Source organism: Tachypleus tridentatus, chromosome 7, assembly GCF_004210375.1.
Source record: "Tachypleus tridentatus isolate NWPU-2018 chromosome 7, ASM421037v1, whole genome shotgun sequence".
Classification (NCBI taxonomy): Eukaryota; Metazoa; Arthropoda; class Merostomata; order Xiphosura; family Limulidae; genus Tachypleus; species Tachypleus tridentatus.
This window is the reverse complement of record NC_134831.1, coordinates 142,910,723-142,963,742: the sequence shown is the minus strand read 5'-3', so window position 1 is coordinate 142,963,742 and position 53,020 is coordinate 142,910,723. Positions and strand designations below refer to the sequence as shown.

Genomic DNA, 53,020 nt, shown 5'->3' with positions numbered 1-53,020 from the left:
AGATTATACAGAGGCGAGCAATAATTAAGTTGTCAATACAGAAATAACGTGTATAATTATACTATCGTTAGTTATACTTATAAATTACGGGATTCGATTCCACGTGGTGGGCAGAGTGCAGGTCGTCCATTGTGTAGCTTTGCACTATAAAATAACAACAGCAGATTAAGGAAAGAAGTAACACTAAACTATACCCACAAGTATGTGTTCTGTAATAATTTTGTTTACCTTCTGAGTTCCTAACAGTTTATGTTCAGATGAAAGCAACAATGATTTACAAGATTTTGGACACCAAAACACAAATAATTGATCTATAACATACAACAATTTTTTTTATATATAAACACAGAAGCATACACGATATTAAACAAAAAATAATCGCACTTTTATTTATTAGAACATTTAGAATGGTTAAGGATATTAGTGTATAACTTGGTAAAATGTTAGAACGACATACACAAGGCACAGAAAACAGATTAACAGACTAATCTGAGAAGATTAATTTTTACCTAGATAGGTTTAATGAAATTCATCTATATATTTGAACAGTTGCAAGGCCGCGCGAGGTCTAGTGATCATCGTTCCGAATTATGGCCTCTGAGGTTCCACAGTACGCATCCCGTTCCCGTAAAATGGCGCTCCGCAAATTGTGGGGATGAGTAATAAGAGTGATGGCGAAACCCACTCTTAAATTAGAATAGCCCAAGTGTTGGCGATGGTAGTTGACTAGCTGCCGCTTTCCTTCTTAGGTTATCAGCTCAAAAGTAGAGAAAGCCCAAAATAGCCTTATGTAACTTTGCTAGAATATCTGCTATTTCCTTCTGCAAGCTCAGGCCCTGAACGACCTCTACACTAGAAGATTGAAAAATCAAAATGAAATTACAATAATTTTTCACTCATAATTTCATTTAGCTCACACGAAACTGACATCACTCTAGAATGTTATAAAATTAGGCGTAAAGACAATTCGTTGGATTATTTGTTTGTTTTGAATTTCGCGCAAAGCTACACGAGGGCTATCGTCGCTAGCCGTCCCTAATTTAGCAGTATAGCAGAGGGAAGGCAGCTAGTCATCATCACCCACTGCCAACTCTTGGGCTACTCTTTTACCAATGAATAGTGGGATTGACAGTCATATTATAACGCTCCCACGACTAAAAGGGCGAGCGTGTTTGGTGCGACGGGGATTCGAACCCGCGACCCTTAGATTACGAGTTGAATGGCCATGCCGAGCCAACAATTCGTTGGAGTTGAGAGAAGGGAAAAAGACTTTTAATTAGTCTCTAAGAGATTAGATTTTGTTCCATACTAAAAGTATATTACTTTCTTTCTCCTCTTATTTTGGTTAATTCGTTTTCTCTCACATATACCGTTTTTTTGCTTTTATTTTCATTGAACTTCTATCTTTTATATTCTTTTCTCAAACCCACGCCAAACATGATTCCCCCTTTATTTTACCTTGATTAGCTGTTTTTCGTACATAGGATAATAATTGCTCCAATAATTCTCTAATGATTTAGAGTGTTGCAATTCCCTAATCACATGGAGAATGACTGAAAACCAGTCGCTTTCTTATCTCAGCTCAAATCCTTACACCTGACTTTATAACATGAAATCCAAAACAGAAAAAGTGACAACGTTGTATGTATATTCAAAATTCTTCTTTTTTGACTCGTATCTTATATTAAATTTACAAAATATAGATAGAATTGTTCAAAAGCTTTATACAAAAGTTAAACACATCAGCCGTATAGAAGTATTATTTAAAAAGTAAGAAACTTTGTCTTACATATTTAAATTAACACACATATATTATTATTTAAAGTATATTTTTAGATTGATCATTTAACACAAAACTGACACTGCTACCCCACGCTAGTAAAGCGGTAAGTTTACAGATTTATAAGGCTAAAATCAGGCGTTCGACTCCCCTCGGTGGGCTCAGCAGATAGCCTAATGTGTCTTTGCTATAAGAAAACACACACAAAAAAAAAAACACTGACAATGCTAGAAAATAGAAAACACTTGTTATCACATTACGAAGTATTTAAATAGAAAATATAAATTAATTATTTTTACACAATATTTAAAATGTGTGACTATTCATTTTCTTGAAATATTCAATACACGTAATGTAGTTAGCATTATTCTACAATAGGGTGGAAAAACACCATCAGAATTCAACACTCGTGTAATTAAAATATTACTAAATACTGAATATTTAGTATTATTATAGACGTGGTAAAAGACATTTCTTATGTTCAACGCATCCCCTTCCCGCCAAACATGCTCGCCCTTTCAGCCGCGGGGCGTTATAATGTTACGGTCAATCCCACTATTCGTTGGTAAAAGAGTAGCCCAAGAGTTGGCGGTGGGTGGTGATGACTAGCTGCCTTCCCTCTAGTCTTACACTACTAAATTAGGGACGGCTAGCACAGATAGCCCTCGAGTAGCTTTGTGCGAAATTCAAAAAACAAACAAACCTACATTCAAACGGACGTTTTTTATTTAGAAAACAAACTTATATCTAACTGAAAAACATAATAGTTTCAATAATATTGTTGTACTACATGTTACCAAAAGAAACGCAATTTCTTATGAGATCAACATATGTCAATGTATCAATTTAAAACAACATTTGTGCTAAGAATAGACAAAAATATGTTCTAAAGCACATTTTTATTTATGCTTCTGCATATTATATTTTTTACTTAACTTTCTCTTCATTTTAAAAATTGTATCAGCAATAAGACTGTTTGTTTAAAATTTTTGCACAAAACTATACATAGGACTATCTGCGCATAGCAGTCCGTTTCAGGCCCGGCATGGCCAGGTGGTTAATGCACTCGACTCGTCATCTGAGGGTCGCGGGTTTGAAAATCCCCGTCACATCCAACATGATCGCCCTTTCAGCTGTGGAGACGTTATAATGTAATGGTCAATTCCACTATTCGTTGGTAAAAGAGTAGCTCAAGAGTTGGCGGTGGGTAGTGATGACTTGTTGCCTTCCCTCTTGTCTTACACTGCAAAATTAGGGACGGCTAGCGCTCATAGCTCTCGTGTAGCTTTGAGTGAAATTCAAAAACAAACAAACAGTACATATTTTTACATTGATAGACTACAGATAACGCAGTTAGCCGATAGAAACAGACTCTTGTATGAATGAATAGCACTATTTGACCTGTACTCTTTTAACGCATTCATGACCCAAACGTGCACATCACGGTTTTTGCAGCAATCGGCTGCAAACCATGAATGTTAGGAATTACTCTTTAGCAATTTATTATCTCTATCTTAACGGGGAACTAAAATAATTATAGAAGAAACTTACGATGTAAAACTTATTTTTTTTTTTAAGTGAAATACATCTAAAGAAATTTCTTAAGCAGTTTACTATATATTTTCTTGGCAACAGAATTCGGATATCACTAAAACCTGCTATGAATATACATCACAATGTCAATTTCCTTCTGTATGCTGCTCTTGAGATAAAGATCTGAGTTGTCGCACCTTATAAGCAATACTTGTTTTTCATCAAAAACGTTTATTCAAAGTTAAAACTAAATTTCTTATTTGACTGAATTGAGAGGGAAGATTGGACATAACTTAATAGTGCACATAAATAAGTTATATAGGAGGGAAATAGAGACAAACATAAATAAGTTATATGGGAGGGAAGTAGAGACAAACAAAATTCAACGAAATGTAATGAAAAGATGTTGAACAGCACATACTTCGTTCTTTTAGAGCAAAGCTACATAGAGCTAACTGCAGCGTAAATCGCAAAGAATTCAACCCCAGATTTTAATATCGTAAATTCATTGACTTACCACTGTCCAAAATTTGTTCTAGATTAAAAGAGCAAACCATTATACATGAAATCCCTCTTTGTGCAGATTAAGATAATTAATAAGTATTTAGTTTCACAGAATGTTTCTTAATATTTGTTTTATTGTAAAGTACAATTAAAATACGTGATAATACAGACAGAGGCAGAAAATAATATTTAAGCATCATTGCTCTGGAGTACCTTTAGCCTGTACTTATATATGATAATAACTTCTCATGGCCCGTAGCTGAAAGTTTACACTTGGACAGTGGCTAGCCCGTTTTGGTAACTCATGTAGCAACAAACTCTTTTACTTTTACCCTTTTCTCTCATTTGTTTGCATAAAAACCAAATAGTGGTAGAATGAATATGGATATGTTACAAGTAACTATGTATGTTAATTGTTGTTAGGAAAATGATAACAGTGAGCAACACTGTTGTATATTAGTCAAATGTGTAACCCCACAAAGACTGGTGAGCTAGATTTTTTACATATTCAAGGAATTAATTTATTACAATTTAAATGTATTAATACATTCCAATGCCACTTTTTTATATATAATCAATTTCGCAACTTTTCTGGCTATGTCCATTCAAATAACCAGTTATGTTTCTACATTCACCCTCCTTGTTATCCAGGTAACTAGCTATCGTGAGAGAAAATTCTCACGAGAACTTTCCTTTTTGTAACCCAGGAGACTTAGATATCTGTGCCACAATACCCAGGACTTTTGATACTGTTTAATGTTTTGATCAGCTGATGCAGAAGGAATGAATTAAAAAAAGTTGATAAAGGGTAGATCAGGGTGTCTTGGGGATGACAACCTTACATCAAAGCCCATTTCAATGGAAATTATTCTGCAGCATATTGTAAAACTTCACATTCGTCGTATACAGCAATTGTAAAGACATGGAAACGTTTACTGGATTTTTTTTTTTTATTTCTGTAGTTAAGTACGAAACTACACAAAAGGATATCTGTACTGTGCCGCCATATGTGTAGACACCGTTATAAGTCTGTGGACATACTGTTGAGCCACTAGGGGCAACATGAAGAGGCTCCCATATTGTATTAAAATAGTATACTGAACTCTCTGTATATACATATATTTTTATACGTATGTGTAAGAAGTATTTTTGTGATGTAAAAGAATGTTAATATGTACAATTATTGTGTCACTGAAAATGTAATCGTTCTTAAAAACATTTTTTGTCTGACGTGTCAGTACGCATGAGTAGTCAAATATTTACAAGGACTAGAGTAACTCCAGTTTTCCGGCCCGGCATGACCAGATGGTTATGGAACTCGACTCGTAATATGAGGGTCGCGGGTTCGAATCCCCGTCGCACCAAACATGCTCGCCCTTTCAGCTGTGAATTCGTTATAATGTTATGGTTAATCCCACTATTCGTTGGAAAAAGAGTAGCCCAAGAGCTGGCGGTTGGGTGGTGTTGACTAGGCTGCCTTCCCTCTAGTCTTACACTGCTAAATTAGGGACGGCTAGCGCACATAGCCCTCATGTAGCTTTGCTCGAAATTCAAAACCAAACTGTTTGCCTCCTCTGTTCTGACCACTTCTCTGACCCCACGTACAAAACTCTAAAATTAACTTGCATTCCCAAAGTAAGTAACTTCATGCAAAACTTAGATCTCCATGACAATGTTATTATAGTCACTCGAGAGCAGAATTAAGAAGAATACCAAGACCCCTGAACTCCCACCAGTTGAGTAAAGTTCTATTCTCCTTTAACATTAAATCCCTACCACGACATAAAAAGAAATATAAAAGAAAAGCGCGAGGGGAGGTGTGACAGCTTGATGAGAGAAGGCCGACTTGGCTGACCAAGGCTATGACAAAAGTAGTTAGTTCCTAGCTGATAATTAACAAAACTACTGGTTTAAACTAAGCATTAAGATTAAGTATAAAAAGCGCATAAATTAAGGTTTAACTACAAAATAGTAACAAAAATAAAAATAAATACTAATAAAATATGATTAAACTGACATGGCATTAAGGTTAACTCGGGAACTGTACTTTTTCAAAGCTCAGAATAAAGGATTCATGCCCCCTAGTGACACAGCATTTTATCTGCAGACTTGTATGGCTAAAAATCGAGTTACGATACGTGTGGTGGCCAGAGTAGGACAGCTCATTGTGTAGCTCGGCGCTTAACTCAAACAAACAAATAAAGAAAAAACAACAGATGATCTGAAAATAAAAATGAATTTTATTGTGGAGGGAACGAGAGAGCATCGAGAAAGTCCCACTTTCACGGCCAGGGCGCAAACTGTTTGGCTTATCATATGATTCATGGCAATTCTTGTCATCTGTAACTATTAACTCATACATTACAATATGTTGATGACATTCATAGTTTCTTTATTCACACTATGATATGATGTAGTAAGTAGTGGATTGTTGTTCGTCTGTTGAAAATGTAAGTGACTACATACCACAGAGGTTTAAGTTAAAAATTCCAGAGACTAAAAAAAGTCAGATTACACACACGCGCCAATCAACTTTATGAACACAACCAAGTTTCTCGGCATCGAGCTAACTTATAAATCTCATTTCAGTGACATATTGACCAAAATATGAGATAGGACACAATGTTCGCCGTTACTAATAAATATGAATCTATAATAACATGCAACGTATCAGATAATAAATTCCATAGACTGTAAATAATGTAAAACCACGCACTCCGTAGAGTGTTTCATTTTCCAACCTACACCCTCTCCATGCAAAATAAGTGCATTCTCTAGTAAACTTTAACGTAAGAAAAGGCACATGAAATCAGTCTAAAAAAAATTAAAGGAACAAGTACGTTTTCGTACATAATTTATCTCAGTGTTCCAAATGTGATAAAAAATTTATGTTTTTAGGAATTTGCCTCATTTCATTTCCATCTGTATCTATTTTTAATGTGTAATGAACTGTAAAACATGGAGAAATAATTTTTTTTTAAATGACCAATATCACCAAAACTGATATCCCATATGAAACAATACTTTAAACAGTTTACATGCGTTTATTCAAGAAATGTTTGAAACATTCAATATCTAGTGTGACCTCCACAGACTTTGACACACTCCTGATACCGATTTGGCACACTTCGAATCTGTCTATCGATGTTATCTTGGGGTATTTGTTTGTTTCTTGAATTTCGCACAAAGCTACTTGAGGGCTATCTGTGCTAGCCGTCCCTAAGTTAGCAGTGTAAGAACAGAGGAAAGGCAGCTAGTCATCACCACCCACCGCCAACTCTTGGGCTACTCTTTTATCAACGAATAGTGGGATTGACCGTCACATTATAACGCCCTCACGGCTGAAAGAGCGGGCATGTTTGGCGCGAAGGGGATGCGAACCTGCGACCCTCAAATTACGAGTCGCACGCCTTAACACGCTTGGCCATGCCGGGCCGTCTCTTGGGGTATGGCAGCCCACTCGTCTACCGGGGCTTGTCGGAGTTCCTGTACATTCTGAGGAAAGTGCTGGCGTTCACTAACACGCCTCGACAACATATCTCAACAATGCTCAATCGGATTTAAATTTGGAGATCTGGCGGGCCACTCAGAAGTTTCTATTCCTTCCTCGACAAAGAAATCCATAAACAGTCTGGCGACGTAAGCTCGCGCGTTACCCTGCATGGGAATGAATCTACCGCCGACAGCACCTGCAAAAGGCCTCACAATGGGTTCCAGAATTTCGTCTCTATATCGTCGAGTATGAGTAAGTCCGTGGGGCCACCCAAGCATATGCCTGCCCAGACCATTACAGAACCTCCTCTATAAGTGTCGCCTTACACAATATTGCAAGTAGATAATCGCTCTCCTCGGCGTCTCCACATTCTCGCACGACCATCATCACGAGACACAGTGAATCTGCTCTCGTCTGTCCACAGCACGATAGCTCATTGACAAAGTTCCCAGTCCAGGTGCTGACGAGCAAACTCCAACCTTGCTGCACGGTTATGCGCTGTCACAATAACGCCTCTTGCAGGCCGTCTGGCCCTAAGGCGTCCTTTGTGCAGACGATTGCAAACTGTTTGAGTCGATACACGGGTTCCAGTGGAATGCTGAAGGTTATTTCGCAAGGACCGAGTCGTAGCTAACCTATCACGCAGAGCGGTAGTCACAATGTAGCGGTCCTCTCTGGCTATTGTGCAGCGATGACGGCCTTGACCTGGTCTCCTGACATAGAGTTCATCTCCTGGTAGCGTCGCCAAAATCGATTGATGACGCTTGGTGACACACCGATGCACTGTGCCACCCTCCTTTGGGTCTGGCCATCCTCCAAAATCTGAATTGCCCTAGCCACCTCGTTCTCTGTCAGATCATTATAGACTCGATTCTTTTACTATTCATACATGTTTTAGCTAGTTATCTCATCAATTACGTGACGCCTGAAACATGTATACATACACATACCCCTACCACCAGTAACCTGAAATAAGTCTCCAGGTTTGCGACGCCAAAAATCAGTTTTTGATACTGTAGTAAGGAGAGCACAGACAACACGTTTAGTAGCTTTGTGCGTAACACTAACCAACCAGTGCGCAAATGTATGTATATATTCGTATGCTATATTTTATTTTATTTTTCAGATTTATTTTACTTTGCTTCAACCTTTACTTAATTCTTTTATATTCGTTTTTCTACTTCTTGTTGCAATTTAATATTACATGTGAGGCAGGAATACAGATTGTCTAATTTCCGAACAACCAAGGTGTTAACTCTCAAATTCTTGCTAAAAGCATTATTATTAAAGTCTGGTTTTAATATATAGCACTCTACTCTGCCCCTCGCCAGTACAACGATAAGTCTATGGATTTACAACGCTAAAATCAATGGTTCGATTCCCCTCGGTGGGCTCAACAGATAGCCCGATGTGGCTTTGCTATAATAATAAAAAACAAACAAAAAACACATACACTCTACTTCAAAATATGCCTGTTATATTCCAGCTAGCCTGATAAACCTTGCAATATATATATTGATATAGCGGGATTGGCCTACTTCCATTTATACGATAATCCTAATAACTGACACTTTACTGCTATTTTAGATATATTTTTTATTTAGTTAGTTTATTTTACTTTATTTATTGTTATGTGTTTCCCTCATCTTCCGCCATTTTTTTAATTCCGTCATAGTGACATCACCATCAGTTGTAATTCTGTGTAAATAATAATCGGAGTAGGATTTAATAGTTTAATCTGCGTTTTGCTAAGGACGGTGTGCAGGTTAATAAACAATTTCTCTCGTAAGGTGAAGTATACAGTTAAAAAGTTTACAATTAGCTTATGTATTATGTTGCAATGGAGCGAGCGGATATACTTTACAATCTAAATTCAGAATTTTTATAATTCGTCAAGTGCTGTGTAGAGTTAAACCAGTGGTTCTCAACCTTTTTTATGCCCCGCACCCCTAAAAAAATTTTAATATGTTCTCGTACCCCTAGTTGAGAACCGAGTAATATTATATTGAATTTATTAGTCATTGGAATACATACTTGTACATGAAACTTTTGCAAATCTCCTCAAGTGTATAATACTAGTAATAGAAAAAGTAATTTGCATTGGTTTCTGATGTTTCACAAACAGACAAAAGTAATAAAAATAGTTTCATCTGCCCAGTTTCGTCATTGTAATAATTTGGACTTAGCATAGTACCATGCTACCTTAGTGCTTGTACAGCGTATAGCACGCTCGTGAACTTGTAATGATGGGATTCCATAATTGGAGGCAGGAGACCCTGTGCTGTGGCATTGATTAAACACCTCTATTATGTAAATCTAAGTTAGTTTTTCATTATGTAAATAAGTGTGGAATGCTTATATGTACCCTCAATATTTCCATTTCTCAGTTTTCACAACCAGTAAAATAGCTTATGTAAATACAAGAAAGGCTTCATATAATTTAACTTGCACAAACTTAAGAAATATATGATTCACAACTTGCATAATATTTTTCATTGCATTTGGATCAAAATGGGATCATTTGTGCTACTGCTTCCTTTCAAAAATTTTCTATACTTGGATCACCAGAGGAAAGACCACAGATCAAGAACTGCTTGACTAGATGGTATCACTAATGGTGTGCAATTTAATAAAAGTTTTCACAGTCAGCTGATGTGAACCATTCTGTAATGTAGTCCAGCTAATACTACAGTTTTCTGATTTGATTATTGATGCTTTCTCCTTCTTTAATTCTTTTTTCCAAGGTGGATACTGTTTCAGATAAACTCATCTTTACACAACATTCTGTGTTCACTGACAAAGGTTGTGTTTCCAATGTTTTCTATTCTTGGATATTTACTTGCTACATTTTTTTAATAAACATTTCTTCTCAGAATCAAATATTTTAAGTATATGCAACTTGTTTTTCATTTTTGTTTGTGAGTTTCTTAATTTATTCTTTGAGAATATAGATTCTTTTGTAAACAGTTTCAAACCATTTTTTTATATATTCATGTTAATTTTGACTGTAATAGGTTCATAAACTTGACAATTTAAAACTAACTTTAGAGTATGTTTATCTGATATTGATTTTGTTAGATAGCCATTTGCTTTAAAAATATTCTTAGATGTTGCAATTTATCATTGATAAATTGTTGTAGGTTATTTATAGAATTATCTTACAAAGTTTGAAAATCAACAGGGAATTGATAATAATAAAAATAGCCTAGAGTATAAAAAATATTAGTTGTGTTAATAATCTCACCTGGAATGTATGACCTAATGAACACTCCTTACTATGAAATTTCTGTGACTTCTTGATACATTTCTCCAGTACCACTTATGCCATAAAATAGCTTTTAATAAAAGTCTTGTACATAACATCACAGAAATTCCTGTTTTATTTGGTGCAACCACATTTGACAAAAAACAATCCCATCTAGCAATCCAAATGAGTATAAATTTGGATAAAGCTGAGAATGTTCACAATGCCTATAATTATTGCCTTTGACAAAATCTATCAATCCAAAACACTATAGCTATTTAGTTTTTCAATATATGTTTTTTTTGTGCACAACAATGATTTGAGTTACAGCATCAGAAAACATGGTATTTGAATAGAAAACAAATTAGGATCTTTTTTCTTTTTTATAACAAAGATCTAAGAACTTGATATCCATTATTTTAAGAACTTAAGAGTGAAAACAAAGAAAATCTAATAGTATGTCAGCCACACTACATTTGCCATATCCAGTGCTGATGGAACCTTTTGTTCAATGCCACCAAAGCTCAGGAAGCTGGATGGGATGTGATAGACGTAATGGCGAATCTTTTTTGAAAGTGTGCCCAAATTGGGGATAATCTTCTAAAAAACATCTCTCTTGTGCCCATGGTTATTTCTGGCAGCAGATTATCATTTATTATTTTTGTTATTCTGAATTATTTTAAATTAAACAGCTTTAGGAATTACATGTTAATAACTATAGTAATTCACAAGAAATAAAATGAATTAGTAACAAGGAGTCCTCATGCTTATTTATATTTATTCATTATTTTACTATTAATAGAAAGCTTTTTTGTGAAATGATAAGCTTTGGTTCATATTATGTAACATAAAAAAAAAACAAGGAAAGGAAAATAAGTATATTTTACTCTTAGTGAGACATTTGCTGCTGCACCAATGATGACAGATATTATATCAAGCTTGTATTTGGTTGTTTTGAGGGCTATACATGCACTATTTTCATCAGTAGGTCTATTATGATACTTACACTTTACAAAGTTCATCAGTGAAATTAATGACCCTCTAATGTTGATGAAAATACTTTTAATACTGTCATTGAGAAGACATTTTTCAGAGTAAAAAGTTTCATAAATAGAATTCCAGACTTTCTGAACCTCATTTTCTGCAGTTTTCTGTATTATTCCAGTCATTAACTGATCTCTCTCAATATTTTCTAGTTCAGCTCTCATATTGACAGATTTTTGCCTCCAAGTTGGGCTGCTTTGTAAATCAATCAATTGAATCTCAAAATTATCAATCATTCAACTGCAACATTTCCAAATTCATTTTGTCTAACATTACACTGTCTGCATATTTTATGAATTTTGTAGTTTATTCAAATAACTTAAACCTGTTAAATCTTAAAGAAAATTGTTCAAAAGTTGAATTAATGATGCTTGAAAATTGGATTTGCAAGCTCTAAATGTATATTTTCTCATTAATTTCAAGATCTATTGTGTATTTTTAGGTTTGGGAAATATTTAAAAGCGCTATTCTGAACATCACATACAAAATTTCAGTTTAATTTCAAAAGCTTTTATGTTATCAAATGTAACATCAGGTGCTTTGCCAGATTCCTGCAGTTTGGTATTTAAGCCATTTAAATGTGAGGAGAAATCTGTAAAAAATATTAATCTACAAATCCACACAACATCAGATAATTCTTTACAAGAAAATTTTTCATTTGTCAAAAACAGATGAATTTCATCCAAACATTCAACAAATCATTTAAGGACTGAACCTCTACTTAGACAACAAACATCATCTTACACAAGTAACACTGTGTTCACTGAATTTGTCTCTCAGTAAATTCTGAAATTATCTTTTTTTCAAAGCATGCATAGAAATAAAATTAACTTTTTCAGGCTCCTTAAAGCCAGGTTTTGCACATGAAGCCTCTTCTCGTATATAATACAATGAAAGCCTACCATTGGATGTCCAACATACTTTGAAAACAGATTTACAAAACCTGCTTCTTTACCAATCATGCAGGATGCACCATCAGTTGTTACGGAAACTATTTTTGAAAAGTCAACCTGTCGACTGGATAATTTGTTTACTATTACCTTACATATTTCAGCCCCTGTGGTATGTTCAGGTAATGTTACCAAGTTAACCAGTTCTTCGCAGATTTCGTCACCTCTACAAAATCAAGTAATGGCTTACATAGCTGATAGTGTAACATAAGTGCTCTCATCAAGACAAATGGAAAGGAATTTACATGAATCAGTATCTTTTGTTAACTCTTCTGCTATGTTTGTTTCCATCTTTAATATTCTAACGTTTACTTGTTTCTACTCACTGGCAATTACTCAATGCACTGAATATTTTTTTATCTCTCTAGAAAACGTTCAAAAAGGAAAGGAACACATTCTAGCTACTATTCTTTAATATACTCCCCATCACTAAGTGGTTTTTCTATGTTGAGCAATAATTTTTGAAATTTCACACTAGCAAGAACTAAGTTTGAACTACCTGAAACAAATTTCATCAAAACATTTGGCTGCATGTTGTTGCTGACTTCTTGAGAAGTCTGTTCTTTTTGTTCTTGCTCACTTTCATCACAAAGTCATTTATGAACAGTCTCATAATTCTGTTTTACAGAGGAAGTCTTGAACACCAATGTTTCAGAACATAAGATACATAATGCTTTATCACCATTTTTTGTTCATGCCAATTCTTTCAGTCCATGGTTCTTGAAAATCTCTGCTGCTGCTACTTCCATTTGAACGTTTTTGTTTCTTTGCTGGTTGAGTTGTCATTGTGACAAGCTGAAAAGGGTAAATACAATTTAAAAAGATCTTGTAAATTAATTTAAATACAATAATTTAACTTAACAGCAGGTGGAAATTTGTCATTTATATAAAAATAAATCTATAGTTAACCAACTGATCAAAAATATACTTATGTCAAGCCAAATAACATAACTTTAACCATATAATCCATATTTTTACTGTAAAAAAAATAAATGCATATTTACTGTTCTTATCACTAAATATCCAGTATTCACTTACAAACAACAGAAGAAAAATATAAGCAGAGTGAAGCTAATACCAACAGTTCCATATTTACTCAAATACTGATGCATACACTGGGTCTTCGAAGAATTCAAAACGTGTCATCTGATATCACATGTTTCTATAATTGCAAAGCTGGCATCAAGAGAGCATGAGGCATCTCTTGTGAATATTTCACACTGTTCCTAGGTTGGAAAAAAATCCTACACTGCTGACTTTGGCAGTAACGATAATCATTACATATTTATTTATTTATTATGGGTCAGGGTTTAAAGAATCAACAGGTGGCACTGCATGCTGTATGTCAGCAAAATGTTTCACGTGCCACATGTTTGCCATCACTGGTCTAGGCCCTATTTATGCTATCATTTGCAGGAGCAAATGTTCTGACTGTTTAAACTTGATCAAGAAAATGAAGTGTAGATGTAATTAATTTTATATAATAAAAATTAAAATGAGTAACATTAAGGATTGACAGCACAATATTATTTATTTCTAACACCAACTGTTTATTTTTGTTATTCATCGAAATAACACTGCTATCATTCAGAAGAACTGGTGAATTAGCAGGCTAGTCTTATTTCCAAAGTGGGTCAAGCAACCGCATTATCAACAGGAGAAATCTATATTAGTAATTCTGAGAACCTATCAGTGGAACCAAAGAAAAATATGTAATAATTTGTCAAACATGTATCTGTTATATCCATTGCCAACAATACCTTTTGCTTAATACTAGAACCCATAAGACTAGCTGAAATTTTATGGTAGATTATAGACAACATGACTTTCATGCCACTCAAATACCTCTGCAGCAGAATGAAACAACATAGTTTCAAAAATATGATAGAGGAATATATGTTTCTTGATGATTTTCACTTTTGTTTCGTAGTAGGTATTGCCATGTTAGTAGCAACTCATACAGTCAGAACTGAACAGAAACTTAAACATATTAAGTAATAGCTTGTGTTGTATTTATATAGTGAGTCACTTGCAACAAGCTCCTTCAGAATAAGATTTGTAGGCTGAAACATACGAGTTAATGGTGTGATTATATAACCTTATGTGTACTGGGAATTACTATTCATATCATTGTAAATAATAAATTACTGCTAAATAGATTGATATCATGAAAATAACTTTGTGTCTTCAGTTATTAATTTTGATTGTACCAACTATCACAATATTGCTGTTATGATTTCTCTTGTATTATTATTTTTTAATTTGAGGTTTATCAAGTCAGTACTGTACATGTGGATAAATTGCATTTTTTTACAGTGTTACATTCAAAATTTAATTAACTTTGGTATCAATATAGTCAGTAAACTTGATATCAAACCATAGTTCATAATTCAAATGTTTACATTACCTAGGGTTAAATTATTTAATTTCAGAAGGAAACATTATAATTCTCAATATTCTTTGTGTCACATTGATGAAAATAAACTTAAGTGAAACACTACAAGCTTTTCTGCTACTTGTCTGTTGCTCTTTCAGCATCTGGGCATATCTCTGGTTGGTGATTCATTTTGAGATTTGGGTTTCCACTGCCATTGATTTCCTCTGCAAGAAAGACATTATTTTCTGTTCAGTCCTACATTCTATCACAGTTTTAAGGTGGGATTTGTATTTCAGCACATAGATAAGTTAAAATATATATTTCAGCTATTTTTTGTAAAGTTAATAATCAATTTCAAATAAATTCCTCTATAAATAGTAATCAACCTCTTTGTCTGTTTCTGTTTTTTATTACATGTGAACAGTTATCTAGAATTCTGAACACTGACTAGTCTCATTCAGAAGACACATATAATGTAACTGGATGGAGGAATGGTTTCATTCAGGACGTGATCACATCAACAAGAATATGGATGTGCTGTAGTAGAATGATAAGTCGTAATGATGAGAGTTTGACTTTATGAGAAAGTAGAAGCAAACAAATTCAACATACACAGGCAATTATATATTTTAAATTCATTTTAATTATAAAATATTTATTAATTGCAAAATAATATGTGTGAAATTTCACCAAATCTTGAAAAGTTAGTTTTTTAGACTAGTAGCAAATATTAAAAATGAAGAAAATAATATAGTGCATGTAGTTATGCATACTTATTACTTGAGTGTGTAGTTATAATCCATAATCATCAATCATTGAAACTAGTCTAGACCTTTAATTGCCAAAAAACTGTTATGTGCCTTGTAAGTGTAAAAAAGTAGAAATGAAAGACCCTCAAATGCATCAGTACTAACTGAGTTTAGCCACAAGTAGAAAGGATGAAACACTTATAAGTTCATAATTATTTCAAAACACCCAATTTCACAGAGTAAGATGATACATAGAATGTGAAATTTTAAAGTTTAATTATTTATTAGTATTGTACCCCATGACCCTCCAATTCTTGACAGGCCATAATATTTAAAATATCAGTTTTCTTTGTAACATTTGTACTGTAACTGATTCTTGGCACTTCAGGATTGTTCTTCATGAAATACAAAAAATTTGGAAATGAAAGCAATATCACTGGTGAATACATACCAAAAACCATTTCAAGTATATATCTGAACATAAATTTGCCAACTGTGGTCATATTATAAACCAGGTTTAAACATAAAGATCCATATTGCAGTTGGCACCAGAATATGGATTAGTATATTGTGTGACTATTTTTTTCCATACATAGCATCATTCCAGTTCCTATCATTTCAATCCTTCCCAATAATCCAGTGCCCTTTATAAGATAGAGAGACCAAGACTGAACACAATACTCTAAATGTGACTTAACCACAATAACAATATAAACTCTTTATACCTGTATTCACTACCTCTGTAGATATAATCTAAAATCCAGTTTCCCTGGCATTAGCAACAGCATGTTGCTTGGATGGCTTAAGAGACAGATGAACCAGAACATCATGATCCTTTATTTCCATAATACTGTCATCTTTGTTTTTTAACTATGGGGAAAAGAGCTGATACAGTTATTGAACCTATTAGCAATTTTAAATTGAAAGTAGGTTGAAAATTGTATTGGTAATTCAATTTGTAATATGCCACATGCATTATAATTAAAAGTCATTTGGCATATATTTGCCCAACTCACCAAATAAAAAGGATTTGTAAAGCTGGTGCAACCTTTTTAGAGTCAACAACACCCAAGCCTAAATGTAAGATACAACTGTACTATTAGTGCCACTTACTAACTGATTAATCAACAATCTCACAAAGTAATTGTCCACTGCTGGTAGAGCGGTAAGTCTTTGGATTTACAATGGTAAAATCAGGGGTTTGATTCCCTTGGATGGACTCAGCAGATAGTCCATTGTGGCTTTGCTGGAAGAAAACACACACACACAAACTAGTTAGTACGTGCCATCTACCCCCCGTCACACACACAGCAAAGACAAAACAAACACAACTGCAAATGTGATAGCTTCCAACTTTCCAACCACTGCATTAACTTTATTAGCTTAGTTTTGATTTGCTTGTTTTATTTTAGGATTGACTTTGGCTTCATATAATAGTCTTTACTCAGTGAATGAATTGCTAATGTCAACTAAATATTACCACCTGTCACAATTATTATGGTTATGTTTGTTTTTAAAAATATACAGTAATCCCACACTCATCTATAAACCAAATAGATTGGTAATAAAATATTGAGAACATATTTACTATCACCGATAACAGTAATGATATTTTAATTTAAAACATATCACAACTGCAATTTGAAGTAATTAAGTGACAAATTAGCCAACTTATTTATGCACCTTGTTTGAACACGCTAAAATAAAAACGTTAGAGATTTCAATATATTTTTCATTATCCCACATTCTCACAACACTTACTTGATTTGATGATGATTTTATGTTATTAACGAATATGTTAGAAACATTGTAACTCAGTAAAATCATTATAAATCAATTAAAAAATTAAAACACCGAACATCAAAAAACACTTTTACTAAGCAATGAGCAATCTCCAGTCACGTGACTTCTTTTGTCCATTCTAATATACATTCCTGTATGTAGGTAACTACGTGTATCTGATGATGAGAAAAACCTTCTCTAAACATTACACATTTCGTGTTGTGTTAAACTTGTAATAAAGTTTTCTCTGTTACACATTCAACGTGTCTTTAAACTGTATCTTATCTCAAGTTATCTGAGATCTTCTCAGTATACTTTCAAACTGATATAATTTAACAAAAAATACCTTCACAATTCTCAAACTGTAAGAAATAAAAGACCTATATATTTATTATGTAACGGATTTACTGTTATACATTTACTTTAACATCTGCGTTTGTTTCAGTTTGATGCATGTGACATATTGTTGGACTTGTGTTGCATAAATCCTGCCTGTTCTTTAAATTTGTGGGAGATTCTCGAGAGTAAGAATCGATAATATATGTATATGTTTTACGAACACACTGGTGTATCATCGAACATTGTTGTAAGTTCGAGAGTATAAAAGCAAACTATTGCAAGACGTGAAGACAATTTTAGAATTTGTTTGGTTGCTACAATCTATACTGTAAGCCTCGTAAGCTGTAATTGTGATTAATGCTTATTAATTGGAAAATTAATAATATAATATTTAAATTATAGATTTAAAATGCAGCTATCAACAATATATATGCTGTTCATAACTGAAATAAAATCGGTTTTTTCATGACTGAGCGCACATTTATGTATTTTATTAAAATTATCTGTTTACCTTTCCATCTCACTAATGTCACACCGTGATATATAAAGACAAACGTTGGAGATGAACTCAAAAATAGCAGAAATGTAAAACAAGTGGATATTCAGCAACTGATATATAAATTAAAAATCAACTTTATGTCATTTATATCTAGACATTGGTTCTTATCAATTTACTTATGACATATAAATATCTTGTATTCACGCTGATCCACGCTGAAGTCGTATTATTTGTATTTCTTGCTTCCTTAAAATTTGAATACTGCAATGACATTAATCGCCTGACTAATTTCATAATACGCTTACAGCGAGTAAAGCCTTTGAACCAAAGCAATAGTAAGTAACCCCCATAAAGGAAAGAGAGAAATCTCCTTAGCATGGACTGAGGATTTCGCGATCTCTTTGATGTAACTCCTAATTTTATCAAGTTTATAATTATCGGTCTCAGAAGTTTCAATTGAATTTCTGATGACATATAAAGCTAATATTATTTTATCTTTTTTATGGTTATCGGTAATTACTATATTTTCTCCCCTCCCCAGTCCTAAATGACACAACGGTACGTCTGTAGACGATACTGGTAGAAACCGAGTTTTGATATCGTCGGTGGATAGAATCCATATAACTTTTTCTTTGTGTAGTGTTTGGCTTAATAGCAGACAAAACAACAACCCCTCTCATTCTCTTATATCTTATTCACTGTTTATTTTGGTTTATGTAGAATATATCGGACGGAGGTTGCAGACTCACTCTCGCTTTTATTGTACTTTTGTGTTTGTGTCTTACAAAAGTGAAGTCCTTTATTTTATAAATACCAGTGATTTTTTCATTTAAATCTGTCTATGTTCGTGTATTTATCACAATTAAACCATTAGTTAACGTTGAGGATTTTATGCTTACAATTTGTCTATCCTTGTATTTATGAATGGCATAGTTAGGGTATGGTGCAACGAAAATGGAAAATTAATCATATGGTGCCGTTTTTCGTTTCTGTTTGTTTCCATGCGGTACTTATTTGTAGGTATGTTTTGTGTATGTGTTTTTATTATAGTAAAGCCACAATGGGCTCTCTATTGTGCCCACTGAGGGGAATTGAACCCCCTGATTTTAGCAGTGTAAGTCCGAAGACTTACTGCTGTCCTAGCGGGAGACCGCATTTGAAGAATACTACGTTTTGTTTTCTTTAAGTGTCTGAATAACGCATCTTCTATTATATAACGTCGTAACCAATACTTAATGGACCTCATGTGCTCATAAATTTGTCCTATTTACATCCATGTTTGTGTAGAGTATGACTTGAGTCTTATTGATGGATTATTGCTGATAATTTTGTATAAAATAATAATCCTTTGAGATACTTGATTTATAACATTTGTCCAAATAATGTAACTAAATGTTTTGCTCGATTTTTTGTGGAATTTGGCGCAAAGCTGCTCGAGTATTTTTGCGATAATTATCCCTAACTTAGAAGTGATGTATATCATATGTATATGCATATTTTTTGCATTTCGCGCACAGCTAAACAAGGGCTATCTGCGCTAGCCGTCCCTAATTTAGCAGTGTAAGACTAGAGGAAGGCAACTAGTAATCACCACCCATTGCCAACTCTTGGGTTACTCTTTTACCAACGAATGATGGGATAGTCACATTATTATGTCCTCATGACTGAAAGGGCGAGCGTGTTTGGTACAACGGGGATTCGAACCCACGACCCTCAGATTACGAGTCGAACGCCTAAACCCACCTGGCCATGCCGGGTCATAGAAGTGATAGAGGAAAAACAGCTAGTTAAGGCCGCCGACCACAAACTCTTAGGCTGTTCTTTTACCAATGTGATTAACCACCACATTATGATACACTCAAGGCTTAAGAGCAAGCAGGTTTGGTTACGGGATTCGAATCTGCAACCCGTAGATTGTGAGTCGAGCACTCTAACCATCAGCTTATGAAAGATCCATAAGTCAGTGAAATCTGGTTCTCTACAAATGGACCAATTTTCCCTACATCATTAGCTCCTGTGTACACTAAAAATACCTGTATCAATACTAGCATCTTTTACAATGTCACTTTGTTATTGAATAGTAGAGCCATAGCAACAGTTATAAACAACTTTTAACTAATGTTTCGGAATTACATATTCAGTCTCTAGTAAATCTAATAAACTATGAATTGAATAATATTTATTGTAATCATTATATATTCAGTTTTAAAGGAAAAGGAGAGAGAGAGCTATTAAGTAAAGCAAGGGGAACAAGTTTGAATGTCTATTGATGCTTGGATTTTCATTAATATTATGCAATTTTCTTTTATTAACACTTCGTAATTATTACACCAATAAAGTAGAATTTTAAAGTTTTACTAAGGAAATTGGGTGTGATGACGTTTCATTGTAAGAACAGATCAAAAGAGTCAGGTGGAGTTTGAACTATAATCTAGTTCTGTGAGATACTTTCATGTGTTCCAAGGCTTGTGCTTGTAAATGGCGAGAAGTTATATAGGAGAGTTTAAACCAGCCACATGTATAAGACCTTTGAATATAAGATCCAAGTAAAACATATTTTTCTCTGAAAAATTTATTGATGCAAAGTGACGATCTGAAGACAATATGGAGTTTAATCTGGATATAGTAAGACCTAAGTAGCTTATTGAGTTGGGTTATAACAATAATATTTTGTTTTCTAAGATAAGTAATAACAAGTATTAAAGAGAATTTGGAACATGATTTGATATTATTCAGTGGATTTTCATTTCTCATGTTTTTTTGTAAAAATGGAGGATATGTATGTTTTAAGGTGTTCTGTAGGAAAATTAGTTCATTATGAATATACTTGTAATCAGAGCAGATTGAGTAGGCCTTTTAAAGAGTTAAGACTATGTTTAGTTTGAAATATTTTGGTAGAAAACATTCAATGCGCGTGTACAACCCAGTTAAATTTTTTTTTTCTGTAAATGGATGTGCTAAATTCGTTATTTCGTTTCTGAACTTAACCATTCAGCGTGAAAAAAAAATTGCAAAGTATATATTTCTGAAAAATGCTCCTTCGGTGTTTAAAAATTAAAGTGTTAACTTTTCTCTTTAAAAAAGAAGAGATTTTCAGCTACATCTATTCGCATATTAAAGAGAAACAGCATGTTGATTCATTGTGTTGGTGTTGACACTGATTATTATAATTATTTCAGTGACAGTTGACAGTTATGCTAGATTTTGAATTTCACAAACAAGTTGCATTGAAAATCAATTTGAAGGATTTAAATTTTTTCAGTCGAAAGTCCTATGCATACACAGTAGAGATTTTGCCATTGTTGATGACGAAAAGAAATTAACTCAATGAAATCTTCATGTGGTATTTTTCTTTCTGTAATTTGAACAAAAATCATTAGGAAATGTTGGTAAACTTGTGTTTTAGTGACCTGTTACATCTGATATCTTTCAAACTATAATGAAACTTGCTGCTAAAGAATATTGCTTATTTTAACTTAAGTGGTTATAGAACAGAATCATTTATTTTCTGATATAATATTAATTACACTTTATGACGATAATTATGTTAATTTTTTTGTTTTATTTCAATAATCTGTTTAAAACTTGTAAGTCTGCGCATTTTTTGTCCTTGTAAATAACAAGATTAACGGTAAAATAGGTAATATTATATAAACATACAAAAAGCAGTATTTTAATTTAAAGATCTATATTGAAACATTTGTTAATGTTTAAAACATTGGTGTAATGCTATCAAATCAAAACACTACTCCTGTGAACACTGAGAAAAAACTTGATATTTATTACACAGGTAAAAATCCTCATTGGCTTGAAGTAGTAGGTAATATGCGTTTCCATATAACATTAGTATCCTCAGGGCTTAACCCTAGATACTAAAATTAATCTTGTCGTATATTTACTGCGAGCTCCTTAATGGTTAAAATTACATTTTAAAGAACACACTTTGTCACTGTAGAGAATTTATTAAGGTAAACGATAAATTGTAGGCCTACTTGTGAACTAATAAGGCCATATATGTGTGGACTGGTGCTGTGGTTCACTGTTATTGTTTTCACTTTCTCTACCAAATGGCCACGTGGTTAAGGCACTCGACTAGTAATACAACGGTCGCGGGTTCGAATCCTTGTCACACCAAACGTGCTCGCCCTTTCAGCTATGGGGGCATTATAATGGTACGGCAAATCCCACCGTTCGTTGGTAAAAGAGTAGCCCAAGAGTTGGCGGTGGGTGGTGATGACTAGCTGTCTTCACTCTCGTCTTAAACTGCAAAATTATGGACGGCTAGCGCAGATAGCACTCGTTTAGCTTTGCGCTAACTTCAAAACAAACCAAACCTCTACCAAATTCGTTTAAATGTTTCTTAAGGGATTCGTTCATATTTTTCTTTGTATTAACTGATGGGTTAGACCTGATCTTCTTTTAGTGGTGTTCTTCAATTAGAATTTGGATTCTGGTGGTGTAATTTTCTCTATCTTTCCATGATTACAGAGGCATTACTTTTGTCTGCTTGTAGAACTATTATGGTGGCGTGTAAATTCATCAGTCAGTTTTGTTTCTCTTGGGACCGTGTTATAGGCTTATAATGGGTTTTCTATTTCATGACATTCTAGATTGCTGACTTTCTTTTGATCATTTTTTTTCATGGTAGAATGTAAGTTGTATCATTTGGGAGTTTTAGCCATATATAGAGTTGGTATTTTCCTATGTCAAAAGAAATGTTTAGTATTACTGTTTGCACACTTTTTTTTTCTGGTTATATTAATAGTTGTTCGCTTAAGTTTTATACTGCACATTTAGGTATATTTGTAGTGTTGGTTGGCTTATTGTACTAAGATAATTGTATTCATGTGAATTTCCTTAATACGTGGGTGTTATAAAGTTTTAATATCTGGCTTGCCTGTAATGTCTTTCGTATTATTTGTCTTCTAATACATATTTTTAATGTTGTTAAGTGTCTTGTGTTTAATTATATGGTGATATTTGTATACTATCTTGAACCATGATTTTATTAAGTGCTTGAGTTAGCCTTTGAAATATGGTGGATGAATGGGTTATTTGATATTTAAACCCTTTGGTACTTACATTATTCAGTCTACAGTTATAGAAGAAAGTAATATGATCATATATTTTATCTAACGTACAGTTAAATATTTCTTAGCTTTTAATATGCACCTGTATACGCCTGTATGTTTACGATATTGTGGACATGAGTTGACTATGTCGTAAAACTGAATTATAGAGCTAGCAAGCTGGATACAATACCATGAAATATTCCATGTATTTTAAACTGAGGAGGTAGTATAAGAGTGAGAGTCAATACCACAGCATGGATAGTAGGTGGTAGGGTGTTCTTACCTGGCTGTCTGTCCTCTAGTCAGTAGTTCAAAAAAGAGAGCCAGCAGATATACTCAAGTTTTTACATAAATTCAAATTATGTTTTTATTGAACGTAATAACACACATATCTTTACTCACAAACACTTGTTTTATGTTACAACATTTTTTGAGTGTTTATAAGATTTTTATTTTGAATGTTTTAAAAAGTTTATAAACAGTTCGAGTTGTTGTTGTTTATCACAAGGAATTACAAATTGTAGGACTCACAGTCGGAGTACGCTAGCCGCTAGGGCCAAAGACCCTAATGAGATGCAAATGGGTTTGCAGAACTTGGCGACTTAGAAATAAATAATTATACATCTGTCATCCACTTCCTGGAATAGTCTTGATTTGTCTGTAATGAGGTTGTGTCCTACTTAATCATTCGATCCCTCCAGTTCAACTCTTTGACCGTATTATGTACACTGATCTGTGAAAAGCCTAGTAGTAGTATAATATTTTTAATTAGGTTATTTTTAATAACGTGTATTCTGTGGTAAGCATAAAATTGATAAAATGAGTTTCATCTTCTCCTTAACATCTTGGAATCTAAATTGTCTTATGACATACGTCGTGGCTCCGCATTCTGAGAGAGGCGGGATACAATCTCCGTCATAAAACACGCTCGCCCTTTCAGCCGTGGGTGCGTTATAATGTTCGATCAGTCCCACTATTCGTTAGTAAAAAGAGTAGCCCAAAAGTTGACGGTGTGTGGTAATGACTAGTTGCCTTCCATCTAATTTTACATTGCTAAATTACATTTACGTGAAATTAAAATCAAACAATCGTATTTACTAAACTTTTAAACAATGAGCATTAACCATAGGCTGAAAACAGAATTTAGTGATATGCTGAAAAAAAAGAAGAAACTCAGGACATATCTAATCACGTGATATTTTGAAATCAAGTAACGGACATACAACGACACTTATTATAGTTAACGCGTTTCATAATCTCGAAAATCTCTCGTATTTATAAATAAAAAAGTACAATTCATCTAATGTTGTGTTTATTGAGATGATCTTAGCAACACTGGCATCGATATTAAGTGTTTTTAGTTCGCACTTGTTTCAGAATAAGATATAAACTCGCGTGAACGAGTAAGTAGTAAGAGACTTTATCTGTACAATTTAAAGCAACGTGTATACGCGTTTGAGAAGCTTTTTTAAACTTTACTACATATATAAAAATCAAATTAGATATGAGGAAGTACAGACGTCGTAACCAAAAGCTTAAGGAGGTTGATGTAAGTTATTATGAATCGCGAAGGGAAATAAACTGCTCAAAAAAATTAAATAAACATGCACGTTTTCTTATATAATTTATCTTAGTGTTCCAAATGTGATAATACTTTTTTTATATTTTTAGGTAATTTACCTCATTTCAGTTCTATCTGTATCCATTTTTTAATGTGTGATGAACGGTAAAACATGGATAATTGTTTTTAAATGACCAATATTACCAAAACTAATATTCTATATAAAACAATACTTTAAACAGTTTACATGCGTTCATTCAAGAAATGTCTGAAGCATTCAATATCCAGTGTGACCTCCACGGGCTATGATACACTCCTGACACCGATTTGGCACACTTTGAATCAGTGTATCGATGTTGTCTTGGGGTATGGCAGCCCATTCGTCTACCAGGGCTTGTCGGGGTTCCTGTACATTCTGAGGAGGGTGCTAGAGTTCAGTAACACGCCTCGACAACAAATCCCAACAATGCTCAATCGGATTTAAATCTGGAGATCTGGCGGGCCACTCAAAAAGTCTCTATTCCTTCCTCCTCAAGAAACTCCATACACAGCCAGGCGACGTGGGCTCGCGCGTTAACTTGCATGAGAATGAACTCATTGCCGACAGCACCGGCAAAAGGCCTCACAATGGGTTCCAGAATTTCGTCTCTATATCGTCGTGCGTTCAGAGCACCGCTGTCGAGTATGAGTGGGTCCGTGCGGCCACCCAAGTATATGTCTGCCCAGACCATTACAGAACCTCCTCCATAAACGTTGCTTTGTACAATGTTACAGACGGATATTCGCTCTCCTCGGCGTCTTCACATTCTCGCACGACCATCATCACGAGACACAGTGAACCTGCTCTCGTCTATCCACAACACGATAGCCCATTGACAAAGTTCCCAGTCCAGGTGCTGACGAGCAAACTCCAACCTTGCTGCACGGTTATGCGCTGTCACAATAACGCCTCTTGCAGGCCGTCTGGCCTTAAGGCGTCCTTTATGCAGACGATTGCAAACTGTTTGAGTCGATACACGGGTTCCAGTGGAATGCTGAAGGTTATTTCGCAAGGACCGAGCCGTAGCTAACCTATCACGCAGAGCGGTAGTCACAATGTAGCGGTCCTCTCTGGCTATTGTGCAGCGATGACGGCCTTGACCTGGTCTCCTGACATAAGAGTTCATCTCCTGGTAGCGTCGCCAAAATCGATTGATGACGCTTGGTGACACACCGATGCACTGTGCCACCCTCCTTTGGGTCTGGCCATCCTCCAAAATCTGAATTGCCCTAGCCACCTCGTTCTCTGTCAGATCATTATAGACTCGATTCTTTTACTATTGATACATGTTTTAGCTAGTTATCTCATCAATTACGTGACGCCTGAAACATGTATACATACACATACCCCTACCACCAGTAACCTGAAATAAGTCTCCAGGTTTACGACGCCAAAAATCAGTTTTTGATACTGTAGTAAGGAGAGCACAGACAACACGTTTAGTAGCTTTGTGCGTAACACTAACCAACCAGTGCGCAAATGTATGTATATATTCGTATGCTATATTTTATTTTATTTTTCAGATTTATTTTTCTTTGCTTCAACCTTTACTTAATTCTTTTATATTCGTTTTTCTACTTCTTGTTGCAATTTAATATTACATGTGAGGCAGGAATACAGATTGTCTAATTTCCGAACAACCAAGGTGTTAACTCTCAAATTCTTGCTAAAAGCATTATTATTAAAGTCTGGTTTTAATATATAGCACTCTACTCTGCCCCTCGCCAGTACAACGATAAGTCTATGGATTTACAACGCTAAAATCAATGGTTCGATTCCCCTCGGTGGGCTCAACAGATAGCCCGATGTGGCTTTGCTATAATAATAAAAAACAAACAAAAAACACATACACTCTACTTCTAAAATATGCCTGTTATATTCCAGCCAGCCTGATAAACCTTGCAATATATATATATTGATATAGCGGGATTGGCCTACTTCCATTTATACGATAATCCTAATAACTGACACTTTACTGCTATTTTAGATATATTTTTTATTTAGTTAGTTTATTTTACTTTATTTATTGTTGTGTTTCCCTTATCTTCCGCCATTTTTTTAATTCCGTCATAGTGACATCACCATCAGTTGTAATTCTGTGTAAATAATAATCGGAGTAGGATTTAATAGTTTAATCTGCGTTTTGCGAAGGACGGTGTGCAGTTATAAACAATTTCTCTCGTAAGGTGAAGTATACAGTTAAAAAGTTTACAATTAGCTTATGTATTATGTTGCAATGGAGCGAGCGGATATACTTTACAATCTGAATTCAGAATTTTTATAATTCGTCAAGTGCTGTGTAGAGTTAAACCAGTGATTCTCAACCTTTTTTTATGCCCCGCACCCCTAAACAAATTTTAATATGTTCTCGTACCCCTAGTTGAGAACCGAGTAATATTATATTGAGTTTATTAGTCATTGGAATACATACTTGTACATGAAACTTTTGCAAATCTCCTCAAGTGTATAATACTAGTAATAGAAAAAGTAATTTGCATTGGTTTCTGATGTTTCACAAACAGACAAAAATAATAAAAATAGTTTCATCTGCCCAGTTTCGTCATTGTAATAATTTGGACTTAGCATAGTACCATGCTAAGTACATGTACAGCGTATAGCACCCTCGTGAACTTGTAATGATGGGATTCCATAATTGGAGGCAGGAGACCCTGTGCTGTGGCATTGATTAAACACCTCTATTATGTAAATCTAAGTTAGTTTTTCATTATGTAAATAAGTGTGGAATGCTTATATGTACCCTCAATATTTCCATTTCTCAGTTTTCACAACCAGTAAAATAGCTTATGTAAATACAAGAAAGGCTTCATATAATTTAACTTGCACAAACTTAAGAAATATATGATTCACAACTTTCATCAAAACTTTTATCATTTTAAAATTTCACTAATGCTGTAAAAAGAAGTACAATAGATACTTTAAATGGTATTAACAAAGTGTATATAACAATGAGGTAATCAAATTTATTGTGCATTAAAAAACTTCATTATTTGCAAATTTCTTTAATGCTCTATGAAAATGTGTGGCCCACTTCGATTTAAGTGATTTTGACAAATTAATAATGTGTAATATCTTTATGTAATATGTATAATAATATATAGTTAATAAGCTTTGCATATATGTTGGCCTAAACAAGTGAAACTTCTACTATTTGTTCAATGTGGTATACTGGTAATTCATACTTAAACATACAGCATTGGTTAGAATATTTAATATATCTAATTTTATTGCTTAGTGGTTATTATTTATAATTTTATTTATTATCTTATCATAAAGATTTCATTCAAGACTGTACTAATTTTATTTCTATGATAATGATCATTCTTCATTGTTATTTGGATTTAGGACTAACATATTTATCTTGGGTTGGCTGAATTTTGTTGTATATTACACAGTGTGTGCCCCAAAATGCCCTTAACAGCAGTTGTATCTGTCTCATGAATCAATGCTTTCTAATCATTATAAGTAAGATAATGTAAAAGGTATGTTTAAATGACGATTTAAGCAGTATGCCACATCTTGAACAGTTGGTAAATGGAAATGATGAAACAGGATGATTATATTAATACTGAGCTTGTTAAGAAACATTTGGGAAGTTTAAAGAATGATAAGGCTTCTGGGCCAGATAATATTTCCCCATGGGTTTTGGAGGAGGTTTAGGATTAGATATATGAGCCACTTGTTACTGTTTTTTGAAAATCTTTGAATTATGGGCAGCTACCAAAGTATTGAAATTAACTTATTTTACTTCTGTTTTTCAAGGGAAGTTAAAAATTGCCCCAGTAGTTATAGGCTTGTTAGTCTTACATCAGTTGTGGGGAAAGTTTTGGAAAGTCTGATAAAAGATGCTTTGCAAAGTCATTTAATAAGGTTTAGACTCTTTTTGGATAGTTAACATGGTTCACTAAGGGAAAATTTTGCTTTATGAATCTTTTCACATTCTTTGAAAAGGTTGTAGATCAAGATATGGGTCTAAAATTCATGTATCTGGATTTTCAGATAGCTTTTCACAAGGTGCCACATAAAAGGCTTATAAAAATACTCTATATGTGTGGGAGTTAGCAAATTGGAAAGAAAAGTGGTTGTATGGAAGAAAGCAAATGGTTATAAATGGAGTTCAGTCAAGCTGCATTAATGTTGCTCGTGGGGAACCTCAAAGCTCAGTCTTAGGATCTTTATTCTTGTTGGTTTCCATCAGTGACATAGATAAAGGATTGGTCAATAAAGTACTTAAATTTGCACATAATATTAAGGTTTTACATGTTGCCATCTGTGAAGAAGATATTGCTGCTTATAATAGGATTTAAATCATTTAGTGAGTTTGGTAAATAAATGGCAGACGGGTTTTAATTATGATAAATGAAATGGAAGATAATGTTTGTAGGTTATCATAATTTGGATGGAAATAACTATAACAGTGTCATCAAAGAAAGCAATTTTAGTGTAATAATTGATCAGTCTCTTAAGCTATCTAAGCAATATGCTGTTGTTAATGGGCAAATAGGTTTTTAAGTTGTATTTATAGAAATGTTGAATAAAAGTTTAAAGAGGTTATAATTTTATTTTATATGTCCCTGGATAGGCTGCATTTGGAGTATTATGTTCAGCCTTAGGCTACTTACCTGAGGAAGGGCATAGAATTATTAGAAAGAGTTCAGAGAAGGGTTATCAAAATGGTGCTTGAGATAGAGATTGTCACATGAGGATTTATTAAACTCTCAATTTGTCCTTTTTTACAAAAAGAGTTGGGGGGGATCTGATTGAGGTGTTTAAGATTGTAAAGGGAATTGAAAGTGTTGATACATCATTGTCCTTTTTTCATACTTAATAGTAAGAATAGTTTGACAAGGAGATGCATTAATTTTGTCAGGGTAGGCAGTCATCTTCAGCTGAGACAATTTTGTTTCTAACAGGGCAATTATCTTTGGAATAGTTTGCCTTCAGATGTTGTGGATGCAGTAAGTTTAATGAGTTTAACAGAGTTTAAGAGAAAACTTTACAACTATATAAATGATAAAGGCTGGCTGTAAGTTTTTTTCTTTTCTAATTTATTTATTAATAGTTTAATTTACAGGATGGGACAGCTGAGATGGACCAATGGTCCCATGTTGTCTCAAAACATTATGTTAATTAGCCTTGTTCATTACTCAATATATTTCTAGTTTTGATCTATGTAAGTAGCTTGCTATGGTGTTATATCTTGTCTGTTTGTTTCTATATTTGTACTTCTTAATAAGGAGGATAACATGGCATAATGTGTTATAAAATTAACTTTTTGTAATCAAGCTACAGAATAAATGAGAGTGCAAATGATAAAATACATTTTTTTACCTTTCTCAATTGTTTTTTACTGTTAATTCTTCCTGTTACTCATTTTTTTTAAGTTGCTTTCTTTCCTACATTCGTACAAAGTTTGGATTCCAATAATAATCATGCAATTATGTGAAGAGTGGAAAAATGGGAATGACCTAAGGTTAAACATTGAAACATTATTATTCAAAACAACTTGTAAAAATGGATAATGTAGAAATGCTGATATCTATACAAGTATGTTTATCAAACTTAAAATAAACTGTTGAAATAAATTAGTTCATGGTGTTGTGAATGAAAATGGACTAGTGAATGGTAGAACAGTGGTGTTCTCAAATGTATTTGTTTGGGGACCACCATAATATTTTTCACTGCATTTGGATCAAAATGGGATCATTTGTGCTACTGCTTCCTTTCAAAAATTATCTATACTTGGATCACCAGAGGAAAGACCACAGATCAAGAACTGCATGACTAGATGGTATCACTAATGGTGTGCAATTTAATAAAAGTTTTCACAGTTAGCTGATGTGAACCATTCTGTAATGTAGTCCAGCTAATACTACAGTTTTCTGATTTGATTATTGATGCTTTCTCCTTTTTTAATTCTTTTTTCCAAGGTGGATACTGTTTCAGATAAACTCATCTTTACACAACATTCTGTGTTCACTGACAAAGGTTGTGTTTCCAATGTTTTCTATTCTTGGATATTTACTTGCTACATTTTTTTAATAAACATTTCTTCTCATAATCAAATATTTTAAGTATATGCAACTTGTTTTTCATTTTTGTTTGTGAGTTTCTTAATTTATTCTTTGAGAATATAGATTCTTTTGTAAACAGTTTCAAACCATTTTTTTATATATTTATGTTAATTTTGACTGTAATAGGTTCATAAACTTGACAATTTAAAACTTTAGAGTATGTTTATCTAATTTTGATTTTGTTAGATAGCCATTTGCTTTAAAAATATTCTTAGATGTTGCAATTTATCATTAATAAATTGTTGTAGGTTATTTATAGAATTATCTTACAAAGTTTGAAAATCAACAGGGAATTGATAATAATAAAAATAGCCTAGAGTATAAAAAATATTAGTTGTGTTAATAATCTCACCTGGAATGTATGACCTAATGAACACTCCTTACTATGAAATTTCTGTGACTTCTTGATACATTTCTCCAGTACCACTTATGCCATAAAATAGCTTTTAATAAAAGTCTTGTACATAACATCACAGAAATTCCTGTTTTATTTGGTGCAACCACATTTGACAAAAAACAATCCCATCTAGCAATCCAAATGAGTATAAATTTGGATAAAGCTGAGAATGTTCACAATGCCTATAAATATTGCCTTTGACAAAATCTATCAATCCAAAACACTATAGCTATTTAGTTTTTCAATATATGTTTTTTTTGTGCACAACAATGATTTGAGTTACAGCATCAGAAAACATGGTATTTGAATAGAAAACAAATTAGGCTCTTTTTTATAACAAAGATCTAAGAACTTGATATCCATTATTTTAAGAACTTAAGAGTAAAAACAAAGAAAATCTAATAGTATGTCAGCCACACTACATTTGCCATATCCAGTGCTGATGGAACCTTTTGTTCAATGCCACCAAAGCTCAGGAAGCTGGATGGGATGTGATAGACGTAATGGCGAATCTTTTTGAAAGTGTGCCCAAATTGGGGATAATCTTCTAAAAAACATCTCTCTTGTGCCCATGGTTATTTCTGGCAGCAGATTATCATTTATTATTTTTGTTATTCTGAATTATTTTAAATTAAACAGCTTTAGGAATTACATGTTAATAACTATAGTAATTCACAAGAAATAAAATGAATTAGTAACAAGGAGTCCTCATGCTTATTTATATTTATTCATTGTTTTACTATTAATAGAAAGCTTTTTGTGAAATGATAAGCTTTGGTTCATATTATGTAACATAAAAAAAAAACAAGGAAAGGAAAATAAGTATATTTTACTCTTAGTGAGACATTTGCTGCTGCACCAATGATGACAGATATTATATCAAGATTGTATTTGGTTGTTTTGAGGGCTATACATGCACTATTTTCATCAGTAGGTCTATTATGATACTTACACTTTACAAAGTTCATCAGTGAAATTAATGACCCTCTAATGTTGATGAAAATACTTTTAATACTGCCATTGAGAAGACATTTTTCAGAGTAAAAAGTATCCGAAATAGAATTCCAGACTTTCTGAACCTCATTTTCTGCAGTTTTTGGTATTATTCCAGTCATTAACTGATCTCTCTCAATATTTTCTAGTTCAGCTCTCATATTGACAGATTTTTGCCTCCAAGTTGGGCTGCTTTGTAAATCAATCAATTGAATCTCAAAATTATCAATCATTCAACTGCAACATTTCCAAATTCATTTTGTCTAATATTACGCTGTCTGCATATTTTATGAATTTTGTAGTTTATTCAAATAACTTAAACCTGTTAAATCTTAAAGAAAATTGTTCAAAAGTTGAATTAATGATGCTTGAAAATTGGATTTGCAAGCTCTAAATGTATATTTTCTCATTAATTTCAAGATCTATTGTGTATTTTTTAGGTTTGGGAAATATTTAAAAGCGCTATTCTGAACATCACATAAAAATTTCAGTTTAATTTCAAAAGCTTTTATGTTATCAAATGTAACATCAGGTGCTTTGCCAGATTCCTGCAGTTTGGTATTTAAGCCATTTAAATGCGAGGAGAAATCTGTAAAAAATATTAATCTACAAATCTGCACAACATCAGATAATTCTTTACAAGAAAATTTTTCATTTGTCAAAAACAGATGAATTTCATCCAAACATTCAACAAATCATTTAAGGACTGAACCTCTACTTAGACAACAAACATCATCTTACACAAGTAACACTGTGTTCACTGAATTTGTCTCTCAGTAAATTCTGAAATTATCTTTTTTTCAAAGCATGCATAGAAATAAAATTAACTTTTTCAGGCTCCTTAAAGCCAGCTTTTGCACATGAAGCCTCTCCTCGTATATAATACAATGAAAGCCTACCATTGGATGTCCAACATACTTTGCAAACAGATTTACAAAACCTGCTTCTTTACCAATCATGCAGGATGCACCATCAGTTGTTACGGAAACTATTTTTGAAAAGTCAACCTGTCGACTGGATAATTTGTTTACTATTACCTTACATATTTCAGCCCCTGTGGTATGTTCAGGTAATGTTACCAAGTTAACCAGTTCTTCGCAGATTTCGTCACCTCTACAAAATCAAGTAATGGCTTACATAGCTGATAGTGTAACATAAGTGCTCTCATCAAGACAAATGGAAAGGAATTTACATGAATCAGTATCTTTTGTTAACTCTTCTGCTATGTTTGTTTCCATCTTTAATATTCTAACGTTTACTTGTTTCTACTCACTGGCAATTCTTCAATGCACTGAATATTTTTTTATCTTTCTAGAAAACGTTCAAAAAGGAAAGGAACACATTCTAGCTACTATTCTTTAATATACTCCCCATCACTAAGTGGTTTTTCTATGTTGAGCAATAATTTTTGAAATTTCACACTAGCAAGAACTAAGTTTGAACTACCTGAAACAAATTTCATCAAAACATTTGGCTGCACGTTGTTGCTGACTTCTTGAGAAGTCTGTTCTTTTTGTTCTTGCTCACTTTCATCACAAAGTCATTTATGAACAGTCTCATAATTCTGTTTTACAGAGGAAGTCTTGAACACCAATGTTTCAGAACATAAGATACATAATGCTTTATCACCATTTTTGTTCATGCCAATTCTTTCAGTCCATGGTTCTTGAAAATCTCTGCTGCTGCTACTTCCATTTGAACGTTTTTGTTTCTTTGCTGGTTGAGTTGTCATTGTGACAAGCTGAAAAGGGTAAATACAATTTAAAAAGATCTTGTAAATTAATTTAAATACAATAATTTAACTTAACAGCAGGTGGAAATTTGTCATTTATATAAAAATAAATCTATAATTAACCAACTGATCAAAAATATACTTATGTCAAGCCAAATAACATAACTTTAACCATATAATCCATATTTTTACTGTAAAAAAAATAAATGCATATTTACTGTTCTTATCACTAAATATCCAGTATTTACTTACAAACAACAGAAGAAAAATATAAGCAGAGTGAAGCCAATACCAACAGTTCCATATTTACTCAAATACTGATGCGTACACTGGGTCTTCGAAGAATTCAAAACGTGTCATCTGATGTCACATGTTTCTATAATTGCAAAGCTGGCATCAAGAGAGCATGAGGCATCTCTTGTGAATATTTCACACTGTTCCTAGGCTGGAAAAAAATCCTTCACTGCTGACTTTGGCAGTAACGATAATCATTACATATTTATTTATTTATTATGGGTTAGGGTTTAAAGAATCAACAGGTGGCACTGCATGCTGTATGTCAGCAAAATGTTTCACGTGCCACATGTTTGCCATCACTGGTCTAGGCCCTATTTATGCTATCATTTGCAGGAACAACAATTCTGACTGTTTAAACTTGATCAAGAAAATGAAGTGTAGATATAATTAATTTTATATAATAAAAATTTAAATTAGTAACATTAAGGATTGACAGCACAATATTATTTATTTCTAACACCAACTGTTTATTGTTGTTATTCGTCGAAATAACACTGCTATCATTCAGAAGAACTGGTGAATTAGCAGGCTAGTCTTATTTCCAAAGTGGGTCAAGCAACCACATTATCAACAGGAGAAATCTATATTAGTAATTCTGAGAACCTATCAGTGGAACCAAAGAAAAATATGTAATAATTTGTCAAACATGTATCTGTTACATCCATTGCCAACAATACCTTTTGCTTAATACTAGAACCCATAAGACTAGCTGAAATTTTATGGTAGATTATAGACAACATGACTTTCATGCCACTCAAATACCTCTGCAGCAGAATGAAACAACATAGTTTTAAAAATATGATAGAGGAATGTATGTTTCTTGATGATTTTCACTTTTGTTTCGTAGTAGGTATTGCCATGTTAGTAGCAACTCATACAGTCAGAACTGAACAGAAACTTAAACATATTAAGTAATAGCTTGTGTTGTATTTATATAGTGAGTCACTTGCAACAAGCTCCTTCAGAATAAGATTTGTAGGCTGAAACATACGAGTTAATGGTGTGATTATATAACCTTATGTGTACTGGGAATTACTATTCATATCATTGTAAATAATAAATTACTGCTAAATAGATTGATATCATGAAAATAACTTTGTGTCTTCAGTTATTAATTTTGATTGTACCAACTATCACAATATTGCTGTTATGATTTCTCTTGTATTATTATTTTTTAATTTGAGGTTTATCAAGTCAGTACTGTACATGTGGATAAATTGCATTTTTTTACAGTGTTACATTCAAAATTTAATTAACTTTGGTATCAATATAGTCAGTAAACTTGATATCAAACCATAGTTCATAATTCAAATGTTTACATTACCTAGGGTTAAATTATTTAATTTCAGAAGGAAACATTATAATTCTCAATATTCTTTGTGTCACATTGATGAAAATAAACTTGTCCAAACACAAGAGAGGATCCCCATCCATCTGTTTCACCTTTCAAGACAGTTGTATATATCATCTTTCATAAAAATTGTTATAGTTCATAATGTGATCTTGGTTATTCAACTCTGAACAGCTAATGGAATTTTGTAACCTATTTATAACATACCTTTAAAGCTAGAAAATTTATAGTAGTTTTGGAACATTCTGTTCTACTGACTGATGTATTTTTTGTATTCTAAACTACATAGCTGACAAATATGTATTGGCAGCTTGCCAATAATGTATACTGAGTGCAAAGACTGCATCAATTGTATGTCAGTGTGAAATGTAGTTTTATTTATACTTTATTTTATACTTATTGCTGTATCTGTATTAAGGAAAGTAACTGAAATTCAAAAATTAAACATTTCTTTAGTTATGCAACAAAACAATAATTTTATGAGCTGATGAGTAAGACAAGCTCATGATATGTACATGACTATAACCAAGTGTTTACCATATGCACTACCAGTAACACCTCAATAGACCCCTATTAATTTATTTGCTTTCTATATGTTATTGAGTCAAAAGTATAACAATAAAGGCATAACATTCAAAGAAAGCTGAAATAAAAAAGTTAGTAGCTGAAACTTAGGATAAATGCATGTAATTTTCTATTACAATAACCTGTCATTATAGAAAAAAATGGTATTATTAATTTTATTTCTATTTTTCAACTTCTCATTTCATTGTATTACAGTTAGCATTAGGGTAGGAAAAACAAGGTAAAATATATTTGTACCAAAGAAAAATCTTTTTATCTTCATTCAGGATGTTCTTTAAGAGTATGCAAATGAAACATAAAAATTGTATGATGAAAATAAGTATTATTTTTAACATGAAAATTATCCTCAAATCAGTCTTTATAAAGGCTGTATAAATTGAATCATATCTTTAGTGAAAATAATTTATTTGAAAACCTGAAATCTTGTTTGCAATACTTATAATATTTACAGTTTAGAAATATCTTCTTATTTTCATGAAGAGACACCTACAATAGTTATGAGCATGTACATGGTATATGCATGATTGCTTGAGACTGTATATGGACGATTAATTGATTTGTGTCACAACTCATGAAAATCTTAAAGTATCTAAATTTAGTATTCTTTATTAAAACTAATTTCACTTACTCCAATATCCAAGTCTTGTGAGAATAATGTGAATGTAACTGATTAATCAGACCAGTGATTGATCATTTATCAGGTTTGACTACCTCTAATGCTAAATAAAGAAGGGTATATTTTGAAAAGTGAACTGTTTCTGTTAAAAACTATTAGATAATTAGGAATTTTTTAATATTTTCAGTAAATCTTTCAAAATGAAGTTTGATATTTACTTCTGTGGAAGCATTCGAGCAGGTCGTCAGGATGCTGAGATTTATCAAAGAATCATTTCTAAACTTAAGAAATATGGAACAGTCTTGACTGAGTTTGTGGGAGCTCTTGATGATCCAAAAGAAGAAGGTGAATTTCTCATAAAAGGTAAGTAAAGTTAGTACACATATTGCAGTGACTTGAAACCACTTCTTGTGGTATATAGAATTGTTCATGGTCTGATTAAAGCGATGGATGATATGCAACATTTGTGTTTTACTGATAAAGAAAATTGATTTTTCACTAAACGCTGATTTTTTAAAATTAGTATCACTTTGGGTTTTAAATGTAAATACTTGTTGAAAGATATATTATTCAATTTTAAGATAATTTTATGGACTTCATTTTCCACACAGCATGCATAAAATTCTATAAGGGAAGATGGTGTTTTAGACATGTTTTTTAATACTACTGAAAATATATTTGAGCACTAATGTTAACTGATAAAATTATTACTTTGATATTTTTATTAAAACCAATTGTGGAGTTAAAATCTGCATTTTAGGTTTAAGGCTAGCATGCTTAAAGAATGTGTGTGCAGTTAATGCAAGTAGGAAAAACATTACCCATTTTAAAACTTCTAGTACTATTACACAGATATAATGACTAAATGCATAACTAAAAGGAAGTTTAGGAAATGAGATCTGAATATACCTGAATTTAGATGCATTCTGTATTAACCATTGAAGTGTGAAATTAGACCTTATTCCAAATATGACACTAGTGAAGGTTGAACAGTTTGAGACTCTTTGTACAAGATAAATAACAGAAAAAAGTTAGAATAAAATTGACTCATGTCTTAACAATTCTGATGAAGTGTAACTGTGTACTTGGAGATAGAATTACAAGGGTATAAATCCAAAGTTTAATATTATGATAATATTTTTAAGTGCTGAAAGCCTACATGTAGTCTTGTTTTTTGATACAATGAATTTTGATTAGAATTATAATATTAAGAATTATTTGCGTGATATTGTGTGTGAATAATTAATTTGAAATCTTTATAAATCTTTGTTATATGAAAGTGAGCTCATTTTACTTGGAGTTTATTGATTCTTATGTGGAGAACTGATGATTTTGATAAGCCAAATAACTTTTGTTATCTTAATGTTTTGTTTTATTATTATTACTTTTGTGGTGTTAAAATGATTTCATTCAAACTCTAATTAAATAGTTTATAGAACTATATTTGACTGATATTCTGTTTTTAAACTTTGTTTGTCTAGTTTTTAGACCTAGGTATTTTATGTGTCAGTAAACATTTATGATAGCTTTTCTTTTTTGTAGAAGAAAAGCTTTCAGACAGTGAAATTCATGAAAGATTTATTCGCCTTTTAGAGCAATGTGAAGGTAATTTCATAATCTTGCTTCTATGCATCACGCATCATAAAGAAATTTCAGGAATTTATGTGTTTATTTATGAAAACAGTAACTATATTTCAGAAAATGTTTCTCAGTATTTTGCATTTTACAGTCAGAACATCTGGAAATGCATAACTCTACATTGTATCTTGTTATATACCCACAATTCATTATCAGTTAACCTTATTGAGATGGGTCATGGGTTAAAGGCCGTGTCACCATGTTTGTTGACTTACATTGAAAATTCTATTGAACTACTATTTTATGGATTTATGTCAATAAGTTTGGTATCAAATTATAGATAATTCAAATTTTAGTATTATACCTTAGTTAATCTCTTAAATTAAAGGTAAATATTTGAAGAACACACCTAAATATTGATTTTTGTGAGTTGCATGGTATGTTGAATGCAGCACTGACTGAAATTAGATGTTTTTTGATGTCAAAATACTAAATGTGTTGTTAAGAACTGAAATGACCAATATTGACAACCAAGAATATAAAATAAGAACCTCATATCCTTTTATTTTGCTAAGGATATTGATTGTGTATTGAAACAAATACATTGGCTCCATTCACCTCTTTCCAGTTTTGGAAGTAGTTCCTTTTATACAATTGCTTCAATACTTGACACGTGAGTAACCAGTCAACAGCTTAGAATGTACCCTTAGTGGCTTTCTCAGCCATTTCAATTTCTTAGAAGACTACCTCATTCTTTTGAACCAAAATTTCAAGGTTGTGTATATATAAAACCTAAAAAAATAAAATTTTATTTCATATCCTTCGCATGCAAACTTTTAAAAGGCTTAGCGACCAACATCCAGCAGCAACTGAGTTCACAGATCATAGCTAGAAGAGATAATTGTTGGCTTTACTTCTTTATTTATTGTTCTGTATTTTAAGAAAAGTAAATTTGATAACTTATTTCTAAATATTAATAATTGTACATATATAATGTATAATAATTGAAATGTGACTGTATATTGCAAAATGCTACGCGCTCATGGTGTCAGATAAGCTTAGTTAGGTTTAGTTATTCTAGAGCAAAGAAAGCATAATTTATTTCCTTTTTTTATGGTGGTTATGAGGTTCATAAAATTGACAGACCCCACATAGTTAGGGTAGTGAAAATAGCAGACCGAATATAAAGTCTTACTAAAAATAAACATTTGAAATATATTTAGGAGGTTTTAGAGCTTACACAAATAGTATTTGAGAGTTTTGGGACAAAGAATAGTTTTCTAATCATTTTCACAAAGAAATCTTTATTAAAATTACTTAATAAAAAAACCTGATTTTTTGTCTACAAAAATTTGTAATATTTTGTGAAAGCCTACCAGATTTTGTAAAGAAACATATACTTTATCAAAAGTTATAGTATAAATACTTAACATGTGCAGATGTGTATACAAACTTGTGTATATTATACTGAGCCTGTCATGAAAGAGTTAAAAGATGGTTAATACAAACAACAACCTTCTGCATTTTTAAACTTATTTATAGAATAAATGTTAATTTGGAAAATACTAATAAGAGTGCTTTAAAAAATCTAATCAGATTTGCTAAACAGAATCTTTCTTTCAGACCTATGTATATGGTGTGTTTTTTCCTTGTTTTGATCAAAATAAAATTGTAATAATAGTTGCATTGATGATGAAAGACATTATCAGCATGCACTGCTAAATGGCAAAATATAAGAGTCTCCTTTAGCAACCAAACTAGAAATGCTCCCTGGTATTTTGTGTGATTGTGGCTAGACACAAAGTTTGATTACTTCTCATTAAAAGTTAAAAGATATTCCTTATCAAAGGGAAGCATGGAAATGTGCAATACTAAAATATAAATTAACAAAACTGATTGAAGAGATTTGATACTTGAAAAAAGAAGAGTATTCTCTGCTGCTTTTATTTTGATGAAAATTTAATATTAAATTCTAGGCAATTCTGAGAAGGGAAAAATATGTTTAAGTGATTTCTTGTAAAATACTTTTGTGTTCAGTAGTGTATGAATCTTGTATTTGCTTCTTTCCTCCCTCTCTATAACACTCCCCAGTGGCTGTGTGTGTGATATATATAATTCAAAATGATATTAATAGGCTAAATTATATACTATCTTTGCTATCACTTCTAAAATGTGTTCATTTTGTCTTTAATACAAAAATTGAAGCTATGGTTTAGTATATTTAGAAATGTGACAAAAATTTCTTAATTTGTAATATAATAACATATTTCAAAAAAACTAAACTTATATTTATGCTATACTTGTATATCATAATCTAGCCTTAAGAGTTTTGGGAATTAGTTATTGTAAATTTAGTTATAAACTAGATTTTGAAATCACAAAACCACACTTTTTTTACTTATTTGTTGAAGGAGAAATAATAAATACAGTGTATTTTGTTGTATAATTTTATTACTTTTCAATTTTTGTTGCCAATTTCCTAAATCAAGATATCTTAGTACTTCTAGTCTTTAATAAATATTCACAACTAATAAAAGTAAGTTCAATGACCATTAAAAAGAAGACAAATTGTACTACATTTAGTCAATGAAAGTGGAATTTACCACTCTTCTTTGAACCAGGCCATATTTTTGCTTGTAGTTTCATCTTCACACTTTCTCAACTCATCCCTTATCTGTTTTAAAGTCTTGAAATATTGGTCATTTCCTCTTTCTGCAACTTTTTGTGCAATAGATTACAAATTTGTAAATAATGTTTTTGAATTTTTCTGTGTACTTTTAGCATGCATAGAATTATAATAATATGTGTGAAACTGAAGTGTCAGCTTTTAAGGGAGTATTTTCCATTCTGCCAGCTAATGACAAAACTGTACAGCTCTGTATTGTTTCTGCTCACTTTTCAGTTTATTTTTCTGTTATGCATAATCCCTTAAACCATTCTTATACTTGTATCTTACTATAACAAAAGCAAAATGAAAATTAGACTATAAAAAGCAACCCTAAAGTTGTGATCTATTCAAAAAGGAACAGGACATAGACTATGATGAATATACAATCATACTGTTCTCCTTTAATTTGATTTAACATGAGAAATTAACAAAATCATAAAGAAGTAGTAAAGGGATACAATAATTTCATATTGGAAGATGAAAGCAAAAGTGCAACCACTTTAGTTTCTTATTCCAGAGTAGTTAAAAGTACTGATAGAGCTTGCTTAAGGAATGAAAGTTATATATTAGATTGGAAATGAAATTCAAATTTCATTTCAATTTTAAGTTATGGGAAATATTTGTAACATTAAAAAAACTAAAGGCAAATACTTATTGCATTCGGAAAAACATTATTTTAAAATATTTTAAAAAATGTATTTACAGATTGTCTTGAAAAAACCTACACATAATGTACTAAATACCTTTAAATAATTTTTTGAAACAAAACAACTTTTATTTTAAATGCATTAATACAACTACAGTATTGTGTATTATACATTAAACCAAGATAAGTTCAGCAGTAGTTTCATATAATGTTACTTAATAAGGTAAAAATGAATTGTATTAACAGTTTTAATTTACTGATTTGAGGGAAGTGTGATCATTGTTGGAAAAGTAATTGTTTATTGTTTAATCAACACCATTAAAATTTCCAAGATAATTAATAATTATTTATGTTTTAAAAGCCCTGAGTTATGAATGTTATTATAAATAAATTATTAAAAGAGTTAAATATCCTTTTGTTTTAAAAATACCTTACAAATTTAATTTTTACAGTTCTTGTAGCAGAAGTGACTCAGCCATCACTTGGTGTTGGTTATGAAGTAGGAAGAGCTGTGGTATTTAAGAAGCCCATTCTATGCCTTTTCCGCCCTTCGTGTGGAAAAATTCTTTCAGCATTAATACGGGGAATCCATAATGGAGATGATATTATTATCAAAGATTACAAGGAATCTGATTTGGATGAAATACTGCAGGACTTTTTTGAGAAAGTTCAGAAAATGCAAGAAAAAACAAAAAGTAACCCATAGTAAAAAAACAAAAAAAAAACTTGAGCTCTTCCACTGCCAATTCTAAACTTTGTTAATAACTTGAAATTAAAATCTAATAAATACAGTTAATAATTACATCATTATTAGGAGTATTAATGAATTACTTTCCATCAACCTGTATGCTATTTCTATAAGATATCAGCTGTTGATAGTTTCAGGTGTTGTGGTGATAAAGAAAGTTTTTGTTTTTCATTTGAGAGGTTAGGATTATCTTGGATTTTTACATAGGACCCTTAAGATTAGTAAACTTGCATCCATATTTTAAAAAATGTTCATCAGGATAACCACAGACAAAAGTTTTAACATATGAAACATTGTGTATTATTAAACAAGTAAGATATTTATTAAGATGCAAAATAATAATAAAAATTGACCTTGAAATTATATTATCATAACTATTCAATAGCAATGTTGCAATAATTAGGTGGAAATTTTAATTACTGTTGTAATTTTATTATTATTATTATTTTAAATTTTTGAAGTGAAATAGTTACTGAAATTTATTTTGAGTGTTGGTTACATTTAATATTAGGACAACAGGGAAAGAATTATTTAAAAAATAATTTTTCTAACATAAGCTATTTAAGAATCCAAATTACTATGAAAACTTGTACAATTATTTTTAAATTAAATAGATTATTACATTTTATGTAATATTAAGTATATTATGAAAATATTTTAAAATTCTGTGTACGTTTTTTGAGATTATTGCCTATAAATGATGCATTCATCATTTACTGATACTAGGTTTTCTAATTTGTAACACTTTTAGTATTTATGAATTGAGTAGGATCAAGTAGTTATGGCATTCTGAATTGCTTATATTTAGTACTTTTCATTTTATGTAATCACAAATAATTGAAGTTAAGGTAATATAATTTCAGCTCTCTACTCAGTAACAAAAAATAATTCTTAGGTTATCTGTCATTCAATTGTTTTGGTTGAATGAATAAACCATTATGGAGAAAATAATTTAAATGTATGCTCATTATTCATTATTGTGGAAGAAATCTGTGTTATTCTTATTTTATTAGTTTTATGAATAAAGTAATAAGTCGTCATTTCCATAAATTTTGAAACTCCAATTGCATTCATCCACTAATTTCTAAATAATTAAAACCCAGATTGTTAATGGTGAATTGTGATAAGCTATGGTTTTTGTTTGTCAGTGCCATTGTACCTAATATTACTTTTTTTCAACCAAATTTTGTTCATTTTATGGTGCTGTAAGAGAACCATTTTTATTTCAAACATCATCTTTGCTGTCGTTATCTTGGCCATCTTTAAATGGTTTTGTAGGATATTTATATGCCAGTCATAGTAGAACCTTAGTACTATTATTATTGGAAATGTGTGTTATATTACATCAATAAAATATTGCAACTTCTAGTAAATTGTAGCATGTCCCAATTCCTTACTTTTTTGCATCACTTTAACCCAAATACTGTAGTTTCCTAGTACTTCTAACATGGTAGGCAGAGGGAGAGTGCAGTTCAGTGGTTTGCACATTGAGCTGAAGAGCTAAAGCTCTGTGGTGCCCATAACCAGTGGGGATTATTTGAGACTGCTCATGTGTTATAAGAGCGATTTTCAAATCCTACCATTTGATCTAACAAGAATAACCCAATAATTGGCATTGGGAGTTGTTATTAGGATGCCTTCTTTCTTATTTATCACTTCAAAATTAAGGACAACTAACACAAATAGTCTTTGTGTAACTTTGAGCGAAATCTAACAAGCAAACAAACAAAGCCGATGTGAATACTGTTAAGAATGATCTTTATTGAATTGAATAAGTCTGAAGAAGACCACCAAGTATGTATTGTAATTTTGAATATCAGAGGAATTTATTTTGAGTATTTTCAACCAAGGCTGATAATACCTGTACCCACAATTATTTTAGGTAAAGTGTAAGCTTCTTGTTCTTTTTATAAGCAAATTTCCATAATGATAAAGTTTTTATTAAAGTGTATGTGTAAGTATTGTAAAGCCTTTCTGTCCTCTGCTCACTGCAGGTATTTAAACCTGTTTTTTAAGCATCATAAACTCGCTGTCTTACTGCTGAGCCATCGAGTTATATTTTATTTAAGGAAATTACAGTATTTATAAACACTAGTCCGGCATAGCCAGGTGGTTAGGGCATTTGACTCGCAATCTAAGGATCGCGGGTTTAGATCCCCGTCCCACCAAACACGCTCGTTATTTTATCGGGCACAGGTAGCCCTCGTGTAGCTTTGAGTGAAATTTTCCTTATTGAAATAACACATAGAATGACAAAATGCGGTTGTAAATCATATTGCATATATGCTTTTATCCAAAGGCTTAGTTGCTTGTTGGTATTTCACTGGCAAAATTGTTTTTATTTTTGATGCAATCGGTATATCGAGTGTAATAGAGTGCCTAGGTTCGCTGAATAACGCTAGAATGTTTTTCGTTGAATATCATCATTCCTGAGTGCAAGAAACGTCTGCTTAAGTCGTCATTTCTGTAAAAAGTATCGAAGGTGAGTAGGTCAATTCAATTTATTCCACATGTAATAATAAAATCATACAAGTGTAATATCAACGTGGAAAATAAAATAAAAAACCGAACAACAACAAATATATATTCAAATATATTCCTCTGTTTATGACTTGTTGCTTTCTTCGTTCATCTTTGGATCTTTGAAATATTTGTTTCAGTCAGTCAAAGAAGAAAACGTATGGAGACTGAAGGATTGAGGATGATTTTTTTTCAGGAAATGGTTTACAAGAACACAATAACAAATAATTTATAATTTTCCTGTAATTTTTTGTTGAAAATAATAATTTTGATGTTCAGTGTTTTCTCTCGTTAATTGCTCAGGAGATACAAAGCGTGACAAACCAACATTCAGCTATTGTATATACAGATATATAGAGAGAGATTATTATACTCTTTTTTTTTTTTTTTTTTTTGAAAAATAATATTCGTAGGTAGAACAGTGTTCTGTATTGGCTAAACAGCCTTTTTCCAGCTAGCTAGTTAAAAACCGAGGATTGCATTTAACTTTAACTGGGCTTATAGGTGTTATATGCTAATGTGGGAGATAAAGAATATTTGAAATGATAATAAAAATTTCTGTCATACTGTCTATTAATTTTTCGACATAATTCATTTTGAGGCATAAAAGGGATGTTTTTTATATACGTAGGTCACGATAGTTGTTTCCCCACCTTTTTTGTTTTTTTGTCTTACATACTATATTTTACTCTTTATAAAATTGGCATTTCAAAGTTTTAAATAGTGTATTTTTGATTTACTTGCTTGAAATTTGACTTGTTTATAAAATTATAACTTGGCTTGTCATGCTAATTGAATCATTACTTATGAAGGTTATTTATTATTGTTACAAATATTAATGAACATTTACAAAGTGAAGGTTAACCAGACCTGAGCCTTGTTCAAACTCTTGTTCGATAGAAACGTTATTCATTGAGAAATCAGAAACGCATGTTTTAAAATGTATCTTAGCTACGTTTATATTGAACTTTATAATAAAGATAGAGGTGAAATTGCTATTACTATTATTACTACTAGCAATAGAATGCCAAACAACAGCAAAAAAAATTAAATAAATAAAGAAAGAATAATTTATCTTTCCAAATTATACGTGTAACATTAATATAATAACAATACAATATTCGCCACGATTATTGTTAACTAGTGAAGACAATGCTGCAGACGATATTGAGGAAAGACGTAGGGAAGGCATAAACAGATGGCAAAGGTAATTCAAAAATAAATGAAATCGATTATTATTGACTTTCTGAAATAACATCATACATAATAATTATTTTAGTAATGATAACAATAAAAGTGATTCATCTATGATCTCATATGTATGCAATCCAACTGAGTGCTAATATAACCATCCCACCTATTCCAGCAAAATTTGAAAACATTAAGAGAGTTGATAATGGATATACACGTTATGGCAACTTGAAGTACAAGTGGTATCAAATTAGATGTAGATATTCTTTTAATTTTAACTGAAAAGCCCCAGATGCAGTAGGTCAACATATATCATTTCTTTTAATAAATTGTAAGACCAGTACATTAGTGGTGAAATGTCTATTACAGCTTTACTAGACCAATGGCAGGATTATTTTAAAGTTGTTAAACTCACCAGAATTGAATCATTTAAGCAGGAAGATACATTTGTTGCAACTTTACAAATCAACTTGTTGTCCAAACATGTTTGTAAGTAAGATCTAGTAGTTGAATATGGTAGTGCTTCCAACATTGTTAGCTCAGCCATAACATTGGTTTGTCAATGTGAATATAAACCAGTAGAAACTATGCATACTTTTATGTAATTCCTTTTAAGTCAACCATACTGTACTGTTGATAGTGTATCAGTTGACACTAATGCTTCACATTCTTAACATGTATATGAGATCTATTTTACACTGAATAACCAAGTTACTTTTGCTCAGCAGGTACTAAAGGTGTCTATGGATCAGAATTTTGAATCTAAGCTGGTAAGAAAATTACAGCCAATTTACCACAGCAGACCTTTTGCCACATTAGGATGAAACAGCAATAATGACATCACAGAGTCTGATATTTCAGCAATAGACACTTTCTACAGGCTTCCACCAACTATGCATTCAACAAAAAACTCAGATATCATGAACATTGCTACATCCTGTCGGTTTTCAATAGCAGTACTCACTTTCTCAGCAAGATCTGGATAAAACTCTGGAAATCTCACTTTCTGTAGCATCTTGGACATTTTGCAGTTAATATCAAAATTACCAAGTTCCTAGTCAAATGAATTAATCTTCAGTCAACATTAATGTTAATGTCTTAGATGTATTGATGTCAGAAACTTCATCAATGTGTCCTCTATTGGAAATTCTCTCTAATAATCTAACTTTTGAAAATTAAAGTGCAAGTGACAGAGAGGAAACTGTAAAAAAACAAGTTTAAATAAACACAGATTTTGTGGTAAATGCTAATAACAAGCAATATAGTAATTTTTTTTGTAATAACAGAGAATTCATTTCAGATTTGTATCCAAGCAAAATTTTTTTAAAATGCTTCCTACATATATATTAAAAAAAAACTAAAGCTTGAAATCTCCTTTAATATATTAGGTTCAGTTTACAAATAATGTGATAGCTCTTTTTGGTAGCTTTTTCATGTGTTAGGTGCATATTCAAATGTTTGAACAACATTCAGTACTGAACTAAGAGATTTTAGGAATATCTTCAAGCCAATATTACTTTGACATTGTGATGTACTTTCTTCTCACTTGTTACTCAAAATATTGTACGTCGTCCTTTCATGGTATAAGATTGCATGCATGATAATAATACTGATGGTTTCAACTATAACAGAAATGTTTTGCAAGTATGAAATTACTGATGATTTATCACTACTGCATCACATTTAAAACAAAATTTGTAAAGAATCCACTCTTAAATTTACCATCTTTCCCTATCTTTGTGGAAGATTGGTATTAAGGACCTATTTTCATGTTATTTTGGTGATCCCTTTATTTAAGTGGCACAGCCTTCCTGCCTTAATATACTCCAGTTTATTGGGTTGAAATTTCTCTTTCTACTCCTCCTTGAACTCTCTTTCATTCTCTCTTTTTTTTATGTTCCACATACTGTAGTTGTATTGATACAGATAAAGTACTGTTTGTTTGGAATTTAAAATCTTGGTAACTCAGTTGGTAAAATATTAGTATCATGAATCAGAATGAATTATTGAGTTTAAACTCTAAATTGGTCTCATTTATTATTGGATTGTTGCACTGTTGTTAACATTTTCTTTTGGCCTTTTTTTTTTAACCTGGTTAAACTCTTTCAATTTGGTGACATGGCTTTATTGTTAGGTTTTCTTTTGATATGATTCTTCATCTATAAACCCCTCTTATATTCTTGGAAGCACTGATTTTTCTCGCTTTCTTTCTTGTGGCTTCTTCTTTCTTGATTTTAAATAGGTTCTCAGTGACACAGAGGTATGTCTAGGGCCTTATACCACTAAAACCAGGTTTTGATACATATGGGGACAGAGTACAGACATCCCTTTATACTTAACCACAAACAAGCAAGTACTTCTATTCTGACTCAGTCATTCTTCTAGTATTTTGGTTCGTCTCTCCAGAAATGTATACTCAGATTTTCTTTCTTAACTCAGTCTTTGGATTAATAAGTGATTGTATGTTTTACTAATTTTTCTGATTCAGTTATACTTTTTTCGATTATTCTAGGATAAATCTATGGCTATTTCTTATTTCAACTCTGTTTCCTGTTTGTAATATTTCATTTTTTATACTCATTGTTGAAGTAATTTATTACATCCTGCTATATTTGGTCTACAAAGTTTCTTTCTAGGGTTTAATTTGCTGTTGGAGGTGACTTTTGAAGTATTTTGTATCACATTTTATGAATTTTGCCTATTTCATCTCATGTTTATTATCCTTGTAATCATTTCAATTTTTATATCATTCTATTTGTAATAAGGTTTTGTTAAACATTGTTACTTTAATAGCTTTGCTTATTATTTATTATCCCATTTAATTTATTGCTTATCTTCAACAAAGCTTTTTTACCTCCAATATGTATCAGCTTATCCATAACTCTAAGTGTTTTGGTACTTAGACTATTATGAACTATGTGGGAAGCTTTTGATTTGGTACTGATCCTGAGAACCAACTTCAGTTTGTTAATTCATACTGTATGATATACCTTAAAATTTCAATTTCTTAGTTTCCATTAGATGCATACATTTAGTGTATTAAGTGAAACACTACAAGCTTTTCTGCTACTTGTCTGTTGCTCTTTCAGCATCTGGGCATATCTCTGGTTGGTGATTCATTTTGAGATTTGGGTTTCCACTGCCATTGATTTCCTCTGCAAGAAAGACATTATTTTCTGTTCAGTCCTACATTCTATCACAGTTTTAAGGTGGGATTTGTATTTCAGCACATAGATAAGTTAAAATATATATTTCAGCTATTTTTTGTAAAGTTAATAATCAATTTCAAATAAATTCCTCTATAAATAGTAATCAACCTCTTTGTCTGTTTCTGTTTTTTATTACATGTGAACAGTTATCTAGAATTCTGAACACTGACTAGTCTCATTCAGAAGACACATATAATGTAACTGGATGGAGGAATGGTTTCATTCAGGACGTGATCACATCCACAAGAATATGGATGTGCTGTAGTAGAATGATAAGTCGTAATGATGAGAGTTTGACTTTATGAGAAAGTAGAAGCAAACAAATTCAACATACACAGGCAATTATATATTTTAAATTCATTTTAATTATAAAATATTTATTAATTGCAAAATAATATGTGTGAAATTTCACCAAATCTTGAAAAGTTAGTTTTTTAGACTAGTAGCAAATATTAAAAATGAAGAAAATAATATAGTGCATGTAGTTATGCATACTTATTACTTGAGTGTGTAGTTATAATCCATAATCATCAATCATTGAAACTAGTCTAGACCTTTAATTGCCAAAAAACTGTTATGTGCCTTGTAAGTGTAAAAAAGTAGAAATGAAAGACCCTCAAATGCATCAGTACTAACTGAGTTTAGCCACAAGTAGAAAGGATGAAACACTTATAAGTTCATAATTATTTCAAAACACCCAATTTCACAGAGTAAGATGATACATAGAATGTGAAATTTTAAAGTTTAATTATTTATTAGTATTGTACCCCATGACCCTCCAATTTTTGACAGGCCATAATATTTAAAATATCAGTTTTCTTTGTAACATTTGAACTGTAACTGATTCTTGGCACTTCAGGATTGTTCTTCATGAAATACAAAAAATTTGGAAATGAAAGCAATATCACTGGTGAATACATACCAAAAACCATTTCAAGTATATATCTGAACATAAATTTGCCAACTGTGGTCATATTATAAACCAGGTTTAAACATAAAGATCCATATTGCAGTTGGCACCAGAATATGGATTAGTATATTGTGTGACTATTTTTTTCCATACATAGCATCATTCCAGTTCCTATCATTTCAATCCTTCCCAATAATCCAGTGCCCTTTATAAGATAGAGAGACCAAGACTGAACACAATACTCTAAATGTGACTTAACCACAATAACAATATAAACTCTTTATACCTGTATTCACTACCTCTGTAGATATAATCTAAAATCCAGTTTCACTGGCATTAGCAACAGCATGTTGCTTGGATGGCTTAAGAGACAGATGAACCAGAACACCATGATCCTTTATTTCCATAATACTGTCATCTTTGTTTTTAACTATGGGGAAAAGAGCTGATACAGTTATTGAACCTATTAGCAATTTTAAATTGAAAGTAGGTTGAAAATTGTATTGGTAATTCAATTTGTAATATGCCACATGCATTATAATTAAAAGTAATTTGGCATATATTTGCCCAACTCACCAAATAAAAAGGATTTGTAAAGCTGGTGCAACCTTTTAGAGTCAACAACACCCAAGCCTAAATGTAAGAAACAACTGTACTATTAGTGCCACTTACTAACTGATTAATCAACAATCTCACAAAGTAATTGTCCACCGCTGGTAGAGCGGTAAGTCTTTGGATTTACAATGGTAAAATCAGGGGTTCGATTCCCTTGGATGGACTCAGCAGATAGTCCATTGTGGCTTTGCTGGAAGACACACAAACTAGTTAGTACATGCCATCTACCCCCCGTCACACACACAGCAAAGACAAAACAAACACAACTGCAAATGTGATAGCTTCCAACTTTCCAACCACTGCATTAACTTTATTAGCTTAGTTTTGATTTGCTTGTTTTATTTTAGGATTGACTTTGGCTTCATATAATAGTCTTTACTCAGTGAATGAATTGCTAATGTCAACTAAATATTACCACCTGTCACAATTATTATGGTTATGTTTGTTTTTAAAAATATACAGTAATCCCACACTCATCTATAAATCAAATAGATTGGTAATAAAATATTGAGAACATATTTACTATCACCGATAACAGTAATGATATTTTAATTCAAAACATATCACAACTGCAATTTGAAGTAATTAAGTGACAAATTAGCTAACTTATTTATGCACCTTGTTTGAACACGCTAAAATAAAAACGTTAGAGATTTCAATATATTTTTCATTATCCCACATTCTCACAACACTTACTTGATTTGATGATGATTTTATGTTATTAACGAATATGTTAGAAACATTGCAACTCAGTAAAATCATTATAAATCGATTAAAAAATTAAAACACCGAACATCAAAAAACACTTTTACTAAGCAATGAGCAATCTCCAGTCACGTGACTTCTTTTGTCCATTCTAATATACATTCCTGTATGTAGGTAAACTACGTGTATCTGATGATGAGAAAAAACCTTCTCTAAACATTACACATTTCGTGTTGTGTTAAACTTGTAATAAAGTTTTCTCTGTTACACATTCAACGTGTCTTTAAACTGTATCTTATCTCAAGTTATCTGAGATCTTCTCAGTATACTTTCAAACTGATATAATTTAACAAAAAATACCTTCACAATTCTCAAACTGTAAGAAATAAAAGACCTATATATTTATTATGTAACGGATTTACTGTTATACATTTACTTTAACATCTGCGTTTGTTTCAGTTTGATGCATGTGACATATTGTTGGACTTGTGTTGCATAAATCCTGCCTGTTCTTTAAATTTGTGGGAGATTCTCGAGAGTAAGAATCGATAATATATGTATATGTTTTACGAACACACTGGTGTATCATCGAACATTGTTGTAAGTTCGAGAGTATAAAAGCAAACTATTGCAAGACGTGAAGACAATTTTAGAATTTGTTTGGTTGCTACAATCTATACTGTAAGCCTCGTAAGCTGTAATTGTGATTAATGCTTATTAATTGGAAAATTAAAGAATTTGACCAGAAACGTTTACATATTTTGAACATTACCAACCAATCAACTTCAAAGAATTATCTTCGAACATAAGTATTTACGAGGAAATTAGATATTTATTTTCCTCTGTGGAAAGTAAGCTTGTAAACCGCGTTAAGTCAAACAAGAAGAGAGCTAGCTAGCATTCCAATCAAGTGAAGTATATCCGTGTATTAACATGAAATTAATTCACTCGTCTTGGACCTGGACAATCCATAAGATATTCAGTTCTAGACTAGATAGGAGACTCAGTGTAGTTTGTTAGTTTGTAAAACTTTTGTATATAAATCATTATTTGTAATAAACAGTTTTCTATTCAGTGAGCCAATCTATCCCTAAAACCTACAGGATAATGTGACCATTTTGTTCGATCTCATTTCCTTTCCATACTTTTTCAGAGTTTGTTTTTTGAATTTCGCGCAAACCTACATGAGAGCTATCTGCG

General features: G+C 32.1%; 1 protein-coding gene and 1 long non-coding RNA gene across 12 annotated transcripts; one reads left to right on the top strand and one right to left on the bottom strand.

Moving 5' to 3' along the window:
- Window positions 1–9,012: 9,012 nt before the first annotated feature.
- On the top strand, window positions 9,013–49,693 carry LOC143256781 (5-hydroxymethyl-dUMP N-hydrolase-like). Of its 11 annotated transcripts, none has more exons than XM_076514445.1 (5): window positions 9,013–9,075; window positions 37,218–37,393; window positions 38,573–38,635; window positions 42,375–42,617; window positions 47,107–49,693. In XM_076514445.1, the coding sequence occupies exons 2-5, from the start codon at window positions 37,231–37,233 to the stop codon at window positions 47,139–47,141; spliced, it is 504 nt and encodes a 167-aa protein (XP_076370560.1). In that variant the 5' UTR covers window positions 9,013–9,075; window positions 37,218–37,230; the 3' UTR covers window positions 47,142–49,693. The 11 variants fall into 11 exon arrangements, with proteins under 11 accessions (XP_076370560.1, XP_076370561.1, XP_076370567.1 ...); XM_076514446.1 differs by lacking the exon at window positions 9,013–9,075 and adding an exon at window positions 26,374–26,448; XM_076514443.1 differs by lacking the exon at window positions 9,013–9,075 and adding an exon at window positions 26,996–27,148.
- On the bottom strand, window positions 45,555–51,946 carry LOC143256783 (uncharacterized). Its single transcript, XR_013031486.1, has 2 exons — window positions 51,812–51,946; window positions 45,555–49,536 (listed from the first exon to the last, which is right to left on the bottom strand). It is a non-coding gene; the product is annotated as an uncharacterized LOC143256783 (long non-coding RNA).
- Between the last annotated feature and the right edge of the window lie 1,074 nt (window positions 51,947–53,020).

Bases quoted from the DNA above. Each gene is read 5' to 3' on its own strand.
- LOC143256781 (XM_076514445.1), top strand. From the start codon at position 37,231: ATGAAGTTTGATATTTACTTCTGTGGAAGCATTCGAGCAGGTCGTCAG. The intron at 38,636-42,374 runs GTAATTTCATAA...TAATTTTTACAG, and splicing joins CCTTTTAGAGCAATGTGAAG to TTCTTGTAGCAGAAGTGACT. The intron at 42,618-47,106 runs GTAACCCATAGT...ACTTTTGCTCAG, and splicing joins AATGCAAGAAAAAACAAAAA to CAGGTACTAAAGGTGTCTAT.